Here is a 72,089-nt window from a genome sequence, read left to right on the forward strand (position 1 = left end):
TAATTAAACCATAAAAACTTCCCAATATCAAGTCCGGCGTAAAACGGAATATAAAACCCTGTTGCTTTTTCCGGATCCATAATCCTGCACTTATGACTCAACATTCTGTTATGATAAATAACCTCCGCAGCATACATGTCAGTCCAGTACCAAGCTGGAGTGATATCTTCCGGTACAACGCTTTCGAGCCCAGTAGCACTGGGCCCGAACCCACCGTTGGAAACCGCTTTACAACGCGATTTCCACGGGTCTAGTTCCTCACATTTGTCAATAAACTCCGTGTTAAAAGTAGCAGGTAGGTCGTAGACGTAAACATAACCGGATTGACAGTCCGGGTTGAGTGCTAGCAGCTGTTGGGAGTTGGAGGGCGGTGGATGAGGTGGAGAGGAGCGGATGAGGAAGAATAAGATTAAGATCTGGAGTAATATGGTAATAAGAAGCCATACACAGTGAGTTAAAGGGATTTGAGATTTGACGCTGTGGAAAGCGTGTTTGAGCTCAAAGGTTAGTTTGGATTTCTTAGAAGAATCATGATGATGTTCGTTACTGTTGCTGGATCTCTTCGAGAGATTCAGCTGCAGCATCGTAGTGACGATGAGGATGATGATTAAGATGATAACCACAACGATGACAAATGTTTTGAACTGTGAAAGAGAGTAAGCTTAAGATTTGTGTTTTAAAGGAGCTAAGAAGTAGTACAATATGTTTATAACTAGCTACCTCAGTTAGGTCGATTATTAAACCTGAAAAAAATTAAAATAAGCTCAATGTTTCTCCTTTTGTGTCTCTGTGAATAGTATTTGACTCATGTCATTATATGTCTTTTTGTGGGTTTGAATGTCGAGAGGTAAACGTAATTTTTTTTTATATTGGAGTATTTTATTAAATAGTTTAAAAATTTATTAATATTGATTAAATAGTTTATGAAACTTTTCACATAAGAAACACCATACTTTTACCTATATATATACACCATATTGTAATTGTTTTTTACTCCATCAGTATTATTTCAAATGACGTATTTCAATTTAACATGAAGTTTTAAAAAAAGAATTTAAAATTTATGATTTAAAATAATTAATAGAGTAAATATTTGTATAATCATTTAGTTAAGGTAAAATTATTTAATAAATAAACATATGTGATTTTTTTAAAGCTGACAAAGATAATGAATTATATAAATTAAAAGGGAGGTAGAAAGAATTTGATCAGTATTTTGTACTAGTAAAACCTAAGCTCAACAAAGACAACATGCTTAGTGTAAAGGTGATGTGTATACAAATTTTAATTATTTTATCTTTAGAACGTAAAATAGTTATTTTCGATACTAAAAATTAGTTATAAAATTCAGAAATGACAACATTATTGTGGATGGTGCCCTAAAGGTAATAATAATATTATACTATAGTTTCAATGGGTGACCTTTTTTCCAGAAGGCATAAAGCTAAGTTGGAAAATGACATTTGATTTTTGTAGAGACATCAAGATTATTGTTTAGTATTAAAACGCGGTTTATTAGACGTATATTAGTAGCAATTGGACAAAATTTCAGAAAGACAGATAAGCAACCAGTAAATAGCTGTTATTTTTTTTCTTTTAGTAAACCATATATTATCACATGGAATAGTAAATCTCATCTTATTTTAAAGGGTTCAGATGAGCACATGCCTAGAGGCAAACACAGTTTCACAATGTCTCTCTTTTTTTAATTTTAAAAATGTGTAATTTCTGGAAGATATATTCATTTAATTGTTATATTTACTTCTTCTTTTTTGCCATTTTCTAGGAAGAAAGGTAATGCCATCTCAACTCCTCCCTATTTTATTCTCTACCTTCTATATTAGAAGAGTAAATTAGAAATTAGAGAGAGTTAGAATAATGATTTTTCAAATTTAGAAAGTTACTATTTATAATTTCTATTTTATTTTTGATATTATAATATTATCTAGTAATTAACATATTATTTTTTATATAAGTGTATTAATTAAATATTTAATCTTTTTAAATGTTACATAACATTTTAAAAATATATTATTTAATATATACTTTCATTTTGAATTAATAATATTTCAAATATTCTTTTTATAATTTTCATCACATATTATTTGAAATTATTACTAATTTTTCACTCCGAAGTATTCTAACAATTTAAATGATAAGATGAAAAATTAAATATAAAAAGGAAAGAAAGGATGAAATAAAAATAAAATGAAAATAATAATATAATATTAAGAAAAAGAGGAGAAGATTCATTTTTCGAGAGTAAATCAGAGAATTTGATTGAAGTTGGTTGTGTGAAAAAACAAAAAAACTAAAGTATTTGTAGAGTAAAATATAAGGTAGAGTTGGAGATGCCCTAAGTGGTACTCCTCTGTCCCAATTTATGTTACTATTTTCATTTTTAGTTCGTTCAAAAAAATGACACGTAACAATATAAGTATAAAATATCTATATTATCCTTAATAAAATGATTTATACAAATTTCTATTATTTATTTCGATTCATAAATTTTAAAATCTTCATTTCCTTTTTAAACTCCTTGCCCAACTCAAACTATTTTCACATGAAATGGAACGGAGTTTATATATCATGTTGGAACTGGAAACAACTAAATTGTACTTCCTTTTTTTTTTTTCTTTGCCTAATAACTAACGAGTAAAAACTTAATAATCTAAAGACATCCGATAAAACTAAAATGACACCAAAAAAATTAGCACGATGTCTATACAAGATTTTTTTTTTAAAAAAAAAAGTAAAAACTTAATCCATAGAATTTTATATTTTCTTTTAGACTTTAAGACATTTAATGAAGGTTAAAATAATAAAAAGCTTTGTTATTTTCTAGAAGCGAATATCTAACTAAAATCATCGATGAAGATATTGAAATGAACGGATGGGAAATATGAGTGGATTTCACGTCCTTAAATAGAGTGTAACTAATAATAATAATAATGGTCACTGCCTACGGCCTATGCATTGAACCAACGAGCTCTGTAATTTTTAGAGATAAGCCTATGTATATTTGCAATGTGGCAATATTCCTCCACCACTAATTTCTTTAAATAGGGCCTACCTCTAACTCACTCATCACAGTTTTGTTATTTATCCCGTGACTTAGAATAATTATTGATTTTTTTTTTTTGGAAATTCAATTTTATACAGAATGCATTGTATTAGGAAATTAAAGCAAGATCTTGAGTTGCAATTTTGAGAGTACTAGAATGAAAATTTGATATCCTTTAGTAAAATATAACCCTAGATCGCTAGATAACATTTTGTGTATTTTAGGCTTTAGAGCTAATTTTACACGTTAAAATTGTCATGTTATTTTGTTGGAGAGAAAGTTGAATTCTTAGAAATTAACAGTTATTAACAAGGTTTATTTATTTCAAAGACGGATGAACTTCAGATCCTGACTTATTGCTTTAGAAGCCTTTTGTCGACCTATGGACTCATCCTCAATATCGTGTTCTCTAGTAAAGTCGGTGGCAAACTCGCTTCATTACTTCAAACATTTGATGGATACGTACGAATAATTTTTATTGGGCACAACTTAAGGTTGTGCCTGACCTGAGAAATATATATATATATGTACGAGTCCGATGCCTAAAGGGCAAAAAATATTGTCAAAAATTTCAAAAGAGTATGTAAATTTTTTTTCTTAATCAAAAGTGAAAAATGCTAATCACGTAGCGATTTCCTTCTGACGCCGTTACTTCGATACAATCAAAACCTATCGGTGATTTATTTTTTTTTAAACTTTTTTCGCGAGAAACGCTTCTCGGGCAGCGATATTCTTAGAAAAAGGAAAAAACATTTTGGACGAAAATCGCTGATAAGTCAGCAATTTTGATTTTAACAAAATAACACCGCCAGAAGAAAATCGCTTCATAAGGAGTGTTTTCGCCCTTTTGGTTAAAAAAAAATTGATGCACCCCTTTAAAATTTTTGATAATATTTTTTGCTTTTAGGCTTAGGACTCATATAATTATATACCTTGAATTATGTCCTTTTGCATGTTTATTTGTGTTGTTAGTGTTAAAATATTGTTTCGTAGGTGTTTGTTGTCAACAAATGGCAAAACAGGGAAAAGCTGTAATTTGTCCAAAAAACAAACATCACTATATTGTCTATATACTGATTTATCTATGATCTTGTGTGAAATGTATTATGTATAAAGTCTTCTTCAATCTCCTCCATACGTATTTAGACATCACAAATATACTTTGTATGAGTTCTTCCTAATGAACATGTGCTAACTAGTTTAAACCCTTTGAAGGAGGAAGAATCATTAAACATCCAGGCACTAGGAAGGGGCTACTTCTAATTTATTGACTTTGAACTTCTTGAGGTATAGTTTTCTGTCAATTATCACATTCAATGAACACTACACCAAAAATTAATCTTCAGTAGCGACCGTCGATAGTCCAATGATAATTAATTAATATTAACAAAAATGTTTGACATTTTTTATTAATATGCATATCTATTGCAATGTTGTTTTTGAGCTAGACAGTTATTAGGTCAAAGGGTAATTAATTTTTCTTTCGTTTTTTCTCATCCCTTTTCAACTGTTTGCTTCTTTAGCGATTCAACCTTGAACTCAAAACCTTCAGGATTATACCATCTGATCAACACCATTTTATTGAAAGGGTAAAAAGTTTCCTCTCATTAATACTTCTCTATCCCCTCTCGAATATCTCTTCACTCTCGAATATATCCCTCTCTTATGCATCAAAATGTCTTATCCCTTCACTTTCGAATACACTCCGTCCGTATGTCTCCCAATGCCCTATCTCTTCTGTGAATACATCCGTCCCCCTCATTACTCTTTCTTCTAATTTAATCCTTTTTTTTTTTGCCATGTAGTAGGTGAATAGAGGAAAATTAAAGTAACACAACAGTACTTTTGAAAAAGTAGGTGTGCTCATTTAATTGGCTATTGTCTACATATACTTTCTCTGTTTCAATTTTCTCAATTTTGTTCATCCATGGATTCTTGTGATAATTTATTACTCTCTTTGTTTCCTCCGTATTAAAAAGAATAATCTAGTTTAATTAGATGTAAGTATTAAAAAGAATGATCTAATTTAATTAAATATGAAATATCAAAAAATAAAATATTTTTTTGGATATTATGATTATAAATTATAATTAAGTGAAATATATAAATTTTTTTAATCTTGTAATTTTAAATATGCTAAATAAATTAAAATTAAAATATTATTAAAAAAGAAAATAATTTTTTTATAAAAAAAAACTGACTAAAAGAAGGAATTTATTCATTTTGAGACAGGAGGGAGTTCTATAAAAGGAATTTATTCATTTTTGAGACAGGAGGGAGTTCTATATAGTCTCCAAATCCTTATCAACGGAGTATTAATCGGTGCATCTCAAAAGAGAGAGGGAGAGAATGTAGTGATGATACCTGTCAAAATACTAAGAAAATTATTTTATTTTTTAAATTTAAATTTGTATCTAGTAAAATTTTATTTGAAATAACATTTTATAAAAGAATATTTTTTCTATCAATTGCTCTAACCTAGCATTTTAATCGAGAGAGGAGCAACCTCGCACCAGGGGTTTATTTATAACTATTGTTTCGTCGAAAATTTGCATATATATATATATATATATATATGTCAAACGTCCTTGACAAAAGTTATTTTTTGGTGTAGTGGTAATAAGTGTCCTAATCCCAAATAACACAATACTTTTGTTTTATTTTGACAATCACACACTATTATTTAGAGCCGTCAATATGGGCTAGGCCCGTTGGGCCGGCCTGGTCTAACCCGGAATTTAATAGGGCTGGGCTAAGATTTTTGGAGCCCATTTAAGAGAAGGGCTTTTTAGCCCGACCTGAATAAGCCTGCTCATTTGGGGGCTTGAGAAATATCGGTAGGGCCGGCCCGTAGGCCAATAAAAATTAATTAAAAATATAATATAATATTAAAATTTAAAAATAAACAGAGTCCGAAATCAAAACAATTAGTTTAATATTTCTATTTACATATTTTTATACTTTTAGTTGAAAAAAAAATTAATAAATATCAGGAAAAATGCACAAGTACCCCCTAGACTATAACCTAAATCCCAGAGACACACCTTAACTAAACTAAGGTCCTATTACCCCCTGAACTTCTTTTTTGTAATTTTATACACCTTTTATCTTATGTGGTACTCTATGTGACTCCACGCAATTGAGGCGCGTCAGAGATATTTGGATGCCACGTAATCCAAAGAGGTACACAAAATTACAAAAAAAAAAAGTTCAGGGGGGTAATACGACCTTAGTAAGGTGTGTCTTTGTGATTTCGGTCATAGTCTTGGGGGTACTTGTGCATTTTTCTAAATATTATAAAGATAATTTTATTTGTGAAATTGATTAACAAGTAGTGACATTAAGGTTTCATTTGTTTCCATTAAGATTAAGAGGTCTGAATTTGAATACGCGCTTAAATATTAAGATGTGCATTAAGATCTAGATGTGTAAATCAAAATAAACATCTGAATATTAAAATATTGTCTCTGAATCTGAACACTAAATTATTGGGATTGTTTGTTTTCAATATATGAATGCACATATAAAATTAAACATTATATCAATAAAATATTATCAAAACCTTGTTAGTAAAATATTTTTTTTCCATATAAAATAATATTTTATTCATTTTTTACCGTAACAATGTAATATGATTTATCTTTTAAGAACTCTACATCAAGTTACATCATTAATATGACTATTTTTTGCACTCAAAATACTTTGAGAATCTAATATAATGCAATTTAAAATAGTTTATATAGAGTAGTAAATATATAGTTTAGAAAAATATTTTATTTTATTTTATTATAGAAATTTATTATTGTTATCGATCAAATAACTAATACTTTCTTATTTTTTGAAACCGTGCTAAATATATATCATGGGAGTGCTTATCAATTCAAATATATTGATTAATTTGTTAAAGTAAAAGATGTATATTAAGTTAATATGAATAAAGGAAATTATAATAGCAAGCATGTAATTAAATATTAATTAAATAAGAAAACAACTTTTATGAGTTGTTGTGATTTAGTTGAATTAAGATAGGAGTCTTATTTTTTAGTCTGAATAGTGTTAAGGGTGTGTTACAGATCTGATTCATTCAGATATATCCAGACCCATTAAGAGGCTTATAAAAAAATTAAACAAACGAACTTAATAAATTGAATCTGAATAATTAAGATTCAGTTCTTAAAAACAAATACATGAGGCAAATCTGAATGATTAAGATTCAAAAACAAATGAGGCCTAACATAATGTAATATTGTTTTGTCGATATTTATGATAATATTTTTAAATTATAATTTATGATTTAATTTAATAATTATAAAAAAAATATAATTTTTTAAAAAGTGGGCTGGCCCGGCAAGCCTGTAGCCCACGTACTTATGGGCTGGGCCGACCATTTTTTGGCCCACACCAAAAATGGGCTAGCCCGGCCTGACCCGTAAAATGTCATAGCCTGTATGGGTTAGCCCGGATGGGGTGGGCTAGCCCATATTGACAGCTCTACTATTATTTTAGAATATTCTTAATAAATTCTAACTTCGTCATCATATGACAAAATATAATCAGATTCCTCTTAAAAAGGACAACAATCACATACTTTTAAGGTAAAATTGTCATTTGTTCCTTATAAATTTATAATTACAGAAATCTCTCAAACTGATACGATAATATAAATGTTGATACATTAATCTGATGTGTGAGAGATATTAATCATTTAGCAAGATACATTATATTTTATACATGATAGATTAATCTTACGTATATTTTATATATAATAAACTAATTTGATGTCCGAGATATATTAATTTGATGCGCAAGATACTAATTAATTTGATGCGCTAATATATTAATGAAAATGATGAATTTTAGAAATTCATAAAATTAATAGGGGATAATAACAGAATTTAAAAGTGAGATTTCTGTTATTTATTTATTTATTTTTCTTTTTGATTTTGTTTCCGGATATAAAATAATTCTCTTAGCTAGGAATTAGCTAAGGTTAACAAGTGTAAACTAAGTCATTCCAGTAATCAATTAAAAAATACAAAACTTTAGCATAAGAACGTGGAAGTTGTCGAGAAAGTTCGACCATGTAAACATGACAGCACGTTAAAGTATTAATTAGGGGACAACTTGTCCAGTCTTATTTTACTTTTTATACGCATCGAAGAAATATTAATTAGAAAAAATAGTTAGAAGATACTAGAGAAAGTTTTGTGACACATTTTCATGAAAATACTAATGGAAAATTTTAAAATATTTCTATAATTTTTAAAAATTATCACTAAATTATCTTTAGACTTTCAACTTTGCTCAGTTTGTTAGATCAAGTATCTGAACATGTGGTAATATCTTTATTAGCTATTTTTTGGCTCATCATTTATAAAAGTTATTGTATTTTCGAACACTCACGTTACTACTTACTAAATTAGAATTTGTTTCGATTAAAATTAATGCAGATAACTAAAATTACTGTAACATACTTTTTATTGATAAATCTATCAAAGATGTTGTGAATATGTACAATTTTTTTATATGTATTTGAATAGAAAGTATCCAACATAGACATTTTATTATATATTAAAATATATGATTCAAATATCTAAATAAAGTTACCAATAAAATGTAAAAACTATTGATGTATTCTCATTAATCACATATACAAGCGTCAACTCTGAATAAATCGTACAGTGTGTAATTTAAATTTTAATTGAATTTTTAATATAGACTATGAACATCGAATGAGAATAATAATTATACAGCTAAAAAATTAAATTTTTTTTTATACATATAAATTAAAAGGTCAAATGTACATTGTATTAAATTAAGTAGACTAAAGTAGGAATACAGTTATAAATAAAGGACTGAAACTGAAAATTAACTTTTTTCTTTCCACCCCTACCCTCTACCTTTTTCTCCCACATCTCTTCTTCCTCATTTTCTCTACTGAGTCTACACTCTATCAACAAATATGGCTTCCCAAAAATCCCCAAATTTTCTACCTATTTTACTTTCATTTACCCTTATTTTCTTCACTGTACAAGCTACCACCGCTGCATCTGCTAAAACTCCGGCGAAAAAAGTTTTGAACTGTTTACCGTCGGAGCTCATGCACCTTGCTTCTGCTTGTTTTCCGATGGAAGAATCTCCAGTAGAATCCGAAGATTTATGCTGTGAGCTTGTCAAATCTGTGACCTCTTCATCGGAATCCGACCGACACTACGATCTGAAAGAGTGTCTTTGTACAGCTGCGACGATTAATCAAATAGTCATCGGACGTGATAGAAGAGTTTCTAAAGTCGTCGGAAGTTGTACCGGAGAAACTACAGCTAGGTATAACTGCTTCTCTGATATCTAATTCTCCAAATAGCAGACTTAGATCTCGATATCTGTTTTCAAATTATTATTTTTTTTGCTATGGTGTGATTTTAGATCCAATTTTAAGTGTAAATTTTTCAATTTTTGTTCTGAGATTCAAGTAGATTAGTCCTTTATTTCCATTGATGTTTTGTTGCCAAAAAGTATGCAAGAATGTTTAAGAGAAATTAACAGTATTTATTTCACGGTGTTCATTGAGTTTATAGAATTAACAAATTGGCTTTTTGTTCTTCTACATGTTAACCATTTTTCATATTCCTGTTTAATAATGTGAAACTGAACTCAAAAATAGATTAGTGTTAGAAGATTTTACTGCTTGATTAGTCCACCGACAGGAAAAACTTAACCGCACCGGGTATATATACACCATGCAAAATGTACTATTATGCGATTTAATAAAATAAAATAAATTATAAATTTAAACACATGACATAACCTGATCCACCGAAAAAAAATTGTAGAGCTTTCTTTAATGTTGCAAAAATAGAACAAGAACAGATCACATGGGATGCTGAAATACATATATCAGACAATTTTTTAAAATGCTATTTTTTACCAAATGGATACAAAGCCAAGAGAAAAAGGGATTTTTAGGGGGAAAAAAAGTTATTTCAAGCAACAGCTGGGTTTTTGAAAACCATTTTCTCCATAGGACACAGTTAATTTCCACCATAGTGCACTCTCTTAAAAATCATTTACTATTATGACTAGTATTAGAACCTGTTTGGCTCAGCTTAAAAGCTGGTCAAACTGATTTAAAAGCTTTTAACTTATTTAACTGTTTGACAATACTCAAAATAACTTATTTTAAGTTAAAAAAAATTATTTTAAGCCAAAAGTTAAAAGCTGGGGTAGGGGTGCTTTTTTGTTTTAGCTTATAAGCTGTTTTAAGTTGATCACATTTTTACCTTTTTGCCCTTAATATTTTTATACAATCTCCAAATTACCCACATAACCCTAACATCGCTTTCTTTCATTTTTCCCTTTTCACGTGTAGATGATAGATAATTATTATTACTAATGAATGAAAATAAAATAAATCTTAAATCTTTCAAGTGATCTATTCAAATTATATATTATTAAAATGTAAAATAAGTTGCACATATAACTTAAATAAAAATTTATATTCCTCTTATAAATAATTTGTGATAATAAAGAAATATGTGAATGATAGACAATTATTATTACCTATGAATGAAACTAAAAAAAAATCTTAAAATCTATTCAAATTATATATATTTAAAATCTATATTAAGTTTATATTCCTCTTATAAATAATTTGTGATGAGAAAGAAATATGTGAATGATAGTAAAATATAATTATTTATGGCTGTAAAATACAAATTAATTAACTTTTATTATGTTAACAGCTTTTAAGGGTATTTCAGACATTTTGATAAAAAGCTGTTTATCAACACTTATTTGCCAAACACATCAACAACTTTTTTTTTAACTTCAGCACTTTTATCCAAACGCATTACTGCTTATTTTAAAAATAAGTTTCACTACTTTCAAAAGTCTTTTTTAAAGCTGTTTTTATTAAGCCCATCCAAACGGGCCCTTAGTCTATCATTATATTAAAAATTATTATTTGTTGTCTACTTATTAAATCAAAAAAGAATTTATTAAATTTTTTTCAATTATTTTGTATTTAATTTTTATTTGAAGTGTTCGTATTTGTTTTTGTAAAAAAATATATTTAAGGATTGAATTAATAAAATTGTATTTTCATTTATGATTTTTTAAGTAAAATTGAAGGAGTATTAACAATGCTTGTGCAAATTTAATTATTTATGTTAACTATAGGCATAATTATGAAAGAAAAAAAACAGAGTTTTCTTGAATGAGATTCTTTTTGTCTCTGGCGAAAAAGTGGAGTCATATTTGTAGATTCAAATATGGCAAACGAGTAAATTTTTTTGTGAATAAAAAGAAGCTTCGCGCCATTAATATGAGGCACGTCATAAAAAACTTTCGAGAGAGTATGAATTACGTAAATTAAGTTAGTGATTAATTTAGACCGTCAAAACTACGTTTGGAAATATAAAAATTAATAATAAAAGTGCTTTTTCAATAGAAACAATTCAATTACTATTATGCAATAAAAAAACACAAAAGTTAAATTCAACACGCCATTAGTCGCTTCTGGATATATATAGTGGGCAACTAGTAAGTACAAGTCTCACACTCTAAGTTAGCGTTTCGTCATAGATTTTCAAATATTTTTGATAAATATTATTTGACTAAAATTTTACCATGTATTTGATCATATATATTTGAAAAAAATTTTAAAAATATGATTTATAACAATATGTTTTAAAAACTATCAAAACTAATCATAAGTTTGTATGACAAGTCAATTGATCATTGTTGCAACAATGACAAATAGTGTCCATGACACTAGAGCAATGTCAGAGTTTTGAGTGAGTACAACAAACATAATTTCATACATCGTGAAGTGGACAAAACACATGACTTTGTTACCCTGAGCAGATTGTTCATCATTTTTATCAACAACCAGATCATCACTTTCATATTCACTAAATATTTTATAATTATTTTGGTGTTCACGTAAAAAATTATGTACAAAGCAAACAACTACTTTAGAGGGTGTCTTTGAAAAAGTTAAAAATTTTGAGGTAAAATTTTAATTTTAAAAAACGCCCAAATAATGAAATTTGATTCAAAATACTACAAAAAATTAGTATTTGGGGTATTTACCAAAAAATTTTTTGTCAAATAATAATAAATTTTATGGACAAACACAATTTATCAAATCTTTTTTCAAATATTATTTGAAAAATCTATGATTAAACGAGAAAAATTTACCAACTCAAATCCCTAATGACGGTAAGATGGCAACGGGAGGAGGCGGAATAGTTGAACTTAATTTATAAAAATTTTAATTCGCTCCGTCCTTCTTCATATAATATTCTTTTTTTAATTTTCAATCCGCTGCTCCCACCTCGTCCGCATCATAATTTTTGAATATTTTATTTTTTTAGTTAAGTTTGATACTAAAAATTAATAATTAAATATTATATATTTTTATTAATTTGTATTACTTTAATAGATAATGACTTAAAATTTTTTATTAGAGCTTTGGGTAATATGTAGGAATTTTTATTATTTTATTGTACTATTCTCATTTATTATCTTGCATATTTTAGTAGTTTTAAAGATATTATTTTTATAAATAATGTTATGTTACTCTTCTACTACGTAAATTGTTAAAACTAAAGTTTCAAAGAAATGAATGGTTGTTACTATTGTTATGCGATCTGTATTTTAAATCTATACTACTTATAACAAAAATTTATATACCCAATAACTATTGTATTATCTTGTATTGTTACTTCAAATATATGTTCATTTTATATATATATATACACTTTATTGTTTTTTAAATTTTCATTAAATTGTATGATTAATTCGTTGTTAGGTAATGAGGTAAAATTTTATGTAATTAATGATCCATTTGATGTACTAATCGTCTTGCTATCTTATTTTTTTCTCTCTCAATCTTCTTCTAATCATTTATTAATATTTTTTATTAATAAAGATATCAAATTGACGAATTCTATATTCTGTCTTTTTTATCTATTTTTTTTATCTGAGATTTAATTAATATTTTTATATTTTTGCTTCACAACTAATTTATATTCTAATTATATATACACACACTTGCATTACCTACATTATCTAAAGAAAAGTGAAATGAATTAACTATACATATTATCAATTGAAAAGGAAGAACATAAAAAGAATAATCAGACTTTGCATAAATAATATATATACATAAGGATCAGTGGGCATAAGTTTTCTTCTTATTTTTTTTAAAAAAAAAATTAAAGTTTTATATTAAATTTGACTTTAGATCATTAAATTTGTTGAGCCACTCTCCCTTTGATCATGTCATTCTAGAAATCTGTGAGCCTACTTCTTTGCTGATCCTGCATGTTTTTCCACATTGTATTAAAGATTTATAAGCTGCTCAAAATCAGTTGATTTTGCCAAAAATATATAATGTAATAGTAGCATAACACTTGCCTTTACTACTACTTCTAGTGGTGCTGATCATGTCTTTACTCTGTCTATACTTCTGAAGAAATAGAATGAACTCAAATATATATTAGTAAGTGTTTGAATAATTTTATATAACAAAATGCAAGTGTTGAAGCTTTAAAACTTGCATCACATGATAGGATTTGAGAAGAGCTAGGATGTGGCACAGTTGGGAATTCAAAAATAAAAAATGTATGCATCTTATATATATACTTCATTTGTTACAAAAAGAATGATTAACTTTAATTTCAAATCTATTTTGAAAAGAGTGATTTTTACATTTATAAGAATTAATGTAACTGCAGTCAGAACAGAGACACTAGATGAAATCGAGGAAAAACGCAATCATCCCCTGTATCTTCATCCTTCAGACACTCCTGGATGTGTTCTTACCACAGTGCAGCTCACAGGAACAGAAAATTACTCTATATGGAGCAGATCTATGCTAATCAATCTTCAAGCTAAGAGCAAGTTAGGGTTTGTATTGGGAACATGTAAACGTAGTGATTATCAACTGGAGTTGGAAGAGCAGTGGGAAAAATGCAATTGTTTTGTACTTGCCTGGATTATGCATACAGTCTCCAAGGAATTACTTAGTGGGATTATGTATGCAGATGATGCAACAATTGTATGGAAGGATCTTAAAGGGCGATTTGACAAAATCGATGGATCAAGGATCTATCAACTTCACAGAGAGATCTGTACAATTCATCAAGTTAATTCAATTGTTTCTAACTATTTTACAAAATTGAGATTACTATGGGATGAGTTTGATGCATTTGTCCCTCCACCATCATGTAACTGTGATAAATCGAGGACATATGTAGATCACACAGCATACTTGAGGTTATTTGCATTTCTGATGGGATTGAATGAAGTATATAGTCAAGCGAGAAGTCAGATTTTAATGATGAATCCACTGCCAAGTGTGAGCAAAGGTTATGCTATGATAATGGCAGATGAAAGTCAGCGTAAAACTGCAGGAACTTATTCTAGTAGAGAATCATTAGATTCAGTAGCCTTATGTGCAGGAAAAGGACCCTATCAAAGAGACATAAGGAATTTTCAGCAGAAGAAGAAGAATTGGGATCAATTTTGTGATTATTGCAAGTTACAGGGACATGTTAAACTAAATTGTTACAAATTGAATGGATATCCACCCGATTGGAAGTTTAAAAAGAAGAATGGATCAGGAGTTGATCAGGGAAAAACTAGTCAGATGCAGGGATCACAGATCAATGACAAACCTCTAGCTAACCAAGTTAGATATGAGAAGGATTCTGATGTATTTGGTTCAAGAGCCTTGGATAATGCAAGATATGAGCAGGATCCTAATAATAATGCATCTGGATCAGGAGTCTTGGGAACTCATCCTAATTTCACTCAAAGGCAATACCAAAAAATTATGCATATGCTGGAGAAAGAAGAAGGACAAGCAGCTGATAACATTGTGGCAAATGTAGCTATGGCAGGTATGAGCTCAATTACTCAAGCTTTTTCTATGAATGATGAAAAAAGAAGCTGGATAATTGACTCAGGGGCTACGTGTCACATGACTTCTAAGCTAGAAAGATTAACTCATAGTAGGAATTACATAGGTAGAAAAGTATATCTACCAAATGGAGAGACTACTACATTAACACATACTGAGGATTGTGACATAAACACTGGTGAAACACTAAAAATGTCTTGGTGGTTCCAGACTTTAATTGTGATCTACTCTCTGTATCTCAAATAACTAAACAATTAAATTGCTCAGTAAATTTTTTCCTTGAGTTTGTTATTTTTCAGGACCTCTCAAATGGAGGGTGAAGGGGATTAGTAAGGAATTGGATGGATTGTATTACTTTTCAGATCAACCAACACATGGAGAAAACACAGCAAATGAGATGTTACTGATGGCACAAGATGGAAAACTTGATAGTAGATTGTTATCGCACAACAGGTTAGGTCATCCTTCTGCCAAGGTGTTGAAACAATTCTCATTATCTTCAACTGATTTAGATGATGCTTGTAATAAATGTCATGTGTGTCCATTAGCAAAACAAACCAGATTTCCTTTCAGCTTAAGCTCTTCTAGAAATGCTTCTATTTTTTATTTGATTCACTTAGATGTTTGAGGACCATACAAATTGATGACTCACAATGGTTATAGGTTCTTCTTGACAATTGTTGATGATAATTCTTGAATGACATGTGTATATTTGCTTAAATTGAAGAGTGATGTGTTTCAGATCTTACAATTATTTTTTTCATTGGTTCAAACTCAATTTAAGAAACAAGTAAAAAGGGTGCAATCTGATAATGGAACTGAATTTTTTAACAAAGAATGCAGTGAATTGTTTAGTAAACAAGGGATAGTTCATGAAAGTAGTTGTCCATACACTCCACAACAAAATGGAGTGGCAGAGAGGAAACATTGACATGTTCTTGAAGTATCTAGAGCACTCAGATTTCATGGACACATTCCTCTTAGGTTCTGGGAGAATGTGTTCTTGCAGCTGTGTATTTGATAAACAGGTTGCCAACAACAATACTGAAGGGAAATATACCTTATGAAGTTTTTCATAAGGTGAAAGCTAAGCTAGATCATTTGAAGATCTTAGGTTGTTTGTGCTACACAACAAGATTGCCTAAATTTGACAAATTTTCCCCAAGAGCAGATGCTTGTATTTTCTTGGGCTATGCAACTATTCAGAAAGGATACATATTATATAATTTGAGTCAGAAAAGGATGTTGGTTAGTCGAGATGTTGTCTTTAAGGAATATATGTTTCCTTATGAACAGATCAGTAACAAGCAGTTACCCCTATTTCCAGTTAATGATCAGACACTTCATGAGGATGAGTTCCATGAAACAACTCATCAGTTCCCACATGAGGAGATATTGCCTAATATCTTACAGGACATGAACATAGTTGAAGCGAATGATCAGGTTGATCATAATGTTGCAGCAGAAGGAGGGAATTCAGTTGAAGAAAATGATCATGTTGATCATAATATTAATGCAGAAGGAGTCAATGCAGAAGGAGGGATTAGACAGTCACTTAAAATATCACATCCACCTATATGGATGAAGGACTAGGTGAAGCAAGTATCAGATTCGAACCAGCTTTATACTATTGGAAATTATGTCTCATATCAGCATATTTCTCCATCTTATGCTACATATTTGTCCAAATTTTCCACAGAGGTTGAACCAAGGATCTATGAAGATGCAATTAAGGATCAAAGGTGGGTGGATGCAATAAAAGTAGAAATCAAGGCACTGGAGGATAATGGGACTTGGAAGTTAGTAAACATGCCAACACACAAGTATGTTATTGGATGTAAATGGTTTTTTAAGATCAAGTATCAAGCTGATGGGCAGATTGACAGATTTAAGGCACGACTGGTAGCTAAAGGATATAATCAGACTGAGGGAATTGATTATCAAGAGACATTTTCACCAGTGGTGAAGATGGTTACAGTTAGATCTATAATCTCATGAGCTGCTGATGAACATTGGATTATTTACCAAATGGATGTTTACAACGCTTTCTTACAAGGTGATTTGTTTGAAGAAGTGTATATGGAATTGCTTAAAGGATTTCAACCACATAGGAAGAATGTTGTTTTCAAGTTGATTAAGTCTATTTATGGACTCAAACAAGCTTCTAGACAATGGAATGAAAAGCTCACAACTGCACTTTGTGAATATGAATATACTCAGAGTCATCTAGATTACTCCTTATTTACTAAAAGGAGAGGATCTAAGTTGGTTATTATTTTAGTATATCTGGATGACCTGTTGATTACAGGGAATGCTGTTAAATTGATAGAAGAGACCAAATATGTATTACATAGTCACTTCAAGATCAAAGACTTAGGAGAGCTTAAGTATTTCTTGGGCATTGAATTTCTTAGATCAAATAAAGGGATAATGATGAATCAAAGAAAATATTCCCTTGAGTTGATATCTGAGGTAGGATTAGTAGCTGCTAAACCAGCTCCTACACCACTAGAAAGTAACATGAAGATGACTAGTGTGGAGTATGACCAAAGTGTTGATTTACATGATGATTTGTTTGAAGATGTAAACATATCAAAGACTGATTGGCAAGTTATTATACCTTAATAACATTAGGCCAGATATAGCATTTGCAGTACAATCTTTGAGTCAGTTTATGCAGCAACCAAAGGTTTCACATTGGGATGCAGCTTTAAGAGTAGTAAGACATATTAAAGGTGATCCAGGTAAGGGGTTATTGTTGAGTTCAAATCAGAAGCCCCAGCTTACAGGGTTCTGCGATGCAGATTGAGCAGCTTGTCCAAATACAAGAAGAACTGTTACTGGCTTTATTTTGAAGTTTGGTGATTCCTTGATCTCATGGAAGTCTAAAAAACAAAATACAATTTCCAAAAGTTATGGAGAGGCAGAGTATAGAAGTCTAGCATCACTGACTGCAGAGATAGTTTGGGTTACAAATTTGTTTCAAGAATTGGAGGTTAAATTGTTAGGACCAGCCAACTTTATTATGACAGTAAAGCAGCTATACAAATTGCTGCTAATCCTGTATTCCATGAGCGTACTAAACATATTGAAATAGACTGTCATTTCATCCGAGAGAAGATTCAAGCAAGATTGATCAAGACAAATTACTTCCATACTAAGGAACAACAAGCAGATTTATTAACAAAAGCACTTGGAAGATCACAGCATGAAGCACTTGTTGCCAAGCTTGGATTCTTGAACTTGTTCAATAGATCAAGCTTGAGGGGGAGTGTAGGAATTGGTTAAATAATTCCTTATGTAATTAGTTAATTAATTAAGTTGATTAGTAGAAAGGTTAGTTAGCTAGTAGGGTCCACAAGGTTGTTAATAGTTAGTACATACTAATACTGTGTAGATTGTATATGTAGTATAGTTCATTGTAAACAGAAAGTTACAGTTTTCATATCAAATCAATAAGATCTTTCTCTTCTTTCTTCTTCTTTAGCTCATTCTTAGATTACATTCTCTTATAAATTCCATGTCAAGGAGATTCAGTAATATATATATTTATAATTTCAGAAATTCAAATATCGAAATTCAAAAAAATTGTTATAACAAAAAGACATTATAACAAGAATAATTTTTTTCCAACAAATAAATGTAAACATTAACATAGAATGTTAATCTTTTTACTGATATTAATTAATTGGTATTAGGTCCAATCTTACTATAGGTTTAAGGGACAATTTTATAAATAATGTTAGTTATCACTAAAAGGTATATTTGATGGAGTAGAACTTAAATTAGTATCATTAATTAATTGTTGGTAAGAAACATTTTTGATGTAATGAGATTTAACAATCTCCTCTCTATATGTGTTCAGCAGTGTGGGATGTAGAAATTTAAATAATAGAATTTTAAAAAATCTTATGTCAAAAGGAGATTCAATACGAGCTAGAAATTAAAAAAAAAAGAAGAAAATCTCATGTCAATAAATATAATAATCTGAAAAAGTCATCTACTTTTATTCAAATTCATATATCGTTAAAAAAAACTATTTTTTCCTCGTTCTCATTGAACCCCCTAAGCACACTAAAAATTCCTCCCTCTCCTTCATGTTTTCTATCTTACACTCCATATTATGGTGTACAAAATGAATTGAAAATCGAATCAAACTATAAATTGAATTAAATAAAAAAAATTGATTAGTGGTTTAGTTTGGTGTTAAAAAAAATTAATTATATTTAGGTTGATTTGGTTTCAACTAAAAAAATATCAATCCGACATCAAATCAACCCGACATTACATACATATAATTTTTAAAATTTGATTTTATACGTAAAAATATTTACTTTGTATAATTTTTAAATATTTCTTTTATTTTTTCATAGTTTTTATTTTAAATATTTATTTCATGTTTGAAATTTAGAATTCTTAATGATCCAATAAAAAATATTGTCCATAATTATAATAAAGATTAAATCAAAATCAAACTAATACAAATGGAGAAAGAAAATCAATTCAACACTAAGAATGACAATATTAATGAATATTGATTTTTGAGTTTTATATAGGTTTAGACAATTAAAGACATAATCTAATTTTACTATCTTTTAATATTCAGTCATGTAATTAATACTTATTAAACTTATTTAGCATGATTTAATAATTTTAAATTATGATCAATCTCATTATGACTTATTAATTTGCAATATTTGTTTTACGCGATTTCATTATCATATTTTGTTGGATATTTTAGTGTCATTATAATATCATATTTTGTGTTATTTTCTTAAGAAACAACTTAGATAGTTGCATTTTGATAGGTTTGAAGTACAAGTAAATTATATGTTTGTATGAATTCTTTACCGAAAACCCTCGAAAAAACTCAAAAATCCAAAAAACCAGAACTTTATTGGTTTGATTTATAAATTCAAAAATCCGATACAAATAATTTGATTTGATAATTCAAAAATCCGAACCAACCCGGTCATATACACTCCTGCTCCGTATGATCTATTAATCTTAAAAATCTAATACTTAAAAAAAGAAAACTGAAAACACATGCATAAAGAGGTTTACTTACTTGAAGATGGCTTTTGATATGTTCTGGTGTGATATCTTCATCATCCATGAGTTTCACAATATTCTTCGGTGTTGCATCTGCTCATTACAATTTTTAATAACAACGACATATATATTCGTTAAAATATAAATTTTGAATTCGATTCTGTATAAATATATAATATATTTGTGGTGGTATATATATATAACGACGAACCATAAGGACCTCCTAGCTCATTAACAGCTTTAACAAACATCTCATGAAGTTCCACTGTCCATCTAAACCTTGGCTTTCTGTTCAAGTCATGACTTGCTACAACTCTATCACATCTTTGCTTCTTGCTGCTACCTTCCGTCATACTATAATTTTGTTGCTGCAATGCAATTTATATTGAAATCGATTACAAATTTATCAAAAAGATAACCCTACTCAAAGGAAATTCGAACTCTAACCTTGTCTTGTGTAGATATTTGGCATGAAATTTTGGAAATAAATTGTCTAAGAGAAAGAACCCTGCATGCAAGCGTGGAAGGTAAATAAATAGACGGATATCTAATTATTTTTGATATTTCACATAGTATCGCAATTTTATATTAATGTTAAAAGAGATATGCGTATAAATTTTAAATTTTGAATTTGCAAATGTTTTTTCGAGACAAATCTATTAGTGTCAACTTTTTAATTATTTAGATTGACCTATGATCGCCGCTTCTTCTCCTTACCACTACTATATATTCTGTTTTTTAAAAAGTTCAACCTTGTAAAGCTTCACATTTTCAAAAGTGCCACCATAACTATATCATTTTCTTCTTTGGAATAACTTTTGGGTAGGGATGATTATGGGTTGATTAAGATTGATTTTAGCATATTAATTTAAGGGAAAATTGTATATAATAGCAAACTAATAACCTAAAATAAATAGAGTAACTAGGGTTTGATTTAATTGTGCTCCATAGCAAACGCATGCAAAAAATTGTCAGGCGCTTCTCTCCCAAATATCTCGCTCGCCACTCTCCTCCAATCTCTCGCTCGCTTCCTCACTTTTTATACAAACACAAGTGTATAAAAGTTGTTTCTAATTGTATAAAGCAGAGAAAATTGGATAAATACATATATTTTTGTTCTCCTCTCTCCCTCTTCCAGATCTCGCTTGCAACTCCCCAAATCTCGTCCGCCACCTTCGCATTTCTCACTTATACAAACAGAATCGAAATGTATAAATTGCTTTTCTGTTTGTATAAACCGTGAGAAAATTGTATATACACATGCAAATACATATATTTTCGTCCTACACACTTATAATTATACAATAAAAATACTCCCCTGCCCAGTTTCTTTTGTCTTTCTCTCTTTCTCGTTTTATACAATTTTCAAATTGTATCTAATTTCTCTCTTTCTCGTTTTAGACAATTCGATTCAATTGTATATTCTTTGTCAAGTCTCTTTTGTCTTTCTCTCTTTCTCATTTTATACAAATTCAAATTGTATATAATCGTTCTATACACTTATAGTAATACAATTCGTTTTATACACTTCGTTTTTATACAGTTCTCTGCCCAAGTGTCTTTCTCTTTCTTGTTTTATACACTTTGTTTTATACAATTTGCTTCAACTATATATGTCTAGCGAATTATACATTTTCTATGTTTGTTATGGAGCGCAATTATGCAAACTTTGCTATAGCATACAAATATAAATTTTTTATTTGCTATATGTGAAAGTTACCCTTAATTTAATTAGTTTTTAAATTATTTGAAATTAAATCAAATTAAATATATTATGTATTTATCGATTTAGTTATTATAAGTTTCATTTTGATTTGGCTTGGCTATTTGATTATTGACACAAAAATAAAAAAAATTAATTCATTTGAAATAGGACAAAGTCAAAAATTCATTCCAAACGAAAATCGCTAGAATGAATGACATTACAAAACTTTATTTGTGAATAAAATTTACTATTTTAGCCTAGAAGAAAGAGATATTTAAAATTATTTATAAAAAATAATATATTATATGTGTATAAATATAATAAAATAAACCAAATACATCTATTTAAGTATTTTTATTTATTTTTTTCCATTTGAATCATTTTTTATCCGAATATAAACGCCCTTAGTCTCTCGAAGTGCTCGTCATTCTCAGGATACCCATCCATTCAAAGTAAGATATTTTTTTCTCTCTCTTTGGACTTCAATTCCTAAAATAGTTACTTGCTCTATTTGAGTAATGAATATTTTTTAAAAATTAGTGCCTCTATTTCTAATTATTTATCTATTTTTTTTTATATTTAGCTCTTATTATTTGTTTATTTTGATAAATTAAAAAAGGATAAATTTTTTGATCTATTATATCCACAATTAAATAATTAATTATTTTGAAAAATATAGAAATTTTTTCATTCATTTCATAATTAATAGAGGGAAAATGATAAACTTACTATGTCATTAATTATTTTCTTAATAGATGTGTTTATTCAAAAGTGGACAAGTAAAAAGGAACAAAGGAACTACTTTCTTATCTTTTTTTTTCATATTTAATTGGATAAAATTTTTAAAAAATATTTCCTATAAAATAAAATAAAATATATATATATATATATATATATAAAGTTCCTTAAATGAGAAAATAATTTTTTACGTTAAAACAGAAAAATTAAGTATTAAAAATGAAATCGTATATTTACCGTATATTAAAGATGAAATCGTATATTTACCGTATCCTCCCACCCACGCAATACCTTACCCATTGATTATCCTATCCCCACCACCCCTTAGGGACCCCTCCCCTCTCCTCCCGCCTTTTCATTTCACCCAGCATTTTTCTAGATAAAAACAAATTTTCTTATGAAAAATATTTCTTTCGTTTCACAAAAAATGATTTAGTTTAACTTAACATGGAGTTATAAGAAAATAAAAAAAGACTTTTGATTATGTGATTCTAAATCAGGCCTTATTTGTTTTAATTAAGATTAAGAGATCTGAATCTAAATAGACATAAGATGTTTAGATCTGATTACACATCTGAATATTAAGATGTAGTCTCTAAATCTGAACATTAGATAATTAATGCTGTTTGTTTTCAATATCTGAATGTGAATGTGAAATTAACATTAAATTAATAAAATATTATAAAATTTTCATTTCAACAAAATTTATCACTTTTGATTAAGGGTGATTGTTCAGTTCTTCGGTTCTGTTTAATCAATTTTTAATTTGATTTTTCGATATTCGATTTTAGAAAAGTGCGCACCATAGTTTATACCAAACTAGTTCGGTTCAATTTGATTTTTTCTACTTCGGTTCGATATAATTCGATATTTTTAAATCGGTTTTTCGATGTGGATAAAAATAAAGAGGAAATACCAATACATTCTTTTTCAACAAGAGTAACAACATCTTGCTCACTTGAACAATTTCCCTTGCTAAACGATCCATAACTTCCTTCTGTTTCACCAAAATTTGCGAAACAAATAGCACTTATACGACTACCATTGCATGACAATTCCATTGTCTAATCTCATAAGCACTTCCACATTCCATTCCAACTACAATTGTTTGAAAGTTTACATGTGATGGATTCCCACCAAAGAATCGATAAAGATGGCAAAGATGGATGCCATATTGCGAAGAAGAGATCAAGGTGAATGAATAAAATATTATAAATTAAGTAATATAATTTAAATATTTTGAATTTATTAAATAAACTTCGGTTCTTCGGTGCACCGTAGTTTCAGGACCCTTATACCGAATTTCGAATCGAAGAATCAAAATTTCGACAAAACCCGATACCAAATCGAAACACCGAAGAACAGACATCGAAAAAATAATATTTTTTGGTTCGGTTCGAATTTTTGGTTTTTCGACATTTATGTCCACCCCTATTTTTTATTATAAAAAAAAGGTATAAAAGTTTTAATAATCATGATTTGGAGTATAATTTCTTTCTTCAAAAACTTCGATAAACACCATTACACCAATACACCAACAGTGTTCTTGACACAGTCAATACAAGAAAATTATTAATATAAAAAAAAACTTGAAAGGATTTATGGAAACTTACCCGTTCAAAAGGGGAAAAAATGGTGTTTGATTGAGAAAAGAGAAAAAGAAAGTTTTTAGTTATGAGAGAAAAAGATATGCTTAAAGCAGAGAATCGATGATTTATTATTTGATAACTTATTAAATGAGTATGAATGTTGTTAAAAAGTCTCCTACAGATCTGATTCATTCAGATATCTTCAGACCCATTAAGAGTTTTTTAAAAAAATAAAATAAATAAACTTAATGAATTAAATTGAATGATTCAGATTCAGATTTAAAAACCAAACGTATTTAATGGGCTGAATCTGAATGATTAAAATTTAGACCTCCATTAAGAGCAAACAAATGAGGCATTTATGTTATGTTAAACGTACAAAATTATTCTTTAATCTTGTAGCATTAAACTCACCACTTGAAAAATTATTACTTAAAATAAATTATTTTTTTTAATCAGCCAAAAAAAAAACACAATTATTATTTTTTAAACAGTGGGTATAACTCTTTCGTACAGAACACAAGCTAAAGTCAATGTTTTTTTTTTGTTGTTGCAAATTCATTATGGTCTTTCTTTGTCATTATCAAAATATACTTGCTTTATGTGGATATCTTTAATTTAGGGATATTTTCAGTTACTTTTCATGGTAAGATCTACTAGATTCGTCCCACTTTATAACTTAAGTGGTATATCTTTCTTTTAGCATGCCTAAAAAATTGTCATATTTTTATAATAATAAATAATTTTATTTATTTTTAATGAAATAAATTATAATTATATAAATAATTAAAAAATAGTATCGATCATAAATTTACAAGCTTTTATTTTTTATTATTAAATGGTTTTACATGAATTAAGACGGATAAAATAATCTATTTCTCCCTTTATTTCCAAAAATAGTGAGTTGCTATGTATATATATACATGTGTACAAATTTTTATTTATTTCATCTTACTTTCCTATGTAATAGATCAAACCATTATATGCTTGTGTGGACCATTTTTTGTAGTGAATCTTTGCTGTAAAATAATGAGGGACTATTTAATTCTTTTTTATCTTTTTTTTTTCCCATATAGAATATGATGCAGTAACAATTACTTTTATAAGATTCTTACACTGAGTCATACTCCATATATATATACACACAGAATAAAGTTATTCTCCAAGAAACAAAAACAAAATATTCCATCATCTCTTTAATTATAGATTTCACAAAGGTTCAAGTTCAACTATAGCAAATAAAAATCCAAAATAATTTAGTGGTGGCATGATGATGGATTGAATCGATTTTGTACAAGATAAAAATGAGCTAATATAACATATATAATAATTAATCTAATTTTTCCATATTTTATATTAGTAATAAAAGAGGCTTAGATAACAAACGGCTTGAATTAAAATTTAATATCCGCGCAAAAACTCCAATAAATTAGGACAATTATATGCATGGTCATCCAGGTATAGTTCTAAATTACTTGCTAAAGTCACTTATATTTATCATGTATAAACAAAGTTATTCAAGAATTAAAACATTTTACCAACAAAATCATAATAAGTTAAAACGTAAAGTTGTTCGAATTCGGGGTGCGGATGTGTACGATACGAGTACAAATTTTGAAGTTGGATTTTCATGATCTAATTTTATAGATTCGATGATATGGATCCATCAATAGATACAGGATTCGTCTAAAAATAATTAAAATAGAGATATAAACCTAAACTATGAAATATTTTGTGGAGAATTTTATGAGAATCCTGAAAGGAGATTAAAAGTCATATATACAAATGACATGTTCACTACAACAAAAAACAACTTTTAGCGGCAATAAATAAATACATTAATAAAGAGCGCTAAAGTCTTTACAGGCATTAGTTAAGTGTCATTAGATCCAATATCGTTAAAACCTTTAGGGACATATACAAGAGTATAATTGCCGCCATAAATACATATTTATTGGCGCTAAAGCTCATTTTTTATGTAGTGGTTCCAACCAATTGGATATCGTCATGTCAACTTAAATCTAACTAATTGAAAGAAATTTTTCGTTAAAAAACCCTATCATCCTACATATATAAATATGGGTATTTATAATTCAAAAAAGACACTTAATAAAATTGTTAGAAGTCAGAGATAAATTTCTCTACGAATACAAACATTCAAGTATCTTATCTTTACAAGTTTCAGAGATCAAAAGCCATTGAATTCAAACACAAAGTCAGAATCTAATCCATAAAATTAAGTCAAGCTTCAAGTCCTTTTAATTTAAATTTTAGATACACACTCACTAATACACTATTAATGGATCGGACACGAATATAAATACTTTTTTTTTTCCTATTTTATGTGGCACTTTTCATTTTTCGAGAGTCATACAGTTTATCTTTTACCAGACATTTGTGTATAGAATCTTCAAATTTTTTGAAATGAAATTATATATTTGTAAACTACGTAAAGATTATTATAATTCACAATAATTAATAATTCAAAATGTTAAAAGGATTTATGAAAAACTTACGGTCAAAGATACACTTGTTTTTAAATCTCAAAATGCGAAAAGTGTCACATAAAATGGGACGGAGGAAGTAATTAATGAAGTGTTTCATTAAAAATAAAGTGTGAAGAAGAGAGATCAAAGATGAAGAAAAATCTTGCTCCGACAATATTTTGGACAGATTAATTCCCGATGAAACTCTTTTCTTTATTTTTTGCGGTGGTGGTAGTGGTGAAATGATCGTATATATAGCAACTCACTATGTTTGGAAATAAGACTGGTCAACGGACCGGAATCGGTTCACCGGACCGGAACGAACCGGTACCGGACCGTAACGGAACCTGTTGACCGGTACCGGGATGAACCGGACCGGAATTACCGGGATGAATTATCGGTTCCGTCCCGTTCCACTATATACCGGTTCCGTCCCGTTCCACTATATACCGGGATGGAACCGGAACGGACCGGGATGGAACGGGACGATATTTTTTGGAATTACGAAAATATAATTATATTTATAACTTGTGTCTTGTAAATATTAAATAAATAAAATTTGTAATTTTAAAAAAATTAAATTGAAATAGGGATAAAACAATTACAAAAATTAAAAAATATCAATTTAATTTATTTAAATTTGTAACAAATTACAATTTCAATTTACAACTATTAGTAGAGTATATAGAAATTATATAAAATATAAAATATAAATATAAAATATAATTTATAGAAAATATAAATATAAATTATATAAAATATAAAAAAAATTAATATATATTAAGTAAACCGGATCGAAATCGGACCGGAACCGGGATTAAACGGTATCGGTACACCGGTACGAAATCACGGTTCCGTCCCGTTTCGTGTACCGGTTCAGATTATCCCGTCCCGTCCCGTCCCGTAGGCAACCGGAACGGTACCGGTACGTCCCGTTCCGTTGACCAGTCTTAGATGAACATAATCGATGGTATATCGTGTGTACCAATGTACATATATTAACATATACACGAAAAAAAATGATATAAAAATAATATGTCGATGTGTTATGTGTAAGGATCGATCTTATATCTAGCGAAATAAGTCATTTGATGGTACTTGTATCATTATATACATTGTGGCATACACGTGATACATATTATCCACATTTGGCATTGTTTATTGTATACCCTATGCATCGTTGTACATACAATTTACACACGATATAGAACAACATCCAATAATTATGTATACAAGTGATGCTTGTGTGTATACCATGTACATCTCAATGTATGTTAGACGTATTTCAAGTAAGTATACATGTTTTGAAATAAACAAACTCTTGCTAATATTGAAAATTAAACTTTTGTACGTTATCATCTGTTGTTAGGGGCATTCATTAGTAATAAGTGGCTTTATTTGCTGATAAACATTTTCAATCAAATTGACTATTAAGAGAGGATCATACGATAAAGAAGCAAACTTACAAATATGTTACATCCAAACCCACCAAACAAAAAAAAATTATATTAAAGCTATATGTAAAATTTGGTACATAAAACAAACTCATATAGTAGTAACTTTTCAAAGTGCTGGTTTGATCATGGCATAGTTTGTGTATTTGCCTAATGGATCTTCACTTTTCAACATGCCATTGAGTTCCCTAACGAATATTTCCATTGCAAAAGCAGGCAAACATACAGGCACCACAATTCCATTTTCACCATTTTTGTTTTTAAATGGTATGTAAAAACTAGCCACACCAGGGATTGCCCCTACTCCTCCTTTAGCCGGTCCACCATACACTGCTTTCCCCCATCCAAAATCTACTTCTCCGAATCCCGCTCGAGTCACGTCTGACACCAGATAAGTCCGCACCACTGTGAAATGAGGCCTTCCTTTCATCACCATCAAATCCGCTAGCGATTTCATGTATTCTTCCGTCACGTCCGACTTAGCCTTCTTCACTAGCTCAAGTGCATATCCTAAAGGATTTTTACACAATTTAGCTGCGGTCGTGACTGCTACGGGGAACGCAAAGGCGTTCCCATAGAAGCCGTTAGGCAAAGGTGGATTGAACTTGGAACGTGCATTGACAATGCAGAGTACGCGAACTTCCTCTTCAGGATCTGGTTTTAGGGAAATTGTTCGGCAGCGCCAGAGGACTGATGTGAGCAATTCAAAAGTGGAAGATTTGCGCAAATGAGGAGGGATGAATCGACGAAGTGCTGAGACTTGAGAAGGGCCAAAAAAGAATGATTTGTGTACCATATCATCTAATGGGATAATTGTACCCTTTGTATCAGGAACTTCATCGTATTCATGGTGCGTGCAAGTCACTCGAGGTGGATTACGGGAGTTGAGCAATTCTCTGGACCAGACAGGGAGTGTAGACGGAACAGAGGCCCCGCGTGCCATTTCACCAACAGCAGTCATGAATTGGACAAGACCGGCTGCATCACTCATCGTGTGGTTTAATCGCAGTGCGAAAATGAAACCACCACACTTGAGACGAGTTACCTGCATATAGTTATTCGTTAATTAAACATTCAAGTATTGTAAATTAACAAAAGATATACAACTATTGGCAGATGGATTCACTATTTAAATTTGATGGATTCAAAATTCTTAGTACCTGAATGAGAAGCAGAGGAGAATTAAGAACTTCAGCAGAGCCAGGAACATCATAAAGCAGTTCTTCCAAACACGGAAATGGAGGCTGAAGTTCATCTCCAAATTCTTCAAGTGTAACATCAGCATCCGCTTCCACGAACATAACTCCTTCCCCGGTACAATCCACCATCAGTTTCCGGCCATTTCCTTCCCGGAGCCGACCAGCAAACGGATAGTAAAAAACAAGTGTTTCCGCTATAGCTTTTTTAATAACTTTTACAGGGTCATGATTTCCTCCCGTAGAATAATCCGAATCTTTACGATAAAAATTAATAACGGGGATTTGAAATCGAAGACCTTCTTGATCATCAATGTCTGAGAGAAATTTAGTTTCACGTGGAGTTGGCTTTGCTGGAGCAATTAGCTCTGCATTTTGCCTTCTCACTGTGAATACTAATTGTGATGAGGATGGCTTAATTGAATCCATTATTGAATAAAAATGGAGATATGAAGAAGATTTTGGATTAGTGTTTGTGTACATAATTTTTCAAAACACAAAAGCTATATATAGAGGCAATAACAGGGGTACAATAATGTATGGCAGTTTTCAGGAAATTGTGTGACACTGTGGAAGTAAGTGGGCAGAAGAAGTGTTGTTTGTGGTTAGAAACTTTTTGTGAATTATTTACAATATTAATTAGTAGCTAACATGGTAATAGTTGTTACGGAATAAAAATTAAAAAGAAAAATGTGTCACGGAAATTTTATTTTAGTAAAAATAATTTGATCAATTTTATTGTGATAAGTAGCTAACATGGTAATGGTTGTTACAAAATAGAGAGTAAAAAAAAGTGTATCACGAAAAATAAAATATCTTATTAAAAATGATTTGGTCAATTTTATTTTAATTTCTAGTAGCTAACATGATAATGGTTGTTATAGAAAATATGTGTGTGAATTTCAACATTTTCATGGTAATGGCTGCGGACTACATTGACTTGAAATAAGACTTGCCACTTTGTGTGGAAATATTTATTTATTTGTGGAAGTGTTCATATTCAACAACGAAATTACTATCAAAAGTATTTATTTTCTAAAAGGAAATTTAGTGTTAATTTCTTCAAATGACTTAAAAGACTTTAGAATTTTCAAGTTTGGATATTAAATTTTCAATTCAATATCAAGATGTTGAAGTTTAAAATATCAAGTACAATAGAAGGCAAAATTAAAATTTTGTATTGAATTATTGACATTCAGATCATCGATCATATCACAGGTAATTAATTAGAACTAGTTGGATGGTAAAGTAAATAGGATATTTTCAGAATGTCCTGTTGGCTTACCAAACTCGAGTGCCTGACTATTAAAAAGGAGTCCGAAATCTAAAGGATAAAAAATTTTGACAAAAATTTTAAAGGACATAATAAATTTTTTTTAACCAAAGGATCAATTTGTTTTCACACCCTTACTTTTGTTAAATTAAAAATCGCTGACCCAATAGCAATTTTCTCTAAAATATTTTTAATTTTTTTAAAGAGTATCACTACACCTACGGTATTTTTGCCAAAAAATATCTTTAAACGGTTAAAAAATCGCTGTCTTTGGTGAAAACATTATTTTTATTTGGGATAATGCCCAAGTACCCCCTCAACCTATGCCTGAAATCTCAGAGACACACTTATACTAATTTTATTAATAATTTTTTACCCCTTTTCGACCTACGTGGCACTATCTTGTGGGCCCAACGATGATTGACTTTTTTTAAAAAACTAGTGCCACGTAGGCTAAAAAAGAATAGAAAATTACTTATAAAATAAGTTCAAGGGTAATAATACCTTAGTATAATATAAGTGTGTCTCCGAGATTTCGAACATAGGTTGAGGGGGTGCATTTTCCCTTTTTATTTTATAAAGCGGTGGTTTTTTAAAAAATAAAAAATTGGCTGCATTGGCAGCACTTTTGGTGGGTTTTTTTTTTATTACCATGAAAATAGGAAGAGGTGAGGAGGAGTTAATTAGTAGTACTATGTGGATTGTTTTATAAAAAAAAATAAAAAAATCATCAAAATTGCTGTCTAAGGCAGCGATTATATTAAAAAAACTTTTTGGCCAAAATCATCGCATTTGTAGCGATATTCTTTAAAAAACTGAAAAAATATTTTGGAGAAAATTGCTCGTGGATCAGCGATTAACTTTAACGGGAGTAACAATGTGAAAACAAATTCGCTACTATATGTAGTGATTTTACCCCTTTAGTTAAAAAAAAATATTAATTTACTCTTTTAGAATTTTTATCAAACTTTTTTACACTTTAGGCTTCGAATTTTACTAAAAAAGGTTCGATGAAATTAAATGAAATATTCTTTACGTTCCATCTTTAAATTGCAAATTTGTTTTTTTGTGTCGCAATTAATTGATTACTTGTATTGTAATGTATGTGTATATATTATTTTCGTGTAGGCATCGAAAACTCTTTGTAGGGATTGAAACAAGCATCATGTCGTTAGTTTGCCAAATTGTTAATTACCCTGAATAAGTATGGATTAAGCCGGAATACAAATTGATGGCAATGACTTTGAATTGAAGCTAGCATTTGGCTCCAAGTTCGAAGAATCTTCTCACATTTTATAAATAATCTCTTTTTGATAAGTTTTTTTCCTAGATAAGATGACTCAAAAGACGAAATAATATTGTTACTCTGAATTGATTATTTGTTATTTTCATCGGTAATCATATCATCACGTTTTTTATATTCGTTAAATATTTTGTCACTATTTTGATTTTCATGTAAAAGATTATGTAATACGGCATAAGCAACTACTATTTTCACATTCATGTCTAATTCATAGTTCTGCATGCCTTTTCGTAGAACTCTAGATCTACTTTTTCACGCACCAAATGTTCTTGACGTCTTTTAATTACATTACGAAAAGTGGGCATGTATATAGTCAAATAACTCTTTACCATTATTAAGCTCTCTTTCACTTCCCCTGCATTCTAGCAAGTGATATCACATCCCTTTATATGGAGCTAGCTTTTATGTTTCGAAGACCAACATCAACAACATAATATTTTTCTACAAAATTTTAAAAAACATTCAAATTACACTTGTTTTATTTTATTTTCCTTAATTCTAAAAGACTATCAAAAATGAAATTCATAATTTACATAGATAAATATTAGTTTGATTCGGTTATTGTGACAGTCAAGCAACATTGCATAGTATTGAGAATTCGATCTTTCATAAAGGAACCGGACATATTTAAGTATATTTACACTATGTCCATGATGAAATATTTGATTGTAGTATCTCTCCTAGTTTAATGACTCGATCGGTCATTTTTTAAAATGTTCCATAAAATTATTGTTTTGCTCCTATCAATCATGATCTCGAGTCTTTTATGATTGACTTTTGAAAAGTTGATTTTGAACTTGGAGTTTATAGTAGAGAGTTTTGTCGTTTTAAGTTTGAAAGACTAAATTGTTAAGAAAGTGATTTTTGGTGTATTTTGGAGTTTGAGTGTCAGAACGAAAATTCGTCAATTTTATCAATCTCAAAATGTGAAACCTAATTGGAGTTTCATATTTAGAGTCTTTTTGAGGATTTGAGATCCTAAGTTGTAAAATGTGGAAATTTAGGCTTTGTGTTGACTTTCATCAACATTCGGGGGTTGGATGCTCGGATCAAAATTTCGAGAGTTCCATTAGATTGGGGGGATGATATTAGGGTCAGGTGAGGCCTTGGTTGATTTTTGAGAGACCTCGAGCTTGTTTTTAGCATATTTGGGCGTTGAGTTAGTTTCTTGTAATTTTGACAGATGTTGAGTCAACGAGACAGCGAATTCATGTTTTGACAGTTCCATTGAGTCCAGAATGTAGAATAAATTTGATTTTCATATGTAGTTTGTGTATAAGGAGTTCCGAATGAATCCGAAGGGTCATGTCAAGAGTTTGGTTGGTTTCAAGTTATGGTGCATGACCATTTTGGTGATCGCAATTGAGTAGCATCATTTAGAGGTGCATCTCGATCGTGTGGGTCTTGCCAATGATCAACTTTAGTGAGTTGATTGTCTTACTCATCGCGATCGTGTGACTCTAGGTCACCATCGAGATGAGCATTTGAGACGTGGGCAGAATACTTTTCTAAAATTAGAGTTTCAATCCATTTCACCATTTTTTACTTTTGGGTGCTTTGAGGTGGTGATTTGAATCTATTTTTCGAGGAAAAACTTATGGATAATGATTCTCAATTTTAAATCTTCTATTACCCATTATTATTTATGGAATTAAGTGTTCAAATCAAGCTTTTGAAATGAGAAATTTGGGGTTATCTTCAAGAACCTTAGAACTTAGTAAAATTGTGATTGTAAACTATTTTTAGTCCCTTTTCAAAATGATTTTCCCAAATGAGTTTTTAAAGTCTTGAGTAATGTATTCAAGTATTAAGTTTCGAATTCAAATCTTATTATTTGAGTTGATTTTTTGTGTTGATTGACCCGTTTTTCAAGAGAATTAACGTAGGTATTGTGGTTTCTGAAAAATGGTTGTGAATACTTGCTTGTATATAGATTGTGTGACTTTGAAAGTGATTCGGAGTGGAAGACTCAACACTTGTAGTGATTATTGATTGATTCAAGACAAGTGATCTCTTAAACCTTGTATTTTTGTGTATTCTCTTTGTTGTTTGTGTGTTGGGAGTATGAAAATGAGGTGAAGGGTTAACTGTTCACCTGGTAAATCTTAATGAATAAAAAAGGCTTAAATTAAAAAGATTATGTGATAAACATGATGATATGAATTGCCTTGTTGTGACCCTTATTGATTAATTGATGAAACACTTGATAACATGATTGTTGACTTAAATTGCATGAATTGCTCAAGTAGCATGATATTGCTTGTGTGCATTGATTATTGAAAATTGTAATGAGACATGTGATAGTTTGATGTCGAGGTCATATTCGACGAGCGTTTATGATACGGAGGTCATTGCCGGCAAGTGATATAAAGCCTATGGGAAATGATTTCAGCTAGATATTTGATATAGGCGATGAGAAATGGTTTCAACTAGTGATTTGATATAAAGTCAATGGAAAATGGTTCTGACTAGTGATTTAATATAAATTTGATGGAAAATGATTTCGTCTAGTCATTTGAGATAAAGTCGATGGGTAATGGTTTCAGGTAGTGATATTTTGCTGATGGAAATGGTTTCAGTGAGAGTCTGATTACTGTGACTTTATACATTTGATGCTTAAGTGTGACTTACTTTTTAATTATGATTGATGTACCTACTATGTGTGATTGATCTACTTGACATTGAGATTGATGTACTTGATTTGTTTGATAATTGATTTGTGACTAATGAACTGTGGATATTGGACCTCGTGAGTTGTGTATTTTAGAACTGTTAGGTTGGGCTGATTTCAGTCTAGGTTGTAATTTAAAGAGTATCTATTGGAATGTAAGGGGTACTCAATTTCTAGTTAGATGATTGTTTTATTGGGTTGCTTATTGGGTATCCTGTTGTTGGTATTCACCCTTTGCTTCTAAACTTGTGTAGGTTTCGAATTTGAACCCGTGTGATCTCCTTCTCCTTCTTCTTATTTCGAGGCTTATCAAGCATTTGGAGATGTAGTTGCTACTTGCTAGTCACTTCGGTGATCTTCTTTTTCTGTTTCTTCATACTTTGTTTTATTTGAGAAACAAAGACCGAGACATGTACTTATTTTTTATTTTCGCACTTTATGTATTTAATGACTTGTACATGTAGCTATCAGATTTCGGGGTTTTAATATAAAGATTAAGTTTTTCCGCTTTATCTTATTCTTGCTTTATATTTTTTGTATTTCTTTTGTTTTCGTTGAGTTGAGGTTGTCTTGTCTTGATAGAAATAGTCGAGTGTCATCACTTCCACTTTTGAACGTGATACCTAACTACATTCATACTTATTTCTGTTTTGGATCGTTATACCTTGCTGCATTCATTCTCCTATCCAGTGGTTGATATCTCTTTTTAGAGTGTTAGGAAAGTCGTAGTATGACACTTACTTGACTCCTAGAGATCGATTGAACATATGTATAGTATTGACTCATGTCAAAACCTATATAAATAGGTTATTTGTCATTTTCAAATTTGTGACTCCTAGAGATCGATTGAACTCAATTGAAGAAAACTTTTAACATGGTGTTAACATTTATTATAAGTGGATCATGTGCAGTGGCGGAGGCAGAATTTTCAATAAGGGGGTTCAAAGTTCGTAAAAATAGACACACGAAATAGTTGAAGAGGGTTCAACATCTACTATATATGGTTAAAATTATTTTAACCATATATAAATAATATAATTTTCCGTCAAAGGGGGTTGATGAACCCTCTTGTACCCTGATGATGAGGTTGTTGATGAGATTTTGGGTATTAGGCAAAAGTGTATTAAAAATTAACCTAAAAAAAATAACTTGTTATTTGTACTATTGAACTCTCAGGGTGGTGGGTAAATTTTAAATTTTAACTTTGAATATAAAAATTATTTTTAATAAAAAACATTTTACTTGTTAAAAGTAAAAACTTTTCATCACAAACATCTCACAATTTTTTAGTTGTGTTCCTTACATAGTTTTAGAGTCAGTATTGAAGTCTCGACAGAATATGCTAACACTCTCAATAGAATGTTGATTAATCTAAAATTCGAAATCAAAACTTCTAATTAAAAATAAAACAAATTTCTTTCTATAAAATACGTAAGCAACAAACATTTCCACAATAATGAAGCTGCTTTTTAAACCTTTTCTAGTGGGCTCAACCCATATTTCAGAAAGTCTTGCATCCCAATTATGCCCCTACAATAATTATGTCCACGAATAACAGAGCTTAGACAGTGGTAAGTGGACATGGGCACAATGGCAAAAAGAAATATTTTTGGCATATTTATTTCGAAACTCGATTAATTTTAATTCAAATATAGAAAAATTTGATTCTAAGTGGAACATTTTGTATTAAAGCAATTCAGGTATGAAGTTATTTTGGTTGTCAGAATGACATCTGATATATGATGATAAGTAGATAAGATAAGATACATTATTACTTTACGAAGTTCAAGAACAGTAAAGGGAGAAACGAATTTGTTTCCTTGAAGAAGTATAATAAAATAGATATGGAATGTTATTGTAAAAATATTTATATTTATTATAATAAAAATAATTTTTAGCGATATATTATAAAAACAGAGTATTGTAATTCACGGCTTTTTTATAGTGATATTAAATATTGATATATATAAGGAGTGTTAACGTTTTTACCGATATTAGTTAAGTGTCATTAGAATTGTTGTCGCTAAAAGCTTTAAGGACATATACGAAGAGTGATAATTATCGCTAAAAATACATATTTAACGGTAATTAAAAATTAATTATCGATAATAATCATTTTTGTTGTAGAGGTAATTAGGTTACTTATTATGTAACTATAAGAATTTCTTTTATGATGAACATTAATAGTTTATAACTTGATTTAAAAAATTAACATCACAAACCAAAATTTTATTGATGGTATAAAGAAAAGTTTGCGATGTAAATATATATAACTTAAATTCTATTATTATTTTTTTTGGAAGATTCGGTTAAGTTTCCAGGAATTTAGAACTAGTAGACTAGTACCTACTCCGTCCCAATTTACTTATTATATTTAATTTTTTTAATCAAACTACATAGTTTTATTTAATATTTTAAAATATAATTTTTTAATCAAATTACATAAGTTTTATCTAATATTTAAAAAAATATTTTTTCTTATATTGATGTAACAAAAAATATTTAAAATTTATAGTATTTTAATATAACTTCCGAAAACATATATTTAATTTTTCAATCAGAAAATTAATTAATTTTCGAAAGATAAAATATGAAAAATATTTTAAAATGGGAAGAGAACTAATTTTTTATTAATGTGATGGCATTTTCACTCACGCTTACTTTACAACGGAAATTCAAGAGTCAATTAAAAGAACAGAAGTCAACCAACATATAGTTGCAATGAAAATGCTTTGAAAAGATGACAGCATTTTTTATAATAAGACCAAAGACCCAAAGCTTTCCAAAAACTTGACCATAATGAAAAATAAGAAATAATAATAAATCAATAATAACACCATGCAATATATATATATATATATATATATTCTGAGTCGAAAATCTATTGAAAACAAAATTTCTATTATGTAAAGATAGAGGAAAGATATGTATATGTATACTATCCTTTTCGGACCCTATTCATAATATTGCATCAAATGTATTACCATTTATAAATAAATAAAAACATATCTACTAAGATTCAAGCGTCAGTTGCATTCCTTTGAGTCGAAGATATATCTATTAAAAATGTTATTATTATGTAAAAGTAGAGGTAAAATATGTGTATATTTTATCATTTTCAAGTTTTATTTATCAAATTACATTGAATATATAATTATTGTTCGTAGAAGATTTGCTAGAGTTTAATGAATAAAATGTGTAAAAAATTGTAAAAGAGAAAAACATTTCGCCTTGTTTTGGTTTCATGCACCACTAATTAAAGATAATTTGGTTGTTGAGAATGAAAATACTTGTATTTCTTTTTCCAAGTCCTCAAGTATCAAATATATTTCCAGTCAATGTAATATGAAATTCACAAGAGTGTTCCTAGCAAGTATAACAACCATTTACCATATCAATTACTAGTTATTAAAATAACAATTAGCCATTTTTAAAATATAAAATAAAACTAACATACAAAACTCGCATAAGCGTTATACATGTATTGAATCATATATAAATAATATCACGTTTGATAACTAGTTAAAAAGTAAGTTTTCTTTTTTCATATGTAAAATTAATACGGTGTTTGATTGATTATTTAAAAACTTGAGTAACTAATATATGTATAATTTATGAAAATATTTATGTATTATTTTATATAAAACAAAAGATAATCTTAGATTATTAATATTTATATAACTTAATCTAACCATGCTTTAAAGATTGATGTATTAGCAAAAGGAAAACACCATCTAGGTTATTGATGTTTGTAGACTGTAGTCAGAGTTACAATTAATAATTGTTCCAAGACTCAAACAATAGGCAGACAAGTTATATTCCTGGGAAAATAAAGTGCACACTCTGCATATAGTATGTTCAGCTATCTAAGGGTTTGCTTTCGATATAAAATTATAATATGAAATTAAATTGATATGGAGTTAAAGTTTTATTTAGATATGTTAATTAAATTTTTAAGTTGTATGTTTTTTTATAAACACAAAAGCTCCTCAAAATTGTGAAACAATCAAAATTCATAATTTTTTATACAATTTTACCAAATAAGCAAATCATAGTTCATAAATAGAGCCGTCAATGTCAAGTCCGTTGGGTCGGCCTTGCTTAACCCGTGATTTAATATGGGTGAGCTACAATTTTTTGAGTTCATTTAAGAAAATAATGTTTTAGTCTGGCCTGAATAAGTTTGTCAATTTGTGGAGCTTGAGAAATATGGATAGAACCGGCTCGTCGACCAACTTAAATTAATTAAAAAAAAATAGAGTATTAAAAATAACAGGAGTCTGCACTCAAAATCTGTTTAAAGTTTGAAATATCACAATTTAAATACAAATAATATTTATAAAATATGTACTACATAAAATAAAAATTCCTAAAATTTCTAGAGAATCACAACATAGGTCAATAGCCTATGAAATATTATCATAGTTTTTATGTTTTATTATGATCATTGGAAAACAATTAGGTTAATATTTCTATTTATCTATTTATCTTTTTACTTGAAATCAAATTTAATAAATATTATATAGATAATTTTATTTGTATATTTGATTAACAAATAGTAACACTAACCTCATGTAATATCGTTTTGTCGATAATTATGATAATATTTTCAAATTATAATTTAATTTAAAAAATTATAAAAAAATATACTTTTTAAGAAAAAAGATTGGCCCGACAAAGTCCGTAGCCTACATACTTATGGATTGGACCGATCATTTTTTGGCTCACAAAAAAATAGGTTAACCCGACCTGACCCGTCAAATTGCAAGACCTGTATGAATTAGCCAGGATGGGTGGGTCAATCCATATTGACAGCTCTATTCATTAACAAAATTCAGAATACCCTAAGGATCCGCATTGATAAATCTCACGTCTTCATGTTTCTTTTATAAATAAGTCTATGTGATTATGGACTTTCAAATACACATAATTTTATAAATATTTATTAATCAACAAGTAATAACTAGTTATTCTATAATATAATATTTTCACATGATAGTTAATACGAACAATGTCTTCACACGGATCATGATTTTTTTTTTATTTATTATTTTTTTTTGCAGATTTTGAAATGATGTTTTTTTAGCCATTATAACATGCGTTTAGCCTTAAATAATTGACTTCCAAGTGAAGTAAGAATACTACGTATACAAATATTACTCCAATATAAGTTGGGAAAAATTACTATATCCTATAATATATATTATTATTACCTATATTTTATCTTACTATTTTAGAGTGTCCTACATATATTACATTTAGATACATGTATTTTTGTTATAATACACAAAAATAGAGAGAGAGGCTAGCTAAATTGGAAGGAAGGCGAGCGAAATTTATATGTATCCCAGATACATGCAAATTTCACCAGAATACGCACTAGATATGTGTATATATACTATGTATCTGGAGTGATTCACATATATACGAGATACAAGATACATGAGAGAGTGGCGAGCGAGCTGGGAGAGAGACAAGGGAGGCGAGCTAGATTTGCTATGTATCCAGATGCATGTGGATACACTTTGATACAATATATGTAAAACAAATACACCTAAATTTGACCCATGTATGCATTCGAAATCATATATGTGGAGACACCAAAATCTGATAGAATATATAATATTACAAATTAGAGTGTATCTAAGTAATTAACTCCTAAACTAATAGGATTTAGGTAAGTTACTCACAAGTTAATCATTACCTTATTAAAGTTACAAGCTTAAACTTTCTTCGACACAGAGAAATTTCCATACACTTCCATATAACTTCCTTCTCAAGAACTTGAAAAGGGAGTTTAACCAATTGGAAGAAATCAACACAAAATTAAAATAAAAAACAAACCAATACTACTAATTGGTTGTTAGAGTATGAAAACACTAACACATATTTCTCAAATAATCCTCATATAAAGTAACAAGTCAATGTCAAGTCAATAGATTCTAAGTTTCTAACAACCATTTCCATGTCAGCTAGTAATTAAGTACTTTTCTTATGTTATTTTATGGATCATTATTTCATTTGATACAATATTTAAAATTATATATCTTTTTAACTTTGATTAAAACAATTTAAGATATTTTTGTGATTATAAATCATTTGATTAAAAATAAGTGAAAATTTTAATATTAAGTGTTTCTAACTATAGTAAGAAAATATTCTTTTTTAGAAAGGACTAAAGAGAAATGAGTATCACAAAACATAAGACGGAGGAAGTGATTAGAATTTCGACCAGCTCATTAAGATAGAAACAACTATGGTGGACATAAATATCGAAAAATAGTAACGAACCAAATTTGATTTTTCAGTTTTCGATTTGGTGTTTAGTGTAAGGGTCTCAAACTTTGATCACCAAAAAATCGAACTTTTATTATTTTCAAATAAAACATATATATAGCTCATAAACAAATCAAAATAGCAACAGATTTATAATTCAGATAGTTAAATTCAAATATTAATTCTCAAGAGGAATTCAAACGTATTTTCTTTGGTCTACGTCAAGTAAAGAAACCTGTATCGTCCATGTTTCCCTCGAGCAATAGTTGGATGTACAATTTCATTCAGGCCGAAAAATAATTTCAAAAACATCTAGTCAAATCGAAACCAAAATTGAAAAAATCAAATCGAACTAGTGTCAATACTTCTTTTTTTCTTCAATATTTTCTTAATAGCACTTACTCTTGAATTTCTTCGAATATTTTTGAATATGTTTTTCTAAAGCGGAGTGTCCATTGAAAATTGCCACTTACTACCACAGTGTCACACAATTTCCTGAAAATTGTCATACATTATTGTACCCCTGTTACTACCTCTATATATAGCTTTTGTGTTTTGAAAAATTATGCACACAAACACCAATCCAAAATCTTCTTCATATCTCCATTTTTATTCAATAATGGATTCAATTAAGCCATCCTCATCACAATTAGTATTCACAGTGAGAAGGCAAAATGCAGAGCTAATTGCTCCAGCAAAGCCAACTCCACGTGAAACTAAATTTCTCTCAGACATTGATGATCAAGAAGGTCTTCGATTTCAAATCCCCGTTATTAATTTTTATCGTAAAGATTCGGATTATTCTACGGGAGGAAATCATGACCCTGTAAAAGTTATTAAAAAAGCTATAGCGGAAACACTTGTTTTTTACTATCCGTTTGCTGGTCGGCTCCGGGAAGGAAATGGCCGGAAACTGATGGTGGATTGTACCGGGGAAGGAGTTATGTTCGTGGAAGCGGATGCTGATGTTACACTTGAAGAATTTGGAGATGAACTTCAGCCTCCATTTCCGTGTTTGGAAGAACTGCTTTATGATGTTCCTGGCTCTGCTGAAGTTCTTAATTCTCCTCTGCTTCTCATTCAGGTACTAAGAATTTTGAATCCATCAAATTTAAATAGTGAATCCATCTGCCAATAGTTGTATATCTTTTGTTAATTTACAATACTTGAATGTTTAATTAACGAATAACTATATGCAGGTAACTCGTCTCAAGTGTGGTGGTTTCATTTTCGCACTGCGATTAAACCACACGATGAGTGATGCAGCCGGTCTTGTCCAATTCATGACTGCTGTTGGTGAAATGGCACGCGGGGCCTCTGTTCCGTCTACACTCCCTGTCTGGTCCAGAGAATTGCTCAACTCCCGTAATCCACCTCGAGTGACTTGCACGCACCATGAATACGATGAAGTTCCTGATACAAAGGGTACAATTATCCCATTAGATGGTATGGTACACAAATCATTCTTTTTTGGCCCTTCTCAAGTCTCAGCACTTCGTCGATTCATCCCTCCTCATTTGCGCAAATCTTCCACTTTTGAATTGCTCACATCAGTCCTCTGGCGCTGCCGAACAATTTCCCTAAAACCAGATCCTGAAGAGGAAGTTCGCGTACTCTGCATTGTCAATGCACGTTCCAAGTTCAATCCACCTTTGCCTAACGGCTTCTATGGGAACGCCTTTGCGTTCCCCGTAGCAGTCACGACCGCAGCTAAATTGTGTAAAAATCCTTTAGGATATGCACTTGAGCTAGTGAAGAAGGCTAAGTCGGACGTGACGGAAGAATACATGAAATCGCTAGCGGATTTGATGGTGATGAAAGGAAGGCCTCATTTCACAGTGGTGCGGACTTATCTGGTGTCAGACGTGACTCGAGCGGGATTCGGAGAAGTAGATTTTGGATGGGGGAAAGCAGTGTATGGTGGACCGGCTAAAGGAGGAGTAGGAGCAATCCCTGGTGTGGCTAGTTTTTACATACCATTTAAAAACAAAAATGGTGAAAATGGAATTGTGGTGCCTGTATGTTTGCCTGCTTTTGCAATGGAAATATTCGTTAGGGAACTCAATGGCATGTTGAAAAGTGAAGATCCATTAGGCAAATACACAAACTATGCCATGATCAAACCAGCACTNATTCGGAGAAGTAGATTTTGGATGGGGGAAAGCAGTGTATGGTGGACCGGCTAAAGGAGGAGTAGGAGCAATCCCTGGTGTGGCTAGTTTTTACATACCATTTAAAAACAAAAATGGTGAAAATGGAATTGTGGTGCCTGTATGTTTGCCTGCTTTTGCAATGGAAATATTCGTTAGGGAACTCAATGGCATGTTGAAAAGTGAAGATCCATTAGGCAACTACACAAATTATGCCATGATCAAACCAGCACTGTGACATGTTAATCGTATGCAATATTTCTTTTTAACAATATATGATGGTTTTGTAAAGCATTTTAATATCCTTAATTTATGTTAAGAGTGCTTTTTCCAATTCCTTTCCTGCGTAATTACATTGTTTTTTTTGGTGCATTACTTTCTTTTGTTAGTTGATGACAATTGATGCCATCTTTGTTGTCATTTGGTAACGCAAGTGAATGTAATGGTCCTCCGTTGTGTTCCCTGGCAGAATGAGCAGTGGTCAACTATCAATATTACTTTTTCCATTTTTCGTTCTCTCTAGGTCATTTATTTATCACTATTTATGTATTTTATTATCTTCATTTATTTTAAAGACAGAGAAAATAGAGTGTATAAAAGTTAGTAGAAAAAAGAATTCTTATTAATTGTAAAGCTTTGGATTTAACTCTTGTTTAGAATTTATTGAGTTATATTTTGTGATTAAGTTGTTATCTTCTAGAGGGGATAAGTCAAGAAAACTATTATTGGACCGGAGAAAAATATTTGATATAATGAATTCGAATCTTCTTTATAAAAGCGAAATATCCGCATCGGAAAATATTTTATTCTTCACTTTATTTCAATTTTAATTTGTAATTTTGTAATTTTCACAAACAAAGATAGGATGAATCCAAAATGTCTTGGTAAATTAAAGGCCATAGAGTTTGTTATTTGCATGCGCTTAGAAAAAGTAAATTACACAACAAATTAGTCCGATGTTTGATAGAAATACTTTTTGAGTGGGTAAGATATTCAAGAAGAAGACGGTCTTATTGAGGTGTCTAAATAGAATTAAAAAGTGTGCAAATTCAGAAGTCCACTTATGTATTTAACATTATATCTGCATACTTGAAAAATTACAATAAGTATCACCGTTCAAAATAAAATCAATAAAAATTATTTAACACTCAAAATCGTAATAACTTCTTGACATGAAACTAGTAGTCAAGAAAATAGTTCGAAAATTTGTATGCAATATGTTAGTTAATTATAACATGTGCGCATGTTTTAATTAAACATTACCTTATTGAAGCCATACAAGTTTAAACTTTCGTCAACACTAAATATAGATTTACATACACTTCCATATAACTACCTTTTCTTAATCTTGAAAAAGGACTATAACCAATTGAAGAAATCAACTTGAATTTTTTTTAAAAAAATAAGTCATTACTATTAATCGGTTGTTGAGAATGAAAACTTTTTTAATTAATACATTAGAATCGAGATGATTATATTAATTAGTCAAATTTCAAATCCTCATATAGAGTCAATAAATGCAGCAGCCGTGAAATTGGATTTTGACTACCATTTTCATGCGTTACTCTAATTTATTTGTAATTCGAGTTGCAAAAAATAAGTATTTTCCTATTTTAATTTATTTATTATATTTTTTAAAAATTTATTTTTGTAAAATATCTCCTTTTTTTTAGCAATTTTTCAACTTTATCTCTCCAAATGACATATTTAAGGTACAAAATTAAATCATATTTTAATATATTAACACATTTTAATTCATATCAAAATATGATAAATAAATTAAAACGAATATGATAATTTATAGTCACCTACTATCTTTTTTTTTTTTTTACTTTGGTTATTTTTATTGCTTAGCTATATATGTGTACTTTTCTTTTTCAATATTTTCATGATAATATTTAACGCTTGTATATTATTAAAACTGTTTTGAAAACGATTTTGTAAAGCAATGGTTCTATTGAAAACAACTATTTACCCCTAACACTCTTCAAACTTAACTTGTTGAACTATTACTAGTATGTTGTTTTGTGATGATTTATAGATATATAATTATCTATGATTTATTTCATAGATAACTCCTTGATTTGACACCGCAGTTTAAAATAAGCCACAATAGTTTGTGGAACTATAAATAATTTATGCCTCTTCAGAGCCATCAGATAAAATTAAGATTGACGTAGTAATTTAAACTACCTTTATTTTAACATGCAAGTAGCCTGTTACTTGCTCTATATATAGATTATGCTTTTTGGGAAATTATGTACACAAACACTATCCAAAATCATCATCTTCAATGGATTCAATTAAGCAATCATCATCACAATTAGTGTTCACAGTGAGAAGGCAAAAAGCAGAGCTAATTGCTCCAGCAAAGCCAACTCCACGTGAATCTAAATTTCTATCAGACATTGATGATCAAGAAGGTCTTCGCTTCCAAATTCCGGTAATTAACTTTTATTGTAAGGATTCGTATTCGGATTTGGATTCTTCCATGGGAGGATATTATAATGAACCTGTAAAAGTTATTAAAAAGGCTATAGCTGAAGCACTTGTTTTTTACTATCCGTTTGCTGGTCGGCTCTGGGAAGGAAATGGCCGGAAACTGATGGTGGATTGTAACGGGGAAGGAGTTATGTTCGTGGAAGCGGATGCTGATGTTACACTTGAACAATTTGGAGATGAACTTAAGCCTCCATTTCCGTATTTGGAAGAGCTCCTTTATGATGTTCCTGGCTCTGCTGGAGTTCTTAACTGTCCTCTGCTTCTAATTCAGCTAGTTATTTCTATCCGCGTTGAGACAACTTTTTTTTGGTTAATTTTCTATATTTGATTGTTAATTAATGAATTATATGCAGGTAACACGTCTGAAGTGTGGTAGTTTCATATTTGCAGTGCGATTAGACCACACGATGAGTGATGCGACCGGTCTTGTTGAATTTATGACTGCCGTTGGCGAAATGGCACGGGGGGCATCTGCTCCATCTACACTCCCGGTCTGGTGCAGGGAATTGCTAAATGCGCGAAATCCGCCTCGAGTGACATGCACACACCATGAGTACTGAAGGAATATTGATCGTATTGAAGTGTTAACCTAATAAGGGAATACATGGGAGATATATATAGGAGATATAGGAAGGAGTACTAATCCTAATAGGACTAGGATTAAGGAGTACTAATCCTAATAGGACTTGGATTAGTACACAGTAAATACTAATATTATTTAATACTATTTATTTAATACTATCTGTTATTATCCCCCCTCAAGCTGAGCTGAGCGGAAGCGAACGGAAGCTTGGAACTGAGGTAATCGTGCTGTCGGCTCGGGAGAGGCTTGGTGAGAATATCAGCCGGTTGTTCTTCAGTGGGTACATACTGCACAGTCATGGTGCCGGCCTGAACTTCATCGCGAACAAAGAGACAATCGGTATCAACATGCTTCATTCTGGTGTGTAGGACGGAATTCTTGGCCACACAGATGGTTGATTTGTTGTCACAATAGAGAGCAGGAACAGTGTGAGTGGCGCGGAGTTCGCGAAGAATATATGTGACCCACATGGTCTCAGCAGCAAGAAGAGCAAGGGCGCGGTATTCAGCTTCAGTCGAGGACCGAGAGACCTTGGGTTGTTTTTTTGTACACCAGGAGATCAGGTTCGGCCCCAAAAAAACGAGAAACCCCGATGTAGATTTTCTGTCATTTTTATCATTCGCCCAATCTGAATCTGAGAAACCCCGAAGCTCCAAGTCCCCGGGTCGAATGAGTAAACCACGACCAAGAGTGCCAAAAATGTACCTGAGAATGCGTTTTAGACAATGGTAATCATGTTCACTTGGTTGATGCATGCGCTGAGCAACTCGGTTGACAGCAAACTGGATGTCAGGACGGGTAATGGCCAGATACTGTAGAGCCCCAATGAGGCTGCGGAAGTGGGTGATATCGGCAAAGGGGGTGTCGGCTCCATTCGTAGACGAAGAGACTGCCATCGGTGTTGGTTGACTGGTGCATTTTTCCAGTCCAGCTTTCTGCAACAGATCTCGAGCATATTTTGACTGATGAAGAAACAAGCCGCTGCCTGTCCGAGAAACCTCCATTCCCAGAAAATAATGTAACGGGCCAAGGTCCTTCATTTTGAAGGTAGTATGCATAGCTCGAGTGACATCCTGAATGAGAGCTGCAGTAGAGCCTGTAATAATGATATCATCTACATAGACAAGAAGAATGACTGTACCGTGTGCTGAATGTCGAGTAAACAGACTCGTGTCGTGTACGCAACACGTGAAGCCGAGTCCCTGGAGGAACGTTTTCAGACGTGTGTACCAAGCACGGGGGGCTTGCTTGAGCCCATACAGAGACTTCTGGAGTTTGCAAACATGTTGAGGGAAGCGGGGATCAACATAGCCCGGTGGTTGCGTCATGTAGATAGTTTCATCAAGCATGCCATGAAGAAAAGCATTGGAAACATCCAACTGATTGATGAGCCAATTGTTGCGCACGGCGAGTGACAGTACCAGGCGAATGGTTTCCTGCCGAATAACAGGACTGAATGTCTCGGAGTAATCAAGCCCATACTCCTGATTGTAGCCTTTAGCAACCAAACGAGCCTTGTACCTGGAAATACTGCCATCTGCATTGTGTTTAATTTTGTACACCCATTTACAGCCCACTGGGTGCCGCCCATGGGGCTTAGGTACAAGAACCCAAGTTTTCTGATCAGTCAAAGCCTTAAACTCGTCATCCATAGCATGACGCCAATAAGCATTTTTTGAGGCAACAGAGTAGGTTGTTGGTTCACTATCGGGAAGGGGTGTATTTGGTAGTATGGTAGCCTGAAAGGTTTTGGGTTTAAAGATACCGGCTTTGCCACGGGTTAACATGGGATGAGTATTGGGGGGTGGCACGGGCGGTGGTGATTCGGGGGTGGCCGGGAAGGACCCAAAACGGATCGGGCTGGAGATGTTGTGGGTATGGGGTGGTTCGGGTTGGTTGTGAGTGTGGGTGGTGGTTGCGGGTGTATTGTGGGTGACGGTCGAAGGGGTGATGAGGGGTGGTTGGGTAGTGGGTGGAGGTGTGGGGGAAGGTGGTGAGGGACCCTGTGAGTATGTTGGAAAAAGGGGAAGGACGCCAATGAATGATGTATTTGTGGAGGAGGAAATAGACTCGTAGGGAAACTCATTTTCGACAAATTTGACATGACGAGATATGTAGACTTTATGAGTTTGTGGGTCAAGACAGCGATAACCCTTGGAGGTAGGATGATAGCCCAAAAAAATACAAGGACGGGATCGGGGTTGTAATTTGTGAGTAATATGAGGGCGTAGCCAAGGGTAGGCAAGACACCCAAAGACGCGGAGGTTGGTATAATTGGGAAGTTCTTGGTAAAGGAGTTGATAGGGTGATTTGTTGGAGAGAGTGTGACTGGGCATTCTGTTAATGAGGTAGTTTGCGGTGGCTAGAGCTTCTACCCAAAAGGAGACAGGGAGATGAGATTGATGTAGAAGAGTAACCACCGTTTCAATGAGATGGCGATGCTTACGCTCAGCCACCCCATTCTGTTCGGGAGTGTATGGACAGGAGGTTTGATGTATAATTCCCAGGGATTGCAGAAACTGGCCAAAGATGTTATTGACATATTCCTTTCCATTGTCACTTCGAAAAAGTTTAACATGAGAATTGAATTGTGTTTTGACCATTTTTTCAAAAGTGACAAAGGTGGTGTATGCCTGTGATTTGTGTTTTAGTGGGTACAACCAAGTGTATTTTGTAAAATCATCCACAAAACAAATATAATAGCGAAAACCAGCAAATGAAGGAACAGCAGTAGGACCCCATAGGTCAGAATGAATAAGTTGAAAAGGTGCAGTTGTACGCTTCTCAGATAAAGTAAAAGGTAATTTATGAGATTTAGCAATTGAACAGGAGTCACAATTGTTTACATGAATGGAAGAAAAACCTAATTGAGACATTAAAGAATTTATTATTTGAGTAGACGGGTGACCCAGACGACTGTGCCACAACAGACTGTGGCCATCAGCCGAAAGAGCCACCGGAGCCACAGGAACGCTTTCTGAAACTGGGTGGGCAGACGAACTTGTGCCAGGAAGAACGTACAGACCATGCTCACAGGGGCCCTGAAAAATCACCCTCTTGGTAGTATTGTCTAGGATCTGAAAATCATTAGAGGTGAACAAGAGTGAGCAATTATTGTCTTTTGTGAATTGGTGAACTGAAAGGAGATTGGATTTAATAGAAGGGACGTGGGTAAGGTTACCTAGGTGAAAGATAGCGGTGGGGGTTTTAATGGTACCCGTGCCAGTGTGAGAAATATTAAGGGACTCACCGTTGCCAACAGTAATACCATTGGAGCCATGATATGGATTTGGAGCGTTAAGCTTGGATAGATCAGAAGTAACGTGCATGTTGGCCCCAGTATCCAACAGCCATTCAGAGGAAGGGCCGGCTTGAGATGCATAATTGGCACGGTTATCACTATTTCGGCTCTCCTCATACCGAAACCAGCAACGAACAGCGGTGTGTCCTGTTTTCTGACAGATTTGACAAGTTGGACGATCCCGCTCGTAAGTGCCCTGCCCGCCGCTGGAAGATGACTGCCCGCCGCTGCCGAAGGAGTGCAGGCTGTTGTTGCTGTCGTGCTGCTGACCGTCGTACGGAGGACGACTGCCCTGCCGACCGCCGCGCCCGCGGCCTCCGCTGTTTCTGCCGTAGCCGCCGCGGCTCCCCTGCCGGCCGCCACCACGCCCCCCGCGATAGTTCTGGCTTGCGGTGAGGGCGGTGGCCGGCTCCATAACAGCGGCTTCTCGGAGAAGAAGTTTGCTCTCCAGATCCACGTTGATTTCTTCACTTTTTAGCCACGAGGAGAGAGTAGCCAGGTCAACGGGCGTTGGACTGATGCGAACCGCCTGTTTAATGGAGGAGTAAGCTGATGGGAGCCCCCGAACGACGCACATGACGAGATCTTTTTCGGGAATGATTTCGTTCACGGTGTCGAGGGCTGTGATGATGGTGGAGACCTCGTCTAAATACTCCGCCATAGTTTTCGTGCCTTTGGTAATTGTGTGGAGACGATCACGCAATTGAAAAATATGAGAGTGGGAAATTGATGCATAGCGTGTTGCGAGGGCCGTCCACAGGGCTGAAGCAGTTGTGTAGGATCGGACGTGTTTCTGAACCGTGGGAGAGATGACCGCAATCAAACATGATCGGATCTGGCCATCCACGGCTTTCCAGGCGGCATGGGCCGGATTGGTTTTTTCTGATTTGTCCGTGGCGGTGATGACTGCCGGCGGCGGTTCTGTGCTTCCATCGACGTATTTGAGAAGGTAATTGGCCTCAAGGGCTGTAAGAACGGTGATTTTCCATGTAGGGTAATTTATGTCTGATAATTTTTCGGGAATCAGGGCATGAAGATGCCTGAGAAGGAGTTTAACGCCAGAAGGAAGTGAATCGAGAGGATCCACCTCGGTTGTCATGGCTGCCGCCGCCCAAGAGAAGAGAGGGAACGATCGGTGCCCTAAAGAGAAAAAAAAACCTAGAGAAAAGAAGATCTAGGTTTTCTGGCTCTGATACCATGAAGGAATATTGATTGTATTGAAGTGTTAACCTAATAAGGGAATACATGGGAGATATATATAGGAGATATAGGAAGGAGTACTAATCCTAATAGGACTAGGATTAAGGAGTACTAATCCTAATAGGACTAGGATTAGTACACAGTAAATACTAATATTATTTAATACTATTTATTTAATACTATCTGTTATTAAGTACGATGAAGTTCCTGATACAAAGGGTACAATTATCCCATTAGATGACATGGTTCACAAATCATTCTTTTTTGGCCCTTCTGAGGTCTCAGCACTTCGTCGATTTCTCCCTCCTCATTTGCGCAAATGTTCCACTTTTGAACTACTCACATCAGTAATTTGGCGCTGTCGAACAATTTCCCTAAAACCAGATCCTGAAGAGGAAGTTCGCGTACTTTGCCTTGTCAATGCGCGTTTCAAGTTCAATCCACCTTTGCCTAATGGCTTCTACGGCAACGCCTTTGCGTTCCCCGTGGCAGTTGCGACCGCGGAGAAATTGGTCAAAAATCCATTAGGATATGCACTTGAGCTAGTGAAGAAGGCTAAGTCGGACGTGACGGAAGAATACATGAAATCCGTAGCGGATTTGATGGTGATGAAAGGGAGGCCTCATTTCGCTGTGGTTCGGACTTATCTGGTGTCAGACGTGACTCGAGCGGGATTCGGAGAAGTAGATTTTGGATGGGGGAAGCCAGTGTATGGTGGACCAGCTAAAGGAGGAGTAGGACCTTTTCCTGGTATGGCTAGTTTTTACATACCATTTAGAAACAAGAATGGTGAAAATGGGATTGTGGTTCCTATGTGTTTACCTGACTTTGCAATGGAAATATTTGTCAAAGAGATTGAGCGCATGTTGAAAGGTGATGATAATCCATTAGTTAACACAAATTATGCCATAATCAGACCTGCATTGTGAATTGTTAATTAGACAATTAAAGACTATATATATATATATATATTTTTTGTCTTAAAAAATCCAAATCTTGTTACATATAGTCGATTTCGTTCATGTTCATGTTTTAGCTTTGCTCAATAGCAAAGAGGTTGGTGTTGACGGTTTCAACAATTGCTGCTTGCCTTGTATATAAAAAGAAGAAGAATATTTGCTTGACAGTCTACCAAACAAAGCTTTAGCTCAATTAGCAATTCGTTAATGATGAATAATTTTAAAACCCTGAAAATTATGTTTCTACCGAAGTATAAATGATGAATAATTTTAAGCCTGAAAACAATGTAGTAAGTATATTGTGAGAATATATTTGAACAAAAAAATATAAAAAATAAATTGTGATAATAAAGAAATATATTTGACACTTTCTTTGTTGATAGTGGGGTTCACTTCTCATTCCTTAGGTTGAGACTCCTCTCCATTATTTTTTCTCGTCATTTTTTTATGTTTACATTTGAATGAAAGTTATGTGTCATAATTAATAATGAAAGGTGGAGATTTATTTATTATTTAAAATTGTCATCTTTAATTTTTAATTACAACATATGACTTCCATTCAAATGGGAACTTAGAGAAATAGGGAGAAAAGTAATAGAAAGGAGTCTTGTCCATTAATAATACTTATATATTTAGAGTCTGTTTGGATTGACTTATAAAAAAAATATTACTAGCTTTTAAGTTGAAAAAAATCAAACATATGAATTTTAATAAAAAAAATAAAAATAGGGCAAACCTGCTTTTGTTTTTTTAAAAAAAAAATTATAAAGTCATTTAAAACTCCAGCGCAGACCCAATATATGTTAATTTCTTTTTCTTTCAATTTATGTGACACAAATGAAATTTGATAAAGCGAACTAAATTTTTTATATGTGTTATTTTTAAAAAAATATTTTTAATTGTTAATTTATATACCTTTTATATATGTCATTTTCGAATAATATATGTTACTCTATTTGTTTCATTTTATGTGATAAAAGGGATTTTAGAAAAATCAACGAAATTTTATATATTGTTCTCACATATTTTTATTTGTCATTATACTGTGATTCATAGTACTTTTTAGTTCTTATGTTATTTTCAAATAAATATATGCAACTTTTTTTTGTTTCGATAAAAAAAAAAGATTCAACCAAATTTCATTATGTTTTTTAACTATCTTTTTTCTAGAAATATCTTAAATTATTACATTGTGTTTTTAAGCTTCTTTTTTATGTAATTTTTAAATATGTAACAAATTAGAAATTAAAACAAAGAATTAAAGTTTTCAAATCATTATATTTCATTTTTAATATATGACTCCCTCCTTTTTTATTTAGATAAACTTATTTTTTAATTTCATTTCAAAAAGAAAATAACTTCTGAATTTTTTATATAGCATATTTAAGATCACAAAATTAAAAAATATTTCAATACACAAAATTTAAATATAAATATAAATTTTAGTTTTAATTTTGATTGGTTTTACCTAATATTATACTTGATAATATCATTATTAAGAGCTAAGTGTAATCATAGTTTATTTACTTTTATATAATAAAAAGATATCACAAAAAGTCATAAAAATGAAGAAATAACAAAATTGAGGTAATACTAATAAGAATAATTAAAGATGATAGTAGAACTATTTAATTTTCTTGGTATCATTCTTGGTAGATTTTTGTTTGCATGAAGTTACATTTTTACCTTTGATCATCATTCAATTCATATATAGAAAGATGTTTCTAGAATTATTTATTCTTTATAGATTTTCATTATAATGAAATTACATTTTTATTTTTGGTCGTCTTTAACACAAATATATCATCCTATTCATTTTTATTTGTAAAATTACTTTTTAACATTTTTTTCTTTAATTTCAATCTAATATTTATTTAATTTTATCACACTTGTTTATTTTCAAATATATTAATTAGAACAAAAATAAAGATGAAAATAATTAATTCATGATAAATGTTTATATAAAAAGTAAACATTTTTATAAGCATAATTAATTGAAAAAATATTAAAAATTAAATTAAAGTAATAGTAAAATAGAGTAATAATAAAATACATATTATAATAACTCACAAGAGAAAAGAAAATGAAGTAATAACAAAATAAGTTAATGGTAGTAACAATAACATAAGATTTTTGCAAAACTACTTAATTTTCTTGTTATCATTGTTGGTAGATTTTTGTTAGTGTGAAATTACATTTTTGTCTTTGATCATTATTCACTTCATATATGAAAAGATGTTTCTAAAATTATTTATTATTTTTCTTAATAGATTTTTGTTAGCGTCAAATTACATTTTTGTCCTTAATCGTCCTCCCACTTCACTCTTCTATATAATAGAAATTTAAAAAACAATTTAAAATAATTTGACCAACTTTTTAGTCAATCTAATCAGAATTTCATTTACTTATTTTAGTTTTTAATACAAATATAAAGCTTACAAAAAAGTTACTTAATGTATCCGGACGCACAATCCCCCACTTAGCTCCGTAAGGGTGGGCATAAATATCGAAAAATTGAACCGAATCGAACTATTTTGATTTTTCGGTGTCGAATCTTCTGTATTTCGATTCGATGTCAGTTCTTCATTTTTGAAACTTCGATTCTTCGGTTCGAAATTTGATGTAAGGGTCCCAAAATTTTAGTGCACCGAAGAACCAAAATTTTATTAAATAAATTTTAAAATATTTAAATTAGATTTTTTAATAATACTTGTATATTTTAACTCAAAAATTTACGTGGCCTATTTCATTTTTCAACTTTACCTGGGTCCTAGTCCATTTCAATTTTTAAATTTTAGCAAAACTCTAAGGGGTCGTTTGGTACAAACATTGATAGTGCAGGGATTAGTAATGCATGTATTAGTAATGCAGGGATTAATAGTTCAGAGATTATTTTTTGTCAAGTGTTTGGTTCACTACTTTCCACTTAATTTTGTGTTTAATTTATAATTATACAAAAGAATTATTTCCAATTATACCCTTGTGTTATTATGAGTGTTTATTTCATATAATTGGGTGAAGGTAGATAACCACCGGATCGGACAATTTTTTTAAAGAATTATTTATTCTATATAATTAGTTAGATCAAATATATATATATATATATATATATATATATATATATATATGTATGTATGTATATATATAATTGTTATTAATTTTAAGGTATGATGTACCACTAAGAAGATCAGTGATGGCACAATGTATTTCTAATTTTTTGTGGGTCAAGTATATATCTTAAACTTAACATAGATTTAAGACTACTTAAATTGTTAATACCTAAAACTTATTTTCATTTTTATTTTTAAAACAAATAGTTCAAGTGGGTAATTGACAAATTATCATGAATATAAAAAAAATCAAGAAAAAATAGAGAAAAAAGTATTTGTAAAATCATTAAATTACATCAAACGAATTTGGAGAATTTAAAAAGAACATTTATAACCACTCTAATATAAATAAAAAGGAAATTAAACTACAAAAGAAATATAAAAAAAAGAATAAAAGGTTAGTTTAGTCATTTAGGGATTTTATCAAAGGTTTAACAGACCTTGGATTAGTTATCCCTCCATTTCCAAGGGATAAGATAATACCACATATGATGGATAAGCAATCCATGGATTAAATTAAATAAAGTAACCAAACAATGTATTAGTTGGATTAAATTTTAATCCATGTATTATTTTACCTAATACCGCCTACCAAACGGGTCCTAAGGGTCGTTTGGTAGGGAGTATTAGGAGAAATAGTCAAAATATTATGTGTGGTATTATTTAATACTATGTTTGGTAGGAATTTTGGGTCCATGTATTATCAATCTAGGGATTAGTTATGCGCCCTACATTTGGTGGTATTAGCTCTAATACCAAGGGATTACTCTAGGTAAAGACTAAAATACCCTCTCAAATCCTTTTAATATTTACTTATCTTTTTGATTTTATATTTTATATTTTATATTTATACTAATAAATATATTTAAATAAATTAGCTTACAAATTTTATTATTTAGATATAATTTTTTGTTTCCAAAATATGAGTTATTTAATCTATTTATTATTAATATAAAATATTATAATCCGACTAATATGCTAATGTTGATGTATGAATTTAAGAACAATTCATAAGTAAAATATTGCCTCTTAACAAAAGTTAATTAAACATTACATAAGCAATATAAAACAAAACTATATATATATATATATATATATATATATATATATACACACACATCTAAAGTATAAAAATAGTTTAATTTATTTTATATTTTTATTTTATTTTATTTATGGTAAAGAGTTTTTTAAAAAAATTTATTGATACAAAACAAAGTTCAATAAATTTTTTCTATAAATCATTATAGTTGTGTGACCTTTTGAGATATTAACTCCAATAAGATGAAAATTATTTACTCTCAAATAATTATGTGAGAAAATGGTGAACATGACGATAAAATTTTTATTCTCCTAGCTAGTTAAAAATGTTATAAAAAATTAAATTCCGTTAATTATCTACCTTGACTCAATTACATGAAATAGAAAATTTCATAATAACTCTAGTGTATAATTGAAAAGATTTTTTTTTAAACATTTAAATCACACAAAATTAGGTAAGAAACAATGAACCAAACACTTGATAAAAATAATTCCAGCATTACTAATCCCTGTACCAAACGACCCCTAAATGACAAAACAGTTAAGTGTAAAATCTAAACTCCATGTCCATATTTTTGTCATAAATAAATAATATATCATATGCTTTTGACAGAGATTATAGTTTCAGCCCCCACGAAAGTGTTGAAACAGAAATATAATTTGAATTCTTCCAATTAAAAAATCATATATGCTATGTCTTCTTAATTATAAATTAAACACATGAAACTCTTAACACTTTATCATATTCCTTCTTTACTTTTATTCACATCGATAAATCGATTTTAAAACATCGAACTAAATTGAATCGAACCAATCTAGTTTGATATGAAATATGGTGTACACTTTTCTAAAATCGAATATCAAAGAATCGAACTAAAATTTGATTAAACCGAACTAAAGAACCGAACACCCACCCTGCTCACGGAGCCCTATTTGACGGGTAAATAAACAAAAAGATAAAAGAAAAACAAAAATGAAAAGAGCGCATTGCTTTCCGCCAGCGTCGCAAATTCAAAATTCAAAAAGGTGGGAAATCACAAATCACTTTCCCAATCTGAACGGCAACCAGAAGCTCCCATTATTCTCACCGCTCTCTAACCGGGAACTTCCACCGGCGCACGCACCACTTCTCAGGTTCACTTCTCGTAACGTGTAAGTCTACTAGATCTATAAATTGACGACTGCAATGGCGGAAATCCTAAGCCCTAATCCCAAACTGAAAGGTCCAGGTCCATTTTCTCCGACAAAATTCGTCTTGGGCTCCAATGACGACAAGCTCGAACGCGCTCAAGCACGCGCCGCCCGTGCTGCAGTCATCCGTCGTAAGCCCATCCCTGTTGCGCCTCCTCCATCTGAAGATCCTTGTCTTGACAAGGAGCAGATTCTCGAACTCTTCCAGAATTGCATCAAACTCGCCAGTGAAAATGTATCACTTCTGCTGTTTTTCACTTGTTTTTAAGTTTCTCATGTGTGATTTGATTTTAGAGTGCTGTTGGTGAGATTTTTACTTTGGAACGGATACAGAAAATTAATCAGAAGAATACTTGGGAGCTAGGTCTAATTGATCATCTATGCGAGATAGTTAAAGTTGAACAAGAGAATGATTCCGAGACCAACTTCCAGAAGGTAATTTCTTATAAAATTTTAATTTCTGGTTACAGATATTCATCAGCTGTTTAACTGCCTTAGAAATTTATTGAAGCATGTCTATGAAGCATTTTCTCCAATTAAGCATAGTCTCTCAATGTTGTCATTGGAAACTCACGAGGTTGGGTTTTATCCTTCAAACTTATGTATGAAAGTTGGCTTAAACATGTTTCTATGATGCTCCCTTGAGTCTCCTACATGAAGAGTAGAAGGCCAATTGATGTGATGTCATCCCATTACATGTGTAACCTAGAAACTGCAAACCGTGCTAACCTTAAGATCATAGCTCATTCTGATGTTGCAGTCACAAACATCCTATTCTTACATATTTGTTGCTACTTGTAATTTCATGATTTAGGCAAGTTGTACTCTTGAGGCTGGAGTTAAGATTTATTCAATGAGGGTGGACTCAGTACATTCAGAGGCTTATAAAGTTCTTGGAGGAATCAATCGTGTTGGTAATGCAAATGAACAAGGTAGGTTTTAATTTGTGTAAACAATGAACTCTTTATTTGATTTCTGGCAAGGTAATGCCTTGTCAAAACAATTACACGTCATTGCCAGCTTTCCTTAAATTTAATTGCTGGGGTGTTATGTTTGTCTCTTTATTTAAATTCATTTAGACACTTGACGTCTCTTTCTAGTTTGAATAATCCCTGAAGAATACTTGGTCTCTATCAGAATTTATTTCCTCTTTTCTTTTTTACTTTGAAGTTCTGTGCTTTATCAAGCCAAGACATTCAAGATATTGGAATGACTCTTTAGCTTTTTTTTTTTTTTTTAATATAATTATTTTATGATTCCAAATATTTCTCAACCTTGTTTGCTCTCCTCACTTCCTATTTGCCTTCTTCTTGGGTGTGTGCTGACTGTTTCCTGAGCCACACACAGACTTGATGTTTTAATACTTATTGCCTCTTTAATATTTTACTTGTATGCTAGATCCTGCTGCAGAGGGTGCTAATGCTGAAAATGACCAGCAGGAAGGCCATATCAGAAAAGAGCAAGATAGAAAGGTTTACGCTCTTCCTCTATTTAAGTGATAACAAATGCAGAATAATTTTATGTTCCTAAACTAATTTGTGTGGCAATTGCAGTTATCACCTTTATCTACACTGGAGTCATCATTTGACTCTCTCAACGTGAAGAAATTTGATGGTATACACACTTCCTATCTTTGATACTTGCCTCTTGTCTGAGTTTATCCTTTAGTGGTTTTGTAAACGGTTACACTGTCTATTTTGCAGCTGCTTTTGCTGTAGATCCTCTTTATCATCAGACATCAGCTCAGTTTGATGAAGGTGGTGCAAAGGGTCTTTTACTGAATAACCTAGGAATCTATGGTAATTGCCGTGTCTTTTTTGATTCGTTTGAGATACCTGGGAAGTCAGTACCAGAAGCAGTTCGGCATGATAGAACAGACTCCATTGATGTATCTTTTGCTAAAGGTTTGTGGCTTGGAATATTATGTGGTTTTCGGTTCTTATTCCTTTCAGATGCTGGAAGCTTTTGGATGTGAGCAACTATCAATTGATTGTATAACCTTTTCTGTAAGTATAGATTGTGTTGAAGAAATGGTGTTGAATATGCCGAAGAAGGACGAGATATCACCCAGTCTGAGGCATATAATTTGTCAATTTAGTGGAGAGATGCCGGTGCCAGCTGAAACAGATTTTTCTGACCAGATTTCACCAGAACAAAATTCTGAACCGTTTGGCCCAGATGTGGATGATGATGCATTTGACAATTGTGGAGCGTGGCCGATGGATCATGATGATGGAATAAGTTTGTCGGAACAAGGCTCTCACGATGTTGATCAAATTTCATCAAACCAACAGGAGGTGGCAAACACACTTAATCATTGTTGCCTTCAACTCTTATCTGTAATACCCTTCAAAAGAGAACATTAAAACTTGGTATTTCTTTGTGCTTTGTCTTGCAGGACAGTCAGCCATTTACTTTTCCTGATGCTGAGGATGATGACAGATCTGAGAGAGTTGATGATTACTTGTTTTTAAGTTTAGGATTTTCTTCAAAGCACAATTCCTGGGCTGGTCCTGATCATTGGAAGTACCGGAAGGTGAAAGGTAAGCTTCCATAGGACTTCTGGGAGGAACTTTAACTTTTCCAATCGTCTTCTGTCTCCAGTCATGGAAGAAATCTGTAGAAGTTTGATGTTTCTTTGGTGTTTGATATGTCATCAACATTGACAGTCTCAGAGGAGCCTTCCAATGAAGATGGATCACCAGTTAAGACTAAGAAAATGAAGAGCAGAAAAGCAGAACCTGAAATTGATTTCACGAAAGCACTGGACACTGATCTATTGCATGTCTTTGCTCCTCCAAAGAATCCCAAGTTACTACTCCTTCCAGCAAATAGAACACCGTGTAACAGATTACTTCCAGAAGATTGTCATTATCAACCTGAGAATCTTGTGAAGCTGTTTCTCCGACCCAATGTCACGGTAACTCTAGTCACTTTGATGAGTTTGTTATTTGCTGACTACCTTAAAAATACATTCTGATTGCTGGTATTCTCTTGCCTTAGTGCCTTGGAAGGAGAGGAAAGCAAATCCCAGGTGAGATAATTTTTATGGCCATCAACTGTTAAAACTTTGTACATGGACATAATTATGGATATGTATAACATTTATGAGTGATAGATTCTGTTTTTGCAGTTGATTTTTAACTGCAAATGTTGAATTTGAATTCAAATGCATTTTTTGCTAGGTCATCTTACCTACTAGAGCAGTGACACTACTGTGGCTTAGCAAAAATGACAATTAAGTGCTTTAAATGATTTCATCTGCTTTGAGTTGAATTTAGAAGAGTTCTTGCGATGTCTTTTGTAATCCTACTTCCCTAGATATGAATGCTCTCTATTGGCTTCTTGACTATTTCATAGGTTCTGTCTTCTACTGCCTATAGAAATAACGTACTCCTGTTGCTGTATATTTACCAGTTTTCATAAGAAATAGGAATGTCACGTATTGTGGCAGATGAAAAAATTGTTACTATGTGACTTGAGTTGCATGGTTCTTTGTGTAGATGAAGCTGGTCAACAAAGTGAAGATTTTGGAGCCATGCCGTCTTGGGATGATGATGGTGGATTTCCTGAGGCTTTTGATGATGGCAACACATTCAGTGATGTGGAGGAATCAAGTACACTTGTCTCTCAACCCCGCCAGGTTTGTTCCTGTTTGCAAATCTTGACTATATATGTTTGTGGTTCTGCTATCTCGATTCCTCCTAGTGTAACTTTCAACGCTTAGGCCAACAATTGATCAAGTATGATTTATACAATTGAGTGAGATCTCCTGCAAAACTATGACCTAAACATTTATCAACTCGTACTTAACCAGTTACTACCAAATATCATCTTATGAGTACCAGGCACTTCAAACCCTGTCACTGATTTTTGCTTTTAAGAAATTTGCACCTTAGCTGTTCTTTTAAGGTTTTGCTGTACCTGTTTCTTATTTTCTTTTTTCTTGTGGGTCCTCGGTACTATCTTTAATAAGTCATTGTTTATGTTGAAAAGAAAATATACTTCATCAAGGACGTTTGCAGCATTAATAAGTATTAGTTCCTTTATTTCTTTAGACAAACGTAAGAGATGGAACGTCAAATTGTGTTATCTGTCACTTAATATGTGGGAGGAAAAATGTCAAAATGTTCATGTTGCTTGCTAAATGGAAACTTATTACAACAGAAATCTTTCGTTGCACAGTTACTAGGAGATGTTTGTTCCTCTGTAGAATTTGCTAGATGGAGGGCTTCTTTTGAAGCAAACTGAAACATCTAGTGACCTTGTCTGAATTAACAGGTAAACAAGATTGAAGTTCAGTATGATAAAACATCCAAACAAGTAGATGTTCAAGCACTTAAGGAAACACTTTGGGACCAATTGAATCAAACATCAGTTGAGGTGAGTTCAAACTTCTTACTTCACTGGTAGTGTGTTCTACTTCTTGCTAGTGAATTTATGCATTTTTCCCATGTAGAATATCCTCTAATATACAACAAATTTTGTATTCGTTCTCATCACTATGCCGAGTGATAGTGCCACATCAACTGATAAGGAGAGTATTATTATTATTTTGCCATAGATTTTGGTTCGGAAATTTGAAATGGTATTTGTAGATTATTTCAAGCAACTGTTTGTTTATCAAATTGACCGGCTATTTCAACTTCAAAATTGAAGTTTGAGTTTTTCAAGTTTTCATTCAACTTGTACATATGAAACTTAAACTTGTTTTCATGTCCAATCATAACTTCTAACTTCCAAATACCCCTTCTTCAACTTCAAATACTACTTTTCTTATAATCTCAATCAGATCATGTCCAAACACCTACTTAGTGTTTACCAGGGATTGTTAAGGTCAAACGTTTGACATTTTGGCTCTTCTTAAATAGTAGCAAGTGAAAATAGTTACAAGGAGATGAGTAAGTGATCCATTTTTTTTCTCCATTCTGTAGTATAATATATTTGACAAGTGGATATTCATTTATCTTAGTTGGATATGCAGTTTTGAACTAATTGATTACATCTAATATGGCAGCAATCAATTGGACGCTAAACATCCGATATTAGTTAGACTTGTTTATCATTTAAACAATAAAAGGGTGTGTCAGAGCAATTGTACGATAGTCTGTTAAGGTCTAAATTTGATTGATGAAATATCTAGAAAATTTACATACTTGATTTACTCCAGGATTCAACTTAAATCCCTCAAAAGGGTGGGAAGGTGTAAAGCAAATGAATATAACTGCATAGTTATTAATGAGATTATAAATGAACTACTAAATTGGCGGACTTTATGACAATTTCTTTAGCCAATTTTATTTAATTAATGCGGTTCAAGACTCCCTTTGTTAAGCAGTACCTCCAGGGTTGTTCTCTTATCATTGATCAGCATAACATTCTAATTGACGGGGCTTTATCCATTTACCTTTTAGCATGTTTATCGGACATCTATATCCTGAATGATTCACATGGTAATGTGCAGGAAGAAGGTGCATCTTTCAAGCACATCTTGGCTGCTTTTCCAAACGAATGCAAAGCATCAACATCCGTCGATGCAATATCTCCTCATTTATGCTTCATTTGCTTACTGCATCTTGCTAATGAACATGGATTACGGATACAAGGTTGTCACAGCTTGGATGATCTCAGTATACAACTTGAAACTCACGAACGGTCTTCCTAATGCTGTGGCCTAAGTCATTTATTTTTTCAGCCTTTGGATTTCTTACTGTAATGTATATCACTTGTAGATTGGCCATTCAAGCATATGCTGCTTATGGTGGATCCTTTCTTCTGTAGTGCTTTATAGGTTAGTTAATTCGTGTAAATTATCAGATATTGTCAACAGTTGGCTTTTGAATTGTTGTCAATTTTCAGGCTTTTGCTGATATTGTACTTACTACATTTATTTTGCTAATTAGTTTGACGCAGCCATGTATTTGTGCTTATGCCTTTCTGTACGCTAAATAAAATATAGATAACTGAATATTTTCAATGTAGATGTAGCAAAATTAGTTAAGTTTCTGTTGAGCATTTGATATGATTTTTAATAGGCCCAAATAGAACAAGTATTACAAAGCGGTTGATGAAGCCATTGACACTGAGTTTAAGGTTTTGTTTGAACTAAATACTTGAACATATTTTTTTTAGACGTTTTATATATATTTTTTTCACATTTGAACTCTTCATTTTCATAGCTTCGGAGTAAAATAGTCTTGATAAAGATACTTCACACTAAAGGTCGTAAGAATTTGAGCTACTACTTCTGACACCGATATTCCTTAATTTCTATCCTTTGAAACCTACTTGAACTACCTATCTTAGATAAAGAACTATGGAACGTATCACAACCTGCCTTATAACTTAGATCTATCCGGTCTTTGAAGGAATGTTTATTACATAAGTAAATTACTTAAAATATGTCCATTTTTTTAAAAGTATATGTAGTCTCAGTAAGTTGTAAAATTGAGACTGATGTGTATAAATAGAGGAAAACACATATTTTATATGATTAATTTAACTACTATAGAAGTTTGAGAATACATACAAAAGTTTTTAAAAAAATTCAGACTAAAAGTGTCTGATATCAATAGTTATCATGTGCTCAATTGAATTAAATATAATTCAAATGTCTAAATAAAAGTTCTCGACGAATTTAAGAAATTGTCTATGTATTAAGCAAAACTTGTATTAGGTTCATCAGTCATATATGCATGACATATCNGATTAATTTAACTACTATAGAAGTTTGAGAATACATACAAAAGTTTTTAAAAAAATTCAGACTAAAAGTGTCTGATATCAATAGTTATCATGTGCTCAATTGAATTAAATATAATTCAAATGTCTAAATAAAAGTTCTCGACGAATTTAAGAAATTGTCTATGTATTAAGCAAAACTTGTATTAGGTTCATCAGTCATATATGCATGACATATCTAAAGGAAAAAATGTGAGTCCAACTCTTCAATCGAAATAGAAGACTGTCGTGTACGTATCGATTTGGAAACACAAGCTTAACATGTCTTAACACGTTTTTTTTTATCTATAATATATAAATATTGTTTTTGATTTGGTCTCAACTGATATTTATATCCTTCAACGTAGATACTTAAACTTGTATAAAATTATACTAGTAAACACATATCGTACATAACAATATGCATGAAACACCATTTAGGACGCGAAATTGCCATATACAACACATATAAGACACATGTGTCTACACGTACAATTCTATACAAATTTAATACCTTCTTATATATCGTCAAAATTAAAAGAAAGAAATATCTACTGACCTAACTTAAAAACGTATTTATATATTAAACCAAAAATTTATTGAATTGATATAATTCAAGAAGAGGTCGTTGTACATTCCAATGAAATCTTCCACGTTTCTTTATTAACTAGTGAATCTAGAACTTACTCTCTTCGTCCCTATTTAGTTGTCCACTTTAGAAATGACACACATATTAAGATAATAATAATTAACATAGTGAAGTAACAATTTTACCTTTATTAATTATGGTTTCAAAAAGGATGAATTAAAATTTGAAAATTTTAAAGAAGTTTTAATGAGGATATAATAGGAATTCTTTTTTCCTTTCTTGATTCATCAAAATAGACAAATAAATAGAGACAACTAAAAGAGAAAATATGAACAAATAAATAGAGACGGAGGGAGTAATATATTTAATAAATTCTTAACCACATGCATATGCTTGTGATCTGTGCAATAATTAAGTGCAAGAGACACACCCCAATAATTGAATTGAACAAATTTACTGAGCTGAAAGTGTAAAGCGTGATTTACGTGAAGAGTCAACTCATACACAAAACTATAATATGTCCAACAACAATTAATTAATCAATTTGATACGATCCAAATTAATTCATCCTAATGCCCGGATTGAACGTGATTTGAAATTGAATTGATTTAAAACTAAAAATGTTAATTAAATATGTGATTTTGATATGTCGTTTTTCTTCAATTTATGAAAACTATTATAACTTTTACAATCTTATATAATCTCACCAAATACAATACACAAAGCATTGAAGTATCGGCAGTCAATTAATAAATTATATACATATATTTATATTTTTCTTTTATAAATAAATACTTGTGATTGTATATTATTATAAAATTTTCAAACGCATATAACTTTATAAAGACTCACTTATCTAAAAAGTCATCTGTAGAAGTAATTATATATATTTTTAATATAATTTTTTCACATGTTTCAACAATTTAATCACATTGAGCCTTTTTTTGTTTGTTATAGAGTAGTTAAAATTATATATATATATATAAAATAAATCACAATTTGGAATTTATAATAATACTTTTAGGAGAATTTTAAATTTTAAATGCGATCTGAATCTTTTTAAAATTAGTTATTTTGAATTTTATTTTTAATTCCCTCACTAGGATTCTAACCTTTTTGCGGGTTGGAAGTGAGGAACCTTTATCATCTGTGCAATTCTCTCTTGTCATGTAATTTGAAATTAAAGTTAAAATTATATTAACATTTTACGAATGTGAGGAGCGGTGACCACCAAACAACTCAATCATTTTGTGCTATTTAAAATTAAAACTGAAATTATATTCACGTTAAAACACAACTTTTTTAGGAATATATATGCATCGTTTTGATCAATCAAACCATAAGAAAATTACATTAAATTAGTCATTACTATTATTGCTTCTTTCTATTCTCCTTTCTTTTTTTCCTCCAATAGCCTTAACTTGCGAGCCATAAAAAAACAAACACAGTGATCTTTATGATAAAGTGTATTAAAATTTTAATCAAATAAACTGAACTTCAATGCACATTATTCTGAAGTTTGAGCCCAAAATAATTTTTTGCACATTGTACCATGAAGTTTGAACACAAAAGAAGCTGGTCTCCCTGCCAACTTTTAATTTTGTTATTATATTTTACTACATGAAAATTGCTAACTATGATTTAAACAATCTCAAAGGTACCCAAATATGACTTATCGTATTTTAGATTATTTTTTATAATTTTCAAAATTTTTTGATATTTTTCCATATCCTACCAACACTATTTTCTAAGTAGCATTAATTCTTGTTGCATGTGCTAATAAAGTAAAGAAACCCTTTTTCCGTTTCCTACCATCTATTCTCCCATGAACATTAATTGTTGTTACTTTTTATGTATTTTAGTTTTACTTTGTTGGCTTTAGTTATTATCAAATCTTTGGTTATTTTTCCATAGGCTAAAGTCATATGCGGCACCTTAAAGTTATCTGCATAATTTATTTAGACACGTCAATTAGGATTGATATCTATTAAACACTTCTATTGTTCAGAATAAGTATCTATTTGACATTTTTCGCTGACATGGCAAGGAAATTGTAATACACATCCATTCAGCGCGTCAGAACGTATTTTTTTTAAATCTCTTTCTTCTTCCTTCTTCCTTAGCCATTTCTTTCAAAACCGATGTTGCCACCAACACCTTCCACCCTTTTCTTTTCTCCTGCCTCCTCTTCCTCCCTCCCCCTCACCTCTATCATATTCAACTATGAAAACACCATTACGATTTTCTTCTCCATTTTCTTTAAATTTGTTTGATATTGTGATCTTATTTACGGGGAAAAAAATTGACTCATACAATGACTACTCTATTTCTTCTTCCATTTTTTTCTTATAGAAAATATATCTAACAAATTAGATTTAAAATTAAAAAACGAATCTACTTAGATGATTATGTAGTCAATGATTTTATAGATATCTAAAATTATAAATGGTTCATATTTTGTAGGTTCATGTATTGACTAATTTTTATGTAGATGCAATTTGCTATTTTCAACTTAAAAAAAAAACAAATCTGAAAACAGAATAGTGGGTTAAGAGGATTTCAAGGTGATGACAACTATGGTGGAGGAGGGGGCTATGGTGAAGAATAGGATTTCAAAGTGATGACAAAACTTCAATTTTTTCTTTTTTCTTTTTTTTTCTTCCATCAAAATCCCACATGTACGTAATTGATTTGTCAATTTTCCACGTCATCGCGAGTGTATTCCACACATTTCATAGTTTTAGCTGATTGTCACAAAAGTATTCAAAAGGTTCAAATCCGAATTAGTAGAGGTGTCCAATAGATACAAGTCCTAGTTGAGGTGTCTAAGTGAATTTTGCGGACAACTTTAAGGAATCGTCTGTTCTCAATTTCATATCGTGTTGCGGATAGGTGATTATTTTAATTCCTTCATTTTCTTCAATAAAATCATCCAAAATTAGATCTATACCCATCGAACATAGTGTATTGAATTTGGTAATTTCTTGTCGTGTCGTAAGGACATCAATAAATATAAACTTACGAGTTAATTTATAAACTATAATTCACAAAACATAAAATTGAAGTTCTATTAAAATGTATTAATAATACTAATAATTTCAAATCAAACTTAAAATTTAAGGTCCAAAACTATATAGCCAAATGCCTACTAAGTGATGTAATCCGCCATCAAACGCCTTGGATGAATTGGGAAAGACCAAAGAATAGTAGAAAAACAACACATGATAAATAAGTCTTAATTAAGAGTGTGTAGATGCGGTGAAAAATATCTTCTCAAAATAAATATCGTAATAATAAGAAAAATATCTCTCCTAACGATAGCAATGAACATATTTTTTATTAAGTAAAAAGGGCATTGATATATCCATTAACTTTGATATTAGCTCTCGCTATGAAAATGACTAAAAAATATCCTTACTATTACACAAATAGCTCACATATATTTTTTTTCTCTAATGGAGGTGAAAAAAATTAATCTTGATATTTTTTTATTTTTTTAAAAAGATATAATGCATATGGGCTATATTTGATTCTCTTCACACACGTATCTTTGTTTTGACTTTTTTGTTTTAACTACCAATTTAAATTTATTATTTTGATGGTCAAATTTATTTGTTTCACTAATATTATTGTGAAATTTATTTTAAATGCCCCAATTGTATTTTAAATATACAAAAAAATAGTCTTAAATTTAATATAGCCACAAAAAATTTAATTTTAATTTTTTTCTTTACATTAAATAATGAAAAAAAAAGTAATAAGAAACTCAAAATATGATAATCAAATAAGTCAAAAAATAATTTCTATATGAAAAATATTAAAATATACCTTGAACTTTGCTAGAACAATCACATATATCCCTATTTTTAAAAAATTAAAAGTAAAAAATATAAATTTAGAACTATTTTTTACTTTTGTTAGATGAATGGTATATACGAATTCTTTTTATAAATAATAAATGTATATGTGAGTCATTTTTTTGTAATGATAAGAGTATATGAACCGCTTTTATAATTGAGGGGGGTATTTTAGGCCATTCTCCCTTTTATTAATGATTTGAAACAAAAAATTTACATCATATCTGAAGTTTACATTAGAGTTTTGAGTAAAGCGAGATCATGCATCATAGAAGTCATCAAGAATGACGTAGACATAATTTTTTTCATATCCAGTGCTTAAACTAAAATTTAAATTAATCATAAAATAGTTTTATCACTGCACCACAACCGATATTGATAATGATATTCCAGCTTACCACCCAACGCCCTCAACCCCTCTACCTTGACTATCCCTCCCTCAAACTCTCATTTTTCATCAATCTCACTCTCCAAATAGTATTTTCTAGGTTTCATAGCGATAAGCACATCCACAGAAGAGCTATGAAATTTCTGAAACAAACGTTATAATAGACACACGGCGTATTTATTTCCCTCAAGCAATCGTATCCCCTTAGCAGATCGAAAAAAAAAATGATACCGATAATGAATTCTGCTCCTCTATCAACTCCGGCGCCGGTTACTCTGCCCGTCCGTACAATTCCGGGCAGCTATGGATTGCCGTTATTAGGGCCAATCGCGGATCGATTAGACTACTTCTGGTTCCAAAAACCCGAAAACTTCTTCACCAAGAGAATGGAAAAGCACAAGAGCACGGTTTTCAGAACGAACGTGCCGCCGTGTTTTCCGTTTTTCGGTAGTGTGAATCCAAATGTGGTGGCGGTTTTAGATGTGAAATCGTTTTCGCATCTGTTTGATATGGAGATTGTAGAGAAAGCTAATGTGCTTGTTGGGGATTTCATGCCCAGTGTTGTTTATACTGGAGATATGCGTGTTTGTGCTTATCTCGATACTTCTGAACCTAAACATGCCCAGGTACACTTTTTCATCTCCCTAAATTATGCAAAAATCGACCATGAAAATTGTTTGAACACAGACTTGTTAGTTGAATTTCGGATTAGAAAAAACTTCCAAAAACATATTTTCACTCAAAATCACTAACAGAAATTCATAAATATCTCTGATTTGTATTCATGTGTAAACACAATTCCAATCTCCGATTAAAAATAACTTGAAGTATGTACTCGGATTCATACGAATTTTTTTAAGGCTTGTGATCAAGTGACTTAGATTACGTTTGGATTGACTTAAAAATATTAGATCAAATCTATTTTTAATTGAGTTTTTGATTTCTGAAAGTAATTAACAAACATAAAAAAATAATTTAAAATAAATTACAAAGTGGACAAATAAAAAATAATTTAAAATAAATCAGAAATTAAAAATAAATTTTTCCTTACTTTTTATATTTTGACTTTAAAATTATTTTAATTTAATCTTTTTTATTTTTAACTTAAAAACTATTTTTTATAGTCAATCTAAGCAGATTAGCTCGGGGAAAGGTGATTAATATGTTGAATATCAAAATTAAAGTATTTTTTAAAAAAAATTATAATTAAGTTTTTTAATTTCTGACGTGAGCAAAAATAAAGATTCTTATAAAGTGATGTGACACAAATTAAAATTTAAATGATATTTTTTAACCAAGTAAAATTCTGGCTCCGCATATTCCAAATGCATTCCACGATGCAAAATGTTGTTTTCCTTTTGGCCGTTGAGAGTCCTCGTACTATGATTCGATAATTTAATAGTAGTGGGGTAATGAGGAGATTGTTATAGCCTATAGGCTTGCCGTGCGTAATAAGTTTAAATCAATTAAGATATCTGGGACTAAAATTTTTGTGACGTCCTTTGAGATGACTTAATTGGTCTAGAGGGTGGTTATTCATACGGATGACTCAGAATTGATTCTCTCTCAATGTCTTCTAAGTCGAGTTTGTCGCATAGGGCTGTCTAGTGTGGTTTACATTTCCTGTGTGGTTTGCAGTCTATTACACAGTGAGAGTTTACCTAGTGCGCACACAGTGCTCACCCAAAAAGGGCAGAGGCTGTGGCAGAAGTTGTAGCGGTTGCGAGTTATCTTGAGTTAAAAAAAAAGAAAAATAAATTCTGTGACATTTAAAAATTTATTATAATTTCCTCGACTATAGGCTAAATGTTTATACAAGGAAAATAAATTTGTGTTTTGAGGATTAATTCAAAATAGATAAATTTAAATTGAATCATTTTATTTTAGTTGATTTGGGAAATTCCTAACTTAATGAGGGTAATTTCCTTTATTATTGAATATTTTGATAATAATAGGTGTACATTTGATTTTCTAAAATTTTCACCATTTCGTAATTTAGTCATAAAAATTAGAAAATATCTGACGGAGATTAAAAGATCTTTGTAAGCTAGCTTTAGCCATTCCTTTACATTTTGTCCTAACAATGAAGAAAATAGTATGTTTTGATCACTTGCAGAATAAAAATAGTAGAAGAAAATAACTACAAATGACAATTGATTTTGATACTTTAAGTCGATAACAAAGTTATCTCGAAATTATAGTCTTAAAATTTTATTTATTTTACTTTTTAGATGAGATCAAATAACATTAAATTTGAGGTATAATTTTTTCTTAAATTTAGTTATCTCTTTAATTAGATAAAGTACTATAAATTTAATTTTAAATATAATAGTGAGATATCTTTATCTTATGAACCAAATATTTGAAAATATTAGCACAGGTGCCAACATTTTACTAGTAATGACATTGAATATCTCCTTTCAGTCTTCACATCGTTTAAATATACTATACAAAATTATAGTATCAAATCAAATTAATATGATTTTTTTTTAGATTATGATTTCACAATTTGAGCCTCTTAAATTGTATATTTTTCTTCATGATAACTTCACAAATTATGACTACTATCAAAAGTTTCAGTTTTTATACAATCCTACCAGATTTCTTATTTAATATTATCAATATATTATTTTCAATGTATGTACATAAATTTCACATAAGAAAAAAGTTCCAATCATTATAAAGCAACTCATCTTTTGCATTGCATTCTAAAAACAGGAAGAGAAGATATTTATTAATTGGTTTTTGGAAAACTACTTTATAAGACCACGTTCATATCATATATACTAATTCTATCTGTACTTCTGATAATTACATATCTTACTTAGCGGAGTTAGATATTTTAATAAGTAAACATACGAACTAGTGGGAGGAGGTTCGATATCTATTGTACATGCCTAAAAAATAATTTTAACCATGTATAAATAGTAATATTTTTTCGCCGATTACCTCCGCCCCTGATCTTACTACCAATTAAGAGTTTTCTATCATATATTGAGGAACATACACCTAGTTACATATATTTTTGCTATCAGAGATATAAAAATAGAGAGATGTGAGCAAGATTGTCATGCATTTCAGATAAATGTGAATCACACCAAATACATGTATATCGATTTAGTGTGATTCAAATATATCTAGGATACCAAATAAATAGGAAAGTAACGAGCAGGATTTGTTATATATTTCATATACATGCGAATCCAGTTGCATATAGTGAATGATTCTGAACACCCCCTGAACACACTCCCTGCATGATCCACTAGAATCCTCGATGAGTCTGAATTGGATGTGCCTTGTTTTGTAACTCTTTGGAGAAATCACTTCCATCTTAATAATATTACTCACATCTTATGAACACTATACATTCTTTTGCTCTAATTTATGTGACATTTTTTTCTTTTTTGAGAGTAAAACTTAAGTTTGATCGAGAAATTGCATATGAGATTTTCAATTCTTTTGAATGAAATTTATATATATTTGTAAACTATGTAAAAAAAACTATTAATCACAATAATTAATAAAATTAAAATATTTAAAAATTTATGATAAAAATAAATTTATTTAAATCTTAAAATTTAAAAAATTTCACAAATTTCACGTAAATTAAAACGAACGGAGTATCAAGGACCACAGGATCATGTGCATGTTTTCCTAAAGCTACTATTGGGCCAAGTCACAAATTTGTCTTACGTATTATCCTCATATAATTATTGGGATATAGATGACAAGTGAGCTGACATTTCAGTGAAACAACCAGTCAAGGCG

At 31.0% G+C, this 72,089-nt stretch overlaps 6 protein-coding genes and 1 pseudogene across 8 annotated transcripts in view; 4 read left to right on the forward strand and 3 right to left on the reverse strand.

The window, feature by feature from the left end:
- LOC107026583 (xyloglucan galactosyltransferase XLT2-like) overlaps window positions 1-785 on the reverse strand; it is a 1,896-nt gene extending 1,111 nt beyond the window's left edge. The window contains exon 1 of the mRNA XM_015227603.1: window positions 1-785. This exon is cut by the window's left edge and continues 1,111 nt beyond it. Coding sequence (XP_015083089.1) covers window positions 1-584 — 584 coding nt within the window. The 5' untranslated portion in view covers window positions 585-785.
- An 8,150-nt stretch (window positions 786-8,935) lies between these two features.
- On the forward strand, window positions 8,936-9,658 carry LOC107024435. Its single transcript, XM_015225419.2, has one exon. It carries the CDS (start codon window positions 9,027-9,029, stop codon window positions 9,411-9,413), a length of 387 nt encoding a protein of 128 aa, XP_015080905.1. The 5' UTR covers window positions 8,936-9,026; the 3' UTR covers window positions 9,414-9,658.
- A 3,695-nt stretch (window positions 9,659-13,353) lies between these two features.
- On the reverse strand, window positions 13,354-20,578 carry LOC107025220 (myb family transcription factor PHL8-like). The gene is made up of 4 exons (XM_027918218.1): window positions 20,490-20,578; window positions 20,254-20,410; window positions 20,059-20,135; window positions 13,354-13,535 (listed from the first exon to the last, which is right to left on the reverse strand). The coding sequence occupies exons 2-4, from the start codon at window positions 20,393-20,395 to the stop codon at window positions 13,434-13,436; spliced, it is 321 nt and encodes a 106-aa protein (XP_027774019.1). The 5' UTR covers window positions 20,396-20,410; window positions 20,490-20,578; the 3' UTR covers window positions 13,354-13,433.
- A 7,360-nt stretch (window positions 20,579-27,938) lies between these two features.
- Window positions 27,939-29,701, reverse strand: LOC107024360 (benzyl alcohol O-benzoyltransferase). Its single transcript, XM_015225324.2, has 2 exons — window positions 29,175-29,701; window positions 27,939-29,059 (listed from the first exon to the last, which is right to left on the reverse strand). The coding sequence occupies exons 1-2, from the start codon at window positions 29,691-29,693 to the stop codon at window positions 28,124-28,126; spliced, it is 1,455 nt and encodes a 484-aa protein (XP_015080810.1). The 5' UTR covers window positions 29,694-29,701; the 3' UTR covers window positions 27,939-28,123.
- Window positions 29,702-41,283: 11,582 nt separating this feature from the next.
- Window positions 41,284-43,354, forward strand: LOC107024327 (benzyl alcohol O-benzoyltransferase-like). 3 transcript variants are annotated; one of them, XM_027918161.1, is made up of 3 exons: window positions 41,284-41,817; window positions 41,933-42,857; window positions 43,111-43,354. In XM_027918161.1, the coding sequence occupies exons 1-3, from the start codon at window positions 41,299-41,301 to the stop codon at window positions 43,119-43,121; spliced, it is 1,455 nt and encodes a 484-aa protein (XP_027773962.1). In that variant the 5' UTR covers window positions 41,284-41,298; the 3' UTR covers window positions 43,122-43,354. The 3 variants fall into 3 exon arrangements, with proteins under 3 accessions (XP_027773962.1, XP_027773963.1, XP_015080771.1); XM_027918162.1 differs by having other exon boundaries at window positions 41,933-42,827; window positions 43,081-43,351; XM_015225285.2 differs by having other exon boundaries at window positions 41,933-42,653; window positions 42,907-43,220.
- Window positions 43,355-45,141: 1,787 nt separating this feature from the next.
- LOC107025667 lies at window positions 45,142-51,398 on the forward strand (annotated as a pseudogene).
- A 5,165-nt stretch (window positions 51,399-56,563) lies between these two features.
- Window positions 56,564-62,697, forward strand: LOC107024197 (condensin complex subunit 2). The gene is made up of 13 exons (XM_015225118.2): window positions 56,564-57,002; window positions 57,101-57,202; window positions 57,582-57,699; window positions 58,166-58,239; window positions 58,321-58,381; window positions 58,471-58,671; window positions 58,784-59,064; window positions 59,166-59,310; window positions 59,437-59,687; window positions 59,771-59,801; window positions 60,271-60,410; window positions 61,049-61,150; window positions 62,232-62,697. Exons 1-13 carry the CDS (start codon window positions 56,763-56,765, stop codon window positions 62,430-62,432), a joined length of 1,947 nt encoding a protein of 648 aa, XP_015080604.1. The 5' UTR covers window positions 56,564-56,762; the 3' UTR covers window positions 62,433-62,697.
- The last annotated feature ends 9,392 nt before the right edge of the window (window positions 62,698-72,089 follow it).

Source organism: Solanum pennellii, chromosome 7, assembly GCF_001406875.1.
Source record: "Solanum pennellii chromosome 7, SPENNV200".
NCBI classification, from domain to species: Eukaryota; Viridiplantae; Streptophyta; class Magnoliopsida; order Solanales; family Solanaceae; genus Solanum; species Solanum pennellii.

Bases quoted from the DNA above. Each gene is read 5' to 3' on its own strand.
- LOC107024360 (XM_015225324.2), bottom strand. From the start codon at position 29,693: ATGTACACAAACACTAATCCAAAATCTTCTTCATATCTCCATTTTTAT. The intron at 29,060-29,174 runs GTACTAAGAATT...AACTATATGCAG, and splicing joins CTCCTCTGCTTCTCATTCAG to GTAACTCGTCTCAAGTGTGG.
- LOC107024327 (XM_027918161.1), top strand. From the start codon at position 41,299: ATGCACACAAACACCAATCCAAAATCTTCTTCATATCTCCATTTTTAT. The intron at 41,818-41,932 runs GTACTAAGAATT...AACTATATGCAG, and splicing joins CTCCTCTGCTTCTCATTCAG to GTAACTCGTCTCAAGTGTGG.
- LOC107025220 (XM_027918218.1), bottom strand. From the start codon at position 20,395: ATGACGGAAGGTAGCAGCAAGAAGCAAAGATGTGATAGAGTTGTAGCA. The intron at 20,136-20,253 runs GTTCGTCGTTAT...TGTAATGAGCAG, and splicing joins TGAGCTAGGAGGTCCTTATG to ATGCAACACCGAAGAATATT. The intron at 13,536-20,058 runs GTAAGTAAACCT...CTATTTCTTCAG, and splicing joins ATATCAAAAGCCATCTTCAA to AAGTATAGACAGAGTAAAGA.
- LOC107024197 (XM_015225118.2), top strand. From the start codon at position 56,763: ATGGCGGAAATCCTAAGCCCTAATCCCAAACTGAAAGGTCCAGGTCCA. The intron at 57,203-57,581 runs GTAATTTCTTAT...TTCATGATTTAG, and splicing joins CCGAGACCAACTTCCAGAAG to GCAAGTTGTACTCTTGAGGC. The intron at 59,311-59,436 runs GTAAGCTTCCAT...CAACATTGACAG, and splicing joins GAAGTACCGGAAGGTGAAAG to TCTCAGAGGAGCCTTCCAAT.
- LOC107024435 (XM_015225419.2), top strand. From the start codon at position 9,027: ATGGCTTCCCAAAAATCCCCAAATTTTCTACCTATTTTACTTTCATTT.